This window comes from Sander lucioperca, chromosome 1, assembly GCF_008315115.2.
Source record: "Sander lucioperca isolate FBNREF2018 chromosome 1, SLUC_FBN_1.2, whole genome shotgun sequence".
Lineage (NCBI taxonomy): Eukaryota > Metazoa > Chordata > Actinopteri > Perciformes > Percidae > Sander > Sander lucioperca.
Window position 1 is genome coordinate 50892378 of NC_050173.1, and position 72089 is coordinate 50964466.

Genomic DNA, 72089 nt, shown 5'->3' on the forward strand with positions numbered 1-72089 from the left:
AGAAGACATACATCAGTCAAAATGGTTGTGTGTTTCAGATTCTGAGACATGACCTCATAAAGACTTTTTTTTTGTATTCAGCATCTCGCCACTTAAATCCACATTTCAGCACTCACTCTCAGTAAAATATGTGTCTGTGTGATTCAGCATGCGTCTACAACAATAACATGCAACATCTGGTTCTATGTGCGTTTCTCGTTCTCCCAATGTAACATTGTTTTTACAGCTGTGTAAGACATCATGCAAAAGGAGGACAGCCATACCACATATGTTTTTCAGCTTCTGTGACAGTGTTTGTTCTAATTGTCTCCATGCTTTTTCCTGCCTCATATATGTTTTATATTCTTTGCCTCCTCTCGCTATCTCCCGTCCATCTACCTCCGTCTCCGTCTGCCTCCCTCTCAGACCTTGCTGATAACCTGGCAATGGACGACTTCACCTTCCAGGAGCAGCTGCTGACCCCTGGCTTGGCCACAGCCGGGGTCGGAGGCGTCTCCTCGCCGGCGGCTCCGCTGTGGAGCGGCTACCTGGTCCAGATGCTCCCGGTGACGCTTGCTCTGCTCCTGCTTTGTCACCACTGACCAGTGCACTCACACACTCCCATCACCTTTTTCTCCCCCCCCCTAGGATTCAACACAAACTCTGTGGAACGGGACAAACTTTTTTTTTCAGTTCTGGTTCCTAATGTAAAGTTCAGTGGCGCAACAAAGTTAGCATGAACAAAAAATGCTACATTTCTCTTTTTCTGTCTCCGTTTTGTTTCATTCAAAATCACTGGATGTCCTCTACAACCGTTTTAAAGCACACCAGATAAACCCATGGCATCGTGTAAATAACAAATTTGCCCTCCGGTCCACTCCCACTATGGTTATTACAACATTTGTGCCCTCTTGCCTCACCTTCTCTCTCCTATCATACTGACTTCTGTATAATAAAGTGATGGGTGCCCTCGTCATGAAACAGCTTTGTCATTAAATTGCAAGTGAGGAGCTTCTCAGAGAACAGACACACCACAGAGCCGTATTAATTGCTCCCAGTCTGCAACAAGTTATTGCCCTACAGAGATATGTTGGAAGAAGAAGAAAACTTTTGCAACTCTCTTCCATGGGAGTGAATGATCTCCTGCCAGGACTGGCTTCAGCTCGGGAAGTGTTGTGAACTCCTTATCCCCAGAAGCTGAGGTGAAACCCTTATTTAAACATGCTCTGTTACTATTTAAATCTCCCTCTTTCTCTCTCATTGTTTATGTCCTAGTGATAGCTAAATTATTTCAGACTGATTCCCTCAACTTAAATGTTCACACTCCCACTGTCAGTGTTTGCTCTATTTTGTAACGCTGATGATTTTGTTTTTAACAATATAGCCCTATAATTAAAAAAAAAAGGTCTATCATAAGAGCCTAAATCTCCAAATCAGCCTGATAACTGTACATATGTATGTTTCTCTGTGTTGATAACATGTTTACAAAACTGTTTTATTTGAAATGTTGGCATATTTCGCACTAATATATGTTTTGTGGACTGAATTATTGGACTGTGAGGCATTGCGAACTTCTAGCTTATTCTTTAGCACTGTGGGTAAAGCGAGGAGTAATGTGAAATATAAATATGTGTTAATTACTTTTTTAATGTTGGTTTGCATGAAGCTCATGCATTCTCAAAGTCTGGCCTTTGTATTTAATTACTTGTTCTATGTTTTGTTTAAATCAGATGTCAATTTTTATTTATTTATTATTTTTTGTTTAGTTTGGTTCGTGTGGTGAAAACGGGATTCCAGCTCCCTTGTTTAGACTGGAGGAGGTGTGATGCTTGTTTGGAAAGACACTAATTAAACGCTGAAAGTGTATCTTCTGCTGCCATCCAGCTGACTTCATAGCTGTGAGACTTTACTCACACCAGAATATCCATCCATCATTAGCTATACCCGCTTATACTTGAGGGTTGTGGGGGCGGGGTCTGGAGCCAATCCCAGCCGCCATTGGGTGAGAGGTGAGGTACATCCTGAACAGACACAGCACAAAGCACAGGTGGAACAATAATGACGGCTCTGATGTATTCAGTTGTGACAGCGAGCCAGCATGCAGAGTACCAGGGCGCCTGGCGCTGGAACACCTAAACAGAATGCAGCCCTAATTAAAGGTCCAGTTTGTAACGTGTTTAGTTGTTCATTATCAAAATTTGTGTTGCCCGTTCACAAACTTGTCCTTTTTCATGAAGATTTACCACCACCATCAATTCCAAGTATTCCTATTGGTTTGAAATTTTACATTTGCATTTGCATGAACTGGGGTAGATGCTCCATATTCATGCGCCATCTTGAAATACGTTAGCCGGTAAGGGACATACAGGACATACTGCTCTACCTTTCGCGTTTTCGCTGTCACATGATAAACTCATAGGTGCTGCTAATGGTCACTTCGTCACTTCCCAGCCACGATATTTTTTTTTCTCACTATGGCCAAGCCAAGACCTGCCCTTCAATAGCTACTATTGGCCAGGCGTCCATGCTTACGCAAGGTAACGTAACCTGATTTGTACAGGTCCTATCCCCTGACCAATCGGCTATCCTAACCTTAACCACTCGAGGTGAAATGCCTAACCCCAACCAATCGAGCTGCTTCGTAGGGCGGGACTTGGCGTGGCCATAGTGGGATTCGTAATTTTGCTTCCCGGAGTTGATTGTGATATATGATCTCAATGCTAGATGGGAGAAATTCCTACACATTGGACCTTTAATGGTATTAGTTACAGCTGTGTTTGTCATGAGAAATGTCTGTCATGATCCGTCCAACAGCCAGGCCTACATCAGACCTGTGATTAGAGGTGGGTAAAAATGAATGCCCAGAAATATGTTGATTTTTTTTCAGTTGATGAGGAAAGTACAATGTATAATAAACTAAACATGTTTTATATGTTTTTTCGTTGATGTGTCTACATGTGTGTGAAATAACCTAAACTGTTCTTGTGTAAATGTATCACTCGCACAGAGAGAAGAAGCTGATTGAGAAAATGAATTTTCAGGCCCTTTTGAAAAGGAAAGATTCACATCTTACCACTGTGTAAGTCTAATTTCAAGAGCAACACATAAGTCCTATCTGGAGGAGAAGCTCTTTACACCTGACTACACACCCATCATTACAGGAGGGTGTGGTCAGGTGTGGTCTGTTGTACTTGTGACCACACCCAACTGGGATGTAGCATTGCACACTCCTGTACTACAACCGCTACATGGCAGCACAGGCAGGATTTTCAGCCTGAGCCTGAAAAACTGAGTTCCAGACACATTTTTTAGCCCGTAAGTTACATCTTCAAGTCACAACTTGGTAGCGTTCCAGGCAAAGTCACGACAAACCCTTCCAGCTAGCATTAGCTAGCGTTAGCCAGCGGCTACCTAACGTTGACGTTAGCTTGCGCTAGCTGATACTAGCGATTTCTAGTCGGCGACATATTTTGGGCTTCATTTAATAAACATAACCTGTAGTAGTACACAATTGTATGTGTATTGTTTTGATTACAACGTGCAGAATTACTTTACGTTGTCTATTTATGTCTATTTATTTTTTATTTCTCACCGTTAATCAACAGGGGTCACCATTGTTGTTTACGCGTGTTTGACGTCAAAAACTGTAACTAGGAGTACAACCATATGGTACGAGTTCACGGGTAGTAAGTTAGGGGTTTGACTGCCGTTCCAGGGCACTTTCACGGGTAGAAGGTTGTGAAAACACGGGTTACGGGTTGCCTGGAATGCAGCAAATGTACCGATGCATTCTCAGGTCCTTTCAGTTGTTTCTTTTTCTCTTGTGTAACACAGGTCAAACGGAGAGGATGGGAGGTCATGTCAACGCTTTTTCCATTGCATCATCATCTAACACATCATCAGTAAATGTCAGGTTTTGGTGTCAGTTCCTCAGATAATCAAAGACCAGAGGATTCTTCCTAGACTTTACACAGCTTTCAACAATCAGGGAGTGATCCATTGTACAAACAACAGATGCCAGTTTGTACACCAACAGCAGCCACAGTGACTGAAATGCAGCATGTTTTGGTTAGGAGGAATGACTTGTGTTTTTTTTTTTTGGAAAAACTCTATTATTAGTTTTCTTATGCTATCTGCTCTCGGCTCGCACATATAATCCACAGTTGGAGTACTTGGAAAAGGCCAAATCCTGCTCCACTTCCCTGGTTCTGTTCCACCAGTTTTTTCAGTTTCACTTGTTGCTCTTCTCTCTGGGGTTTTCTGTTCAAGTTCTATGATAACAGGACACCCCATCATTTTAACCAAGATGAAACAACAATTATTGCAACTACAGTTCCCATGAGGTATCAAAAAGTGATGGAGTCATTGCTGACAAAAGATAAAAGAAAAGTTAAAATGAGTGCTCAATTCCTACTCAAGAAGATACCCATTAAAGGCATACTATGTAACTTTTCCCTCTTCGGTCCCCCTACAGGTTGTCTCATTGGAACTACAGCTCGCATTGCTGTAGTTACATAGCATGCTTTTAAAGCCCTTGTTTGTGTATGTGTATGTGATTATAAAATATGTGATTATAAAATATTTCAAATCATTTCTGACTGTAGGCTGTTTTTGTGAACCATTCGTACAAAAAGCTACAAAAAGGAATGCACTGTAAATCATGTGTATTCCACATATGTATTACTGTAAGCCCCACATTGAATGCTGCTGTAAGCCAGTGACTGCCAGTGGTCGTAGTAATTATGACCAGAGTCATAATTCATCACAATCATATATCACAGTCATAATTCATAATTCAGATCACAGTCTTCTAACTAGGATTGGTAAAACTCCAAACCACCATTGAATCAAAATAAAATTTTCCTCTTATTTGTGAAGTAAGCATGTGACCCGTTTCAACTCCACCCCTCAAAGAATCAGAATCGAAAATTGATAGGAACCTGAAACGAAAGGAAGAATCGGAATTGGAATCAGAATTGTTAAAAGATGCCCAACCCTACTTCTAATGCAACTACAACACGACCGGTGTCACGAGCGTTACCTTACGGAGACCAGTAGCCATATCACAGTCACCTTTTTGTGGCTAAACTCAACGGTCACGTAGGCCTAAGACCACATTACCTCCCAAGGGAGTTTGGCAATGTTATTATAGTTGCTGTTTATGTCCCCCCCAGCGCCAATGCAAGTAAAGCTGCTACATGTATAGCAGAGTGCGCACATGAACAGCTGCAGCGCACACCCGGAGCACCGACTTTCTTTTTAGGTGATTTTAACCACTGTAAGGCAGAGGCTGTTTTATCAGGCTTTGAACAATACGTAAGATGCCACACTCGAAATAATAAGATCCTAGATAAATGCTATGGAAATATTAAGAATGCATATTCTGCAAAGCCAAAACCCCCTCTTTCTAACTCAGACCATAATACAATACACCTAATCCCTTCTTATAAATCTGTTTTTAAGTCAAATAAACCAGAACATAAGACTGTTAATGTGTGGACAGATGATTCCATTGAGACATTAAAGGGGTGTTTTATGTGTACAGACTGGTCTATATTTCATGCACTAGAGCTTGACGATGCTACTGAAACAATAACTGATTATATAAAATTCTGCTCTGACAATGTGGTAGATAAGAAAAATGTAATTGTTTACCCCAACAATAAGACCTACATTACAAAAGAGATTAAAAACTGCATAAATCGGAAAAAGCAAGCTTTTAAAAATAAAGATAAGGCATTATTGTCTGTTGTACAAAAAGAGCTTAAACAGCTTCTCAGAAATACAAAACAACAACATAGGCAAACCATGGAAAACAGTATACAAACATCAAATACTAAAAAACTGTGGGCCATTATGAAATCAGTTACTAACATGAACCCTCCAAAAAAAACAATTGTCGCAGTGGATGAATTACAAAGGGCAAATGAGCTGAATGACTTTTTCCTGAGGTTCGAGTCAGAAAATTTCTCCCAGGAACTGGACAGTGTGTGGGAATCTATGCCTGATAACGATTACACCCGCTGGCTGGAAGTGGATCCACCCAGCGTTCAGCGTCTTTTTAAAAATGTGTGTACCAACAAGTCAACAGGCACAGATGGCCTACCAGCTTTTCTGCTCAAAAACTGTGCAGAGGAACTAACACCAGCATGGTGTCCCATATTCCAACGGTCTCTGGACACGCACACCGTCCCAGCTCTATGGAAGAAATCCATCATAACACCAGTTCCTAAAAAGCCCTCTGCCTCAGTGAATAATGACTTTCGGCCCATAGCTTTGACTCCTATTGTAATGAAATGCCTTGAGAAATTTGTAGTGTCCCAGCTTAAGGCAGAGGTTGAGCCAGTGTTGGACACGTGGCAATTTGCCTATAAACATGAACACAGTACAGAAGATGCCATCCTCTGTATCTCGCATCTTACTTCTAAACATCTTGAGGATACAAAAGCCTATTCTAGAATATTATTTATTGATTTTAGTTCCGCATTTCATACTGTACAACCCTATCTGCTTTTAAAGAAACTGAATGATATGCATGTTAACCCTGCCCTGACCAAATGGTTTTATTCTTTTTTAACTAATAGGACACAACAGGTGAAAGTCAATGGCACGCTGTCAGAGGTCAAACATAGCAACACGGGGGTCCCACAAGGTTCTGTGGTATCACCCATACTTTTTACATTGTATACCAATGACTGTAGGAAAGTACACCCAAATAACTATATTATAAAATTTGCAGATGATACAGCAATTTTGAGCCTTCTCCAGAAAGATATAAATCCTTCTGTGTACCATGATGAGATAGACACCTTTATCAAGTGGTGTGATAATAACCATCTTATCTTAAATGTCACAAAAACACAGGAGATGATCCTGGACCCAAGGCAAGTGATTAACCATGAGCCAGTTGTCATAAAAAATCAGAAAATCATCCAGGTAACGTCCTACAAATACTTAGGTGTCCATATAGATAATCTGCTCTGCTGGAAAACACACATTGACCATCTGTGCAATAAATTGCAGCAGAGACTATACTTTTTAAGGCGACTGAGACTGTATGGAGTAAGCAGCCAGATCATGCTCATGTTCTACCAGGCGATTCTGGAGAGCATCATTAGATATGGAATTACAGCATGGTTTGGCAACTTAACAGTGCAGCTGAGAAGCAGGCTGGTCAGCACACACAAGACAGCTATGAGGATAATAGGGAGGAAAGAGTACAAGCCCATACAGAGCCTGTACGAGCAAGCTGTTAGAAAACAAGCTGAAAAAATCACTGCAGACGCTCAACACCCTCTCTTCCCTGAATATGAACTTCTGCCATCAGGGAGGAGATTCCGTGTGCCAAGATTTAAAACAAACAGACTTAAGTTATCGTTTATTCCAACTTCCATCAAGCTGCTGAACTCCAATGGTAAATCTTAGCCCAGCAGAGCGTACAGTTCACTCTTAGGACGTTGTGTCGTTCGTGCTGTCATGTGTGTCCTTCTTTTGTGTCTCTTGTGTCTCAGGATGTTATGCTGATCTCACTTTCATGTTGATTTTATTCTTTTGTATTGTATTTGTGTTTTATTCTATGTTAATTTGAAAATGTTTTTCTTTTTTTTGTTGGTTATGAAGCAACAGATTGTAGCACTATGTCCAAGACAAATTTCCCCTTGGGGACAATAAAGTGTATTCTATCTATCTATCTATCTATCAGTGACCGGTCGCTGTAATTTGTAAGATATCATACATATTGTTGGGCATAAGTTTTTGTACGATACAATACAAACCCATCCATGAGAATGTGTTGACCCCTGTGTTGCATTCAGCCTACGACTTTTTTGATACTACCACTAGGTGGCGCTGCAACAATTAGTTGAAGATAACTTGAGTAGCAGAAAAACATTCAGCAAATATTTTGATAATAATGCAAAAATGGCACACAATTATTTTTTTTCTGCCTCCCAAATATGGGAATATTAAACTGAATATCTTTGGGTTTTGGACTGACCAAAGAAGACATTTAAAGACATCACCTAGGACTTTGAGAAACTGTGATGGACATTTTTTAACTATTTTCTGATATTTTATAGACCGAATGATTAATCTAGAAAAAAACTTGAAGGGTTAATCGATAATGACAATAATCGTTAGTTGCAGCGCTACCACCAGGTGGCGCCCAAGTAAGAAATCTTCAGAATCTTACATGTAGGGGTTTTACATTAGCATGGTTCTAGACCTCTGAATCGCCACCCACATCTCGGGATTGGTTTGCCAATTCTTATAGTTGACGTTACGTTGAGAAAACAAACGACCAATCAGAATTCAAAAGGCGGGAATAAGAACATTATCTTCCTACATAGCTAGCTAGGAAAAACTGTGACAAAAAAATAGCCACAAGCGTGGATGAGACCGTACATCGGGGGCAGTGGTGGCCTAAAGGAGCTTGTGACCGGGAGGTCGTCAGTTCAATCCCCAGACCGACAGGATCAAATCTGGGTGGGGAAAAGTGAAAGAACAGCGTTTGCCCCTCCCTCATTACCACCACTGAGGTGCCCTTGAGCAAGGCACTTAACCTCCAACCGCTCCAGTGGAGCTGCTCAGTGGCCAGCAGATCAGACTGTGGTGGTACTGGGCAGCTTCCAGGTATGAATGTGGAACTGTGTGAATGTGATCAGGGCGTTCCTGCAAAAGAGAGGCTGCCTCTCAGTGAACCTCCCCTGAATAAATAAAGGTTAAATAAAAAAAAAAAACTAAAAAAAAAAACTGATGCACATATTTTTAAAAAATGTTACGTTCATAAATGATCCTAGTGAACCACTGCCACAGCTTCCATGTCGACGCAAAATTATGCTAGTGGGAAGAATATGTCACTCACTGATTGGTTGAGATTTAAATGAAGTTAAATAATTAAATTATGCAATTTAGTTTATGTCAGGCTATAGTTTAACATTAGAATATGGACAGAAAACACAAGTAATGTGTTTTCTGGATAGAGCCATCTCTGAGGAAATACATTGTTAAATAGATGCTATTGGAATAGAAACCAGTTTAAACGCTATAGCTTTGACTCAGTAATGCAACAAGTTCTCTTGGGTTGTCGAAAATCATTCTGGGAAATGTAGAAGAGCATTAACTGAAGTAACAGTGGGTAAGTTACGGTATGTTTTTAAGAAAAGTGGATGAACCAAAACCACAAAATGACAGATCACAAGATTACTTCTGAAACACCTTGGCTGTCACATATTCATTCTTTTTAAGTGCAAGGAAAAATAAGAGAGAGAAATGGATGGCTATTGCAGGGGTTATGAATAGGACACACAATGTTGCAAGTATATATATGTTACTTGATGTGCTTTTCACCCTCTGATCCACTTCAAAGCCCTTCATGAATCATATAATTTATGTTTCTCTGGAGCTTGCTGGTAGTTCTCCGAAGCCTCAAAGCAGCATGTGAATCATGTGTGTTATTCTCTGGATCAGTATTTCTAACTCCCAGCAGATGATGGAGCTCTCTGGGCATGAGCTCTGCTCTCTGCCTCTCTCTGTGGGGTTCCTCTCCATTGAGCCCTATTATAGTTTTACCCCTGGAGTCACCTTATAATCAGGTAACAGACGCTTAACCACAACTCAACAATGAAAACAAGGTTCATTAGTCCTAATTGTTTGTGTTTTGTCTCCATCTTTAAAGCCTGTCTACTTTCTTAACAAGGTCAATCACTCACAGCTCCACACATAACACGCCTGTCACTACAAACGCACTTCAAAAATCCTGTTTCTGTGTCCTGGCGCTCTGCTGTAACTTTTCACACCCACACACCCTCTGCTCCCCAGATCGAGATAAAAACGCCATTGTTATCCAGCTGTGCTTTTCTCTCCTGAAATGGATTGCAGCTTTTAAGATGGAAAAGAGAGGCTGATCATTAGGAGATGAGCAAACGCTGGCTGTAGATAGAGCAACAGCTCACCCAGGATGGGGGGGCGGGGGGGGGTTATACTCTGAATGCTAATGCGAGTCTGGAGAATGGGCAAACAGGCCTATTGAAATGCAGAGTTCACATGTTTTCTTAGGGTAATATTGGAACGGCAAGCATTATGAGAGTAAAAGGTCAATTTGATGTTAGTCAGCAGGAACAGTGAGAATAGCTGACTATCAGGAATTGTTGCATTTTCTGCCTGAGTGATTGACTCCCTATGAATATGTATTTCCGCACTATTTCATGGTCATACAAAGATGTTTGGGCTTGGGTACCTTTACGAGCCAGAGGGGTCATCAAGCGGTGCATTTGAATTAAAATAACAATATAATTCAGGTGCTTGAGTGTGTATGGGCTCCCCAGTCCAGTCCAATTTTTACCAAGCTGGATGTTGAAATTCCTCTGGCGGAGAGAAAAGCCTGAGACATGTCACGTCGTTCAAAGCTCATTCATGTCTAATTACCATGGCACTGGACCATTTTCTTACCTTTTGTTGGCCTGTTGAGAGGAGTGCCGGGCCCACGCTCTCCCATGCACACAGCTCCAGCATCCTCCTCCTGCTCCTCAGCAACCCCTGGCTTCCCCTGCAGCAGCCGCAGTCACACAGAATGAATGGAGCCGCCTGAGGAATGTGAACACAAAAGAAAGAATGTCATTTTGCTGAGTGCTACCCCCCAAACCAATGGACGCAAGCACACACACACACACACACACACACACACACGCAGGTTGTAAAAAATGTTATTATGACTTCTTTCTTAATAAAGGTATTCGCGTACAAGGTAAAACTCTTGATCTTGATGATGATAAAGAGAGAAAAACTGTAATGGTGATTTAAAAGGCTGACAGTTTACGTTTTACATTTATTGACTGATTGTCTTGTCAGTGGAAAATACACTTAAATTGATTTTTTCCCCAGTGTTACAAGAAGAAACAAGTTGCAAGGAGGGCAAAGGTCAGAGGCAGAAAACAGCATGACAGCAGATTTAACAAAGTGCTCCTGAAAATAGGACATAGAATACACTGGTCTGGTGCAAACATATGAAAGTAATATGAGTGGAGTACACAAAAGATATTCTTAGCAAGTAGAGGACGAACAGAATGACATTTTGAAAAGTAACATTTTAAAACATGCACAGGGCGCTCGGGTAGCTCATTTGGTAGAGCGGGCACCCATATATAGAGGTTTACTCCTCGACGCAGCGGGCCCAGGTTCGACTCCGACCTGCGGAACTTTGCTGCGTGTCATTCCCCCTCTTGTTCCCCTTTCATGTCTTCTGCTGTCCTGTCAAAATAAAGGCTGAAAATGCTCAAAAAATAATCTTAAAGTGCCCGTATTATGAAAAAAACACTTTTTCTGGGATTTGGGTTGTTATTTTGTGTCTCTGGTGCTTCCACACACATACAAACTTGGAAAAAACCATCCATGCTGTTTTGAGTGAGATACAGGTTTCTGAATGTATCCTGCCTTCAGTCTCCGGGTGAGCTGGTCAAAATCTGCAGGGCTTTCTACATCATCGGCCGAAACATTTGGTGTGTGCTAACCACACTAGCCAATACCACATCAGCTAGCTGTTTCTCCAACTTCGGTCAGTACAAGGCAGGATTAGCCGGGAGACTTCTTCTAAACGAGGGCACACTTCCAACTTTGTGTGAAATACCTGTAGAACAGGGACATGGAAGTAGTTCTATAGTGTTGTAGCAGTGTTTTGCCATTGAGAACGAGGTGGCTAACCGCTAGCAGCGCTAGCTTCTAGCTAATAGTCCTTACCTAGCTACTGAGCATGTGTGACTCCCAACAAAGATGGAACAGAAGTGAGATGTCTCACTCTGTAGCTAAAACAGAGAGCTCAACACACAGGGTGAAAAGAGGAGCTGCAGCAATGTGCAGTACAACAAAAATATGGTGTTTTTTTGAAAATTAAACCATGTAAACCTATTCTGGTACAACCTCAAAATACAATTATGAACCTGAAAATAAGCATAATATGGGCACTTTAAAACTCTTTACTCCATACTCTTTAAAAAAATTTAAAAAAATTAAAAATAAAAACATGCACGCAAATTATTCAACCTAAAAAGTTAACTTGTTCTGTGATGAAGGGAGGCTTTAACACAAGCAATGATGCATTCGACTGAAGTTTTGAGTGATTTTTTGGATTATTTCAAATGCACACCACTACTACAGTGAGATGTTCACATGGTTTATGTGGCAAACAAATGTATTGTCCTTTATTTCCCAGTGATCTTCCTCTTCAGTGGGATTAATAATTATATTTTTATAATTCTTATATGTTTTTATTATCTCCATCCACTTGTACAGCTCCACCATGCTTCCAGCAGACTGTTTACTTTAGTTTACAACACTGGCCGCACTATATGACAGGCAGCTGCACATTAGAGACACAACTGCCCCGTTGCTAACAGCACACAGCCTGACCTGTGTTTGTGTAAGGAACAGGCCTGTAATTTTGACTTCATGGTTACTGTAACACTAGCCAGGTTTTAATTTAAGGGGTTTAAACAAACTAAGATGTATTGGATTATAAAGGCCGAACAGAAATAACTCATTTGGAGAAAATGTGTCTTGAGTGTTTGTGCGTTCTTGTTATGTAAATCACTGTCATGCAATAAAAATTAATTTGGAGAGCAGTGTGTCAAATAAATAATATTGCACCATAATTGGTTATTTCTCATTATGGACAATTATTCAATTACAAAAAATAAGTGGTTTTCAACATGGGGGATTTGGGACCCCTAATGGTCCTTGGGGTACTTCCAAGGGGTCCACAAGAGAGAAAACCCTTTATCTTCACTAATTATTTCACTTATTTTTACTTTAGGACGGACCTTTAGTTCAAAGGATTCTTTTTATCTCGTGGGTTATCTCCCGTCAGACAGTAAACACAGATAAGGGAGCTCTCTCAACACACAGGTCAAATGGGGGTCTGCATTTGAAGAGATTTGTGATTTCGAGGACTTTTGGTTATCTCGTGTTCTTTTCCTTATGTCATGTGGACCAGTAATAAGTCTTCATGTTATGCCCATAGGCTGGCTATGCCACCGTGTAGCTCCACCCTCAGCTCCAGTCCTGATTTTTCAAGGCTGGTTTCCACTAGTCTAGACATTAGAGAGAGAGAGAGAGAGAGAGAGAGAGAGAGAGAGAGAGAGAGAGAGAGAGAGAGAGAGAGAGAGAGAGAGAGAGAGAGAGAGAGAGAGAGAGAGAGAGAGAGAGATTTTGAAGTCCCTGCTCCCTTCTCCATGCTCCACCCCTGGTGTTCCTGTTTTCCAGGTCTTTGTCCCCGGAACTTGCAATCACTCCTGGGTGTCCACTAGGGTTTTTCTGCTCGCATCTGGATCCCAGTGCGACTAGCGTACAGTCCAGTGTCCTGTCCTACAGAAACCACGGCCTCCTAAAGTTTGGAAAGAAAGCAAGAAAAAGAAAAGGAAGAAAGAAGAAAAACACCTTTCCGGCAACTTTTTTCCCACCGTCTGCTCTCCTCCCGTGGTTTACAACACTTTCGTCGAAGCTGTAAAGCAGCAGCGTGATTCTGAGATTCTTGCCTTGCATTTAAATAAATTTTTTTTTTACATGTTTTAAAACTGTCGTTTTGTCGCCTTTCCGCGTTTTTTCGATTGAGTCTGGAACTCGACATTTATCATACATACCCGTGCTTATAAGCGGACGACGTTTGAGCAATTTTTTAAGGTTATTTTCGGTGTTTTTTTTTTCTCCTCCGTCAAAGTTGTTTCAGAGGTGGCCTCAGAGCTGCTGTGAATGAAGTATCTGTTGAGCTGAAGAAATCAGCGCGTCTCCATGAGGAAACTCAGCGTGGGAGTCGCTGAAACTTTGTCCTAGCTTACACACACCTGAGCGATATATTTTGATTTTTGTGCTGATAACTTCGTAGTTTCTTGTTTTTAACTGACACAACATGAAGACGCTGTTGGTGTTGTGTGTAGTTTGCACGCTGGTTGTGTTCTCTGTGTCGATGACTGCGGAGCAAAAGTTGAAAAACTGCAACGAAGTTCGTGCTGCTTATAGCTCCAAAGGCTTCAACGTTAACGATGTTCCCAACAAAGGAGTCAACGGTAAGTGTTGTGTATTCTTCTTTTAGGCGTTTTTTTTTTTAAATTTAAAAACTTGAATACTGTATCCCAGAGCAGTGGTTCCCAAAGTGGGGACCGGGGACCCCCCATGGGTCCTAGAGAGGTCCCCTGGTGGCCCTTAGGCTAATGAGAACTTTTCTTATAAGCTAGCAGCGTTAGCATAATGTAAAGGTCAATGGAATTAATTCACAGGTTTTTGCTTTACCATTGTTAGCTTCTTGAATACAGGGGAGAAAGCCAGCTATTCCAAGTCATTCATTACTCACCTAAACCGGTTTTCCAGATGGTTGACCTGAAGACCAAATCTTATAAAATGTAATAAAGTTTAGAAATCACTGACATGAAAAAGAGATAAATAGAAGGCCCTACAACAAACTGTTAAACTGTCACTTTTGTACATGGATGTTTTGGGCTTCTGTCAAATGGAAATGGGGCTTTTTTCATCTGTTAAAAGTTACAGTACATTGTTAAGTTGGGGAGTACCAGTGAAACATTTGGGGAAGAATTCTTCAGGCTGTGAAGCACTTCACTGCTCCAGTGTGTAAATATAGTACTCATTTAGGAAATACTTGTAGGTAATTCATAACAATAAAGACGTATAATCAACACACAGACTGTGCTCCCCATTGAAAGAAGCCAGGCCTGTGTTTATTTCCAGGCTTCCTTAGTAGAGACTCCTATGGTTGTGAAGCGCAGACAGCCTACAGTGATTAAGTAAACATTCCTGTGCATTGTGAACAAGGCTTATGGATTTTTTTCCCCCCTCTCTTGGTGATTTTGTGGTTTTAACATTTTCTGTTTAGGCACATGTTGTACTTCTACAACTGCCTCTAGTCTAATTTGATGACAAAATGTTATGCGCCAATGAAGGCTGCCTGGTAATTAATAAATAGAAACAGCTATGTTAATGGACAGACAGAGGTGAGAAGGCAAATCAATTTAGCTAATCATAAGTTAAACCCAAGTGATGGAAACTTACGTAGGGGGGCTTTTACAGTGAAGGCTTGAGGGGAAGGGGGTTGGGGTTTGAAATTCCACTGCGCCCTGCATACTTTAAATCCCACCCTTCTCTCATTTCCCTTTCATTTATATGGTGGTTAAAATGAATATGCGCACATACATTCAAACCCCTTAATTCAGTCCTGTTTGGTTGCCAGTTTTGCAGTGGCTTCAGCGTGACGTTCTTGTTTAAAATGATAGAAGTAGGTTATTCAGGCATGGCTGCTGTCATGTTGGTGTCTTGTTGAAGTCTTTTCCTAATGCATATATTACCTCAATGGACTTAATAATTAGCTTCTCTCTTTTTCTCTATGGACTTTCTCACCTTAAACATACCCGCTGTTTAATTTTGGCAATGCGTTCACAGCATTATTTCATCTGACAAGGGTGACCAATTTGTATGTGTCCTTTTATTGTTCCTATGTCCTTTATAAGTTTACTTTGCATAGTAAGAGGATGTTGTCTTTTTCTCTCATTAGAATTTGAGTTGGACATAACTGTCAAAGGGGCAGAGAACTTTTTTTTTCCTCTCCTGCGTTTCACACAAGTCTATAGGTCTTTTTGTTTTCTGCCTGTATGTCTTTGTTATGCTAAATGTCATAGAGAGTACCTCAACATGTCTGCATTGGTCCGACTTAATTGTCTTGCATCTCTGGGTTTTGAAAGAAGCATCTGAATGAAGGCCGTTTTTATTGTGCAGGTTTGTGTGCTATACACACGTGCCTTTTCCTTACAATAGATTCCTGGTGTATGTCTGGGCCTTAGGCAGGGCCAACCTCAATGAGCAGCTCTTTGTCACTAAAAGAGACTGAGATAATTGATCTCTAGAAAGCAACAAGGTCTTCTGTCATTAAAGAGAGTTGGGGGGGGGTCTCCAGAAAGCAAAAAAGCAGATCCAGAAGCCCTGCACTCTTCAAATGTTTCATGTTGCTGAGGCGAAATGGCTCCAGATGTGCAGTCTGATTGAACTTCAGTCATGTTTGTCAGAGCATCACTTCTACACTTTGTAATGGGTCGAACTCCAAACATGAATTCTCTCTTAATCATAACACAGTCTGTGTTTAAATTGAGCTGGATGTGAGGTTGCAGAAGGGTTAGGCCATTAATAAATAAATATATATATATATATATATATATATATATATATATATATATATATATATATATATATATATATATATATATATATATATATATAAACCATTTTAGTTTCAACAGTTGATAATTAAAGACGCAGTTCATTGGAAGAAGTTGTTTCACTTCTAACATCTGCAGAAGTTGAAATAGTCAATATATAATGCAAAAGTTGCAGGAAAATCATTTGTTCCACATAAGACTAGTGGTTGTGATCAGAACAGACTTATGTTGCAGACAAGACATACTTAGAAAATGATACAGTATCTTTGCCAGTTGTCACAGAAGAAGTTTTTTGACATGTTTACCTCCTTTCATACATGCGTCATAAATCAGATTGGTGGAATCTGAATGTTATTGGAGACACCGAATTCAAAACTTGGCTTTTATAACCACAGACATCTTGTGTTATTGTTGGCAGCATGGATATAAGAATGTTTGTTACCATTCAAATTACCAACGGGCTTAGCTGAAGCCAGACTTGAGATTCAATAAAGATGTTTTAATGCAGTAAAACTAAAATGGAAACCCTAATTGCTTTGGCATAGACAGAATGAAGTGATACAGAGGAACAGCAGGCTCAGTCGGGAAATTCCTTGTTGATCCCATGGTATCAATCTTTTACCACTCACGTGGAAGCAGTTCAAGACCTCACATCCAAGTTTCTTGTCTGCCGGATGACGATTTGTTTAGGGCCTGTGGTTGAATACCTCACTTAAATGGGAAATGGATGAAGCTCGCAGCACTAATGATGACAGATGAATAATGTCAGTAATCATACAGGATGTAAATGGTGGTTTTGCTGTCTGAACCTATCTGCTAATAGTGGGTAGTGTTTAACAGTTATATTTGATACTGTGATAACTGTTAAGAGCTATCTGATGTGATGCTTTTGCACAGTTGCAACATGCACCAGCTTCTCAGGCTCCCCCTGAAAGCAGAGCAGTTAACGCTGCCCTGATTGGTATCTGCCATGTCAAAGGCTACTACTCATTGCAGGGCTGGACACTGCTTCCTCTTTTTTTTTTTTTTTTTTTTTTTGCAGCTCTTCAAGCTAAATCTGTTTTGGTTTACTCTGGCAGTCAGGCTTGATGTCATGCTGCAGGTATGGAACAATGGCAGAGATCAAAGAGAAGAGGGTCGTTTTCCCTCCCTTCAGCACAAGGAACGTCCCCTGCTCACAATCAGTTCAGCGCATTATGACTGAAACTCAACGCGCGCATGACCTCAGTGCGTTGGCCTCCCGGTAAGCTCGAGACATTCTGCAGCCTCGTATTGTGAGGGCTCCTTCCCCCTTAAGGCAGTTACACACCAACCAGACGGCCGACCGTCGGCAGGAGGACTGATCAGTCTCCCCGAGTTGGTCAAAAAAGTGCCTCGGAACACACCAAAGCGACGAGACGTAATACGTCTCCATAACAGCAGGCGGCGCTAATCTGTATTGTCGCCCGAAAAATGAAAACCGGCAGCTGATTGGACAAACGCGCCACGTGGGTCTGGTTTCTCCAGAAATTCAAAGCTAGACTGTCATGGCGGCTCGTTCAGAATACGATCTCATATTGTACTAAAATATTTCACTGAAACGTGTTTCTGAAAACATTTTTTTTGCTGAATCTGTCTTCATTTCAGATCATCAAAGGTCAGTTTAAAATACTTTCGTCATATTTTGAGAGGCTTAGTCACGCTCATCCCGCTTGCCATTTCCGGGTGAGTCCCGACTGCCCTGTCTCCGACTGAACATGTCAGGTCGGCCAAAATGAAGGCCGACGGCTCCTCCAATGGACGACGGCACGGAACACACCGAACAGACTCGAGTCACTGACCTCGCCAGACTGTCCGACGGCCAATAATCGGCTTGGTGTGTAGCTGCTTTTAGGCTGCGCAGGGTTTGCAGCGGGGGGGGGGGATTCTGCGGCCTGCAGCGATAAGTTGGTACAGAGTCAACTTTTGGAAAAACGCAACACCACGTCATGCTGCGGTGGCCAGTCATGTAACCCGCGATCAGACTTGTCTCGTACAGTAAACGGGAAACTTCGCAGCCTCTATCGCTGCCACAAGAGAATTTTAAAACACAAGCCCTAAATTGCCCAGGAGTTTGTGTAACACCGTTGATCATTCTCGTTCGTTCATCTCTTTTCTTTTTCCGTGAAATGAAGCTGCCTTCAAGTGCGGTCGGAAACGACAAGATCTATAAGCGATCTAACAGTGAAATATAAAGTCCACTTGTGCTACATTGGGGAGTTCAAGTACACAACAGGATGTCAGACAAATGGGCCGTTTCAGTGACACTCCCACTGCCGCACCACCCTGCGGCAAATCGCCGGGTTGCTTTTTTTTTTTTTGTCTGAACGCAGACTTAGCCGTTGGCTGCGTGCCCTGCATCATTACGGTTTGGGAAATAACAGGTTGTGTTATTGCAATGACATTCAGCAGATAAGATAAGAGCAGGGAACTGGGGCACACACAGTCTGCAGGAGCTTTTATAGCTCAAAGGCCAATATTTGAGGGGCTCTGTTCTGTTCAGCGGTGGCCTGGTATTTTAACACCTGTAATAATTAACTAATAAACGACCCGCCGCTCAAGGTCAACCCCATAAAACTCAAACAGCCCTCTTTGTTTTATGTGAAACACTTTGCAAGTCTTATCATTAAGAATCACTTCAGTGCTGCACTTTGTGATGTTTAATTTCCAGTAATTTAAAGAATTGGCTTTAGAAAATTACAGAATAACTGTCTCTGCACTAGTTATGTTGTCAAATGGGAAATTCTCATAAAAAGACCCAGGGCTGCTTACAGAAACCCAAACACGCAGCTCCCCACATAGTGTAGCCACATGAAGTCGAGATGTTGAGCTCCATCTTTGTAATCAGGTTATATGAAGCAAGAGAGAATCTTTCTTGAAGGCATATTATGTATAGCAAAAGGCCAAAGAAATATAAGATGGTGTTGATTGTGTAAAGTTACTCAGGAAGTTCACAAACCGTTTTTAATGTTTTTGATATTTTATTTTTTTGAAAAAAAAAGGTAGCATATTTTGTCTGTTAACTGGGGGATGAAATTCAAAAGAACTGTGTATCTATTTGACTGTCAAGCTAGATATAGCGGACCAACTTTGACTTTGGTTGCCGCTACCAGTGAGAAAACAGCTGGACGAGCCGGACATAGCCAGAAGAGGCACATGCAAGCAGGGGAGGAAAAGAGTGATGGAGGGAAAACTCCTCCTCTGGGTTTAGTTCCCCGAACTCTGTAACACAACATTAAAAACACACCATGATCTCTCACCAGGAAAAGTAAGGCATGGAGATGTGTCCGCAGTTAGATATAGCTTACGAACTGAATCCAATGCTGAAGTTAGCCCAGCTGTTTATGGTGATGTGTACCTGTGCTTTGCCTCGGCAAGTGTCTTTACTCCACCTATAGGTGAGGTTACAACCAATGGTAAATTCTCGCATGCAAGCCTGACTCATGATTGTAATACGGAATTACTCTACATGCAGCAAAACTACATTTAAGATTAGATCATAACTTTGTGTACATGAAAAATAATGTAAAACCATTACAGAAGTAGCAAATGAATCGGTCTTTAATCAGTGGTACATACTGAGTAACCTCGAAATCTGTATTTTTAAGAAAATGTACACAACCATTTACTTTAAAAATAAATGCACACGGGTCTGTTTAACACAGTATATAAGGTTTGAACCAAAGTTCCCCACAGTTAGGGTTGGATTCCTGAAACCTACGCTTCCTACGCAACGGGTAGGAATCGGACCGGATTAGAACGCAAATTTCGGTTCCTCATTTCGGTTCCACTTAATGTGTCGAGGGAAATATTTTCCCTCTGTCGCTCAGCAACGGACGTAAACATATCACACTCTGGAGTCTACCGTTAGCTAGCTACCGTAAATGTAGGCTACTTTTAAAGTGCCACATGTTCCATCTGGGCTCACCAAAACGGACGTAAAAGCATAATACGGCTACCACATCTATAAAAGAGCCTTTCTTTAATGTCGTTTTTCAAGAATCGGAATCGTTTTAAAAGTACCGGTTCGGCATCGTAAATATATCCAAACGATACCCAACCCCACCCACAGTACATTTTAAGCATGAGTGGCCACAGTTAAACTTGACTATATCATATGGTGGATCTGTGTGGGTCCTTGTCTGATGAAAACTGTGAGAAATCCTGATCTGGCTTTGTGGTTTTCCATACTTTGGTGGTGAAACTCCTTGTTAACACGTCTTGTTTGTAAAAATAAGCAAAATTGAAAACGGTCATAAGAATTGCTATATGGTTGCTTTGAGTCTAATTTTAAAGTTCTTCTTAGCACAACATGATTTTGTCCCAAGAGGAATACGTTGCACAAACATTATCAATGATTGATTTGAGGAGAAAGTTAAGAAAGTGTGTGTGGTTTGAGATTAAAGGGCAACTATTATATAGCATTTTCAGGATACTTGCAATACTTGCATTTTGTGTTTGTACTAGAACATGTTTACACACTTTAATGTTGAAAAAAAAAAATTTTATTTTTCTTATACTGCCCATGGCTGCTGCACCTGTATTCACCCTCCGTATGTGATGCTCTGTAGGAGCGCCCGTCTCTTATAGCCCCCCTTCTGGAAAAGCCCAGTCTGCTCTGATTGGCCAGACTGTTTCCTGGAATCTGCGCTCCTCTGCCGCCTCGTTCACAACAGTTGGAAATCTGAACGTTTTTAGCTCACGGGGATTTCTCTAAAATTAAGTTTGCCTCATTATTGGCTACGTTTAACAGGAAAATCTGACATGACATCGTAGATATGACAGGAAATACAGAAAAGCATAATATGTCCACTTTAAATAAACATCTCTCATCAAAGCCAAAGCACACACAGTAATCGCTGATAACATTCCTGAGTGATGGGATTGACTTTTGCAGCTTCTTGATGTGAAACATTTTAGCCGTTCAAGTGCTTCCTCTCACTTTCCTTTTTATGTGTTAAAATTAAAGTTTTCTGTGTTTTGACATGCCAATATTATTAGTAGGATTTAAACACAATCATCTCAGCTTGCATCAGGTTTACATGATGATGTAAGGGCAGGACTATTGTTTTTTTATTTTTATTTTAAGGGCAGTGCATATGCATTATGATGTTAAATTCAAGGTTTCCAAATCTGGCAAGTTCTAGTGTTTCAGGAAACTTGATCACTAGATACATTGGGAGCATTTGGTCGTCGTTTCTCCACTCTGGTGGTATCCTTGGAGATCAGTGAAAAGCAGTGATAATGTGATGGTTCCTGTTGCTCTCTGCCCTGTATATGTGACATCTCCTCTTTAACTGTTTGGCGAGCCTTCAGGATAATTGAGTTTAGGTATCATGAGGTTGAGGTCTTGTGAACCCAGGAGGGAGCCGGGCTGTGACTTTCAGCGTCCAGATGGGGCCAGAGGCGCGAGGGAGGGAGGACCGCTCCACGTGCCTGCCAGCTCTGCGGTATCTCGCCGCTCTTATCAACTTCCTGCAATCGCAGCATAGCAGCTCTGAGATCAGGGCTCTTGTGGTGTCCCGTTCTGCTCTGCCAGCAACAGCTGCCTTATCAACGCTCCAAAACAAATCAGCTTATCACAGCATACAAAAAAAAATGTAGGCGGTTCAAGGAAGTAGTTCAAGAATGGTACTAAAACTACCTGGTTTTGTTGTTGCACGGATCAAATCTAGTGGATGAAATTATTTTGTCATTCTAGACCTGGTTTGGTGCTTGTGTAGTCTTCTGTTTTGACATGTAGGTCTGTGGAATCTTAAGTTTCCATAATACACTCATTTAGTATGCTTCAAGTGTAGCGTCAATTCAATAGCAGTGTGTCGACTGTGTGTCCGTAATTCCATCTCTCTGTATCCTTTGCCCCCCCCCCCCCAATGGCCAAGTGAGCGACAGATCAGTGGGGGGTGGATGCTGTGTGTGGGAACAATTGAGCACCCCCTTTTAGGCCGACCTGCCTCCCCCTCCTCACCACATTCCACACCGGACCACCAAGACATAGGGACATAGGGAGCCCGGAGCTGGGAACACACGGCAACAAAGAGAGCGCTGGAGGGACTGACTGAGGCACGCAAAGAAAGAGAGGGGGGATTTGACTGACAGGAAAGAGTTTTGTACCAAGGCAAGTTTAACTGACTATCCAGGAGAAATGGTGGGCCAGGCAGGTGTGTGTGTGTGTGTGTCTGTGTGTGTGAGAGACACAGGCTTAGGGAATCTGGGGAGGTAACTGGAAGCATGCATGCACTGTGACTCATCGTCGCCCAGTCATACAGGCATGTACATACAGCCTGCTCCTTTTAGTAACCCCTGTGAGCACACGGGTCTGTTTAACACAGTATATAAGGTTTGAACCAAAGTTCCCCACAGTTAGGGTTGGATACCGAAACCTACGCTTCCTACGCAACAGGTAGGAATCGGACCGGATTAGAACGCAAATTTCGGTTCCTCATTTCGGTTCCACTTAATGTGTCGAGGGAAATATTTTCCCTCTGTCGCTCAGCAACGGACGTAAACATATCACACTCTGGAGTCTACCGTTAGCTAGCTACCGTAAATGTAGGCTACTTTTAAAGTGCCACATGTTCCATCTGGGCTCACCAAAACGGACGTAAAAGCATAATACGGCTACCACATCTATAAAAGAGCCTTTCTTTAATGTCGTTTTTCAGTTTTTCAAGAATCGGTTTAGGAATCGGAATCGTTTTAAAAGTACCGGTTCGGCATCGTAAATATATCCAAACGATACCCAACCCCACCCACAGTACATTTTAAGCATGAGTGGCCACAGTTTAACTTGACTATATCATATGGTGGATCTGTGTGGGTCCTTGTCTGATGAAAACTGTGAGAAATCCTGATCTGGCTTTGTGGTTTTCCATACTTCTGTGGTGAAACTCCTTGTTAACACGTCTTGTTTGCACACTGTTGAAGCCGGCCGTCTTCCCCCCCCCCCCCGTCCCGACTGACATATCAGTTCATTTTCTTCTCCCCCTGCTCGCTCTTTGCAGCTCCTCTGGGAGGTTTTGTTTCATTCCTAATCTTTCCTTTCTTCGTCATCCCTGGGTGATTTCCTCTCTTTTTCACCATCAATGATGGTTTACTGGTATTTTGCTGCCCTGCTCCATTCAGCCCATCTACCTCTCTTGTCTAGTTTCTTTAACCTTTGTCGTTTTCTCTGTGCAAAAAGGATTTTAGATGGCACATGCCAAAACTAGACCACTTCTCTTATTAACACACAGCTTTGTTATAAGTTTCTAAATGTTAAGGAGGCACCTATAACACGTTTTCACTAGGGCTGCACGATATGAGATATCTATAACGTTGTTGAATATCGCAATAACGATATTACTTGTACTCAGTTCTGCATTTCTGCTGCTTTCAACATTCTGCTAAAATACAACAAATTGCTTGTTGAATAAAAAGAGAAAATTGAATTGATTTATAAAAGGCACCACTAAAAATAATGAGTTACATTTTAAAGTGCATTTTTCTACTGATGATTTCTTTCAACTAACAAAAAATGTGTCTTTCGCGATATGTCACAGCCTTTCAAGATGTGTACATTGCGCCAGTTGATATTGCGACGACGAAAAAAACGATATATTGTGCAGCCCTAGTTTTCACCTCAAATACCAAGTACAGAATATATATATATATATATATATATATATATATATATATAAATATATAAATGAAATCATGCATACAACATGAATATTTTCAAATCTGGCTCACATACAGAGTGTTTGATGAGGTGACATAGCTTATTAAAACAGTTAACACACTAGTAGTAATAATCACATAGCTGTTGTCTCAGTATGTCAGTATAGGCCCAAAATCAGATCAGGGCGCCCCTGTTCAGTTTAACAGTGAGTTTTATTACAGATGGGCTACTCGTACACTACCAATGCCTCTAGGTTCCCCATCTCCCACCTTGCTCTGTCTCCGTCGCTCAGCTCTTTTGGCTGCTGAAGTCCTTTTGTGCAGTTTGATGCTTGATGGTGTCATTTTTTGGTTTGTCTGATATTCGAGCCGCCGCGCGTATCCTTTGTGTTGATCACCTCGGTGCTGGTGACACTCAGCCAGCTGTGAGGAGTGTGGCGAGAGGGCCGCAGGCTCTGATCCCTGCAGGGGTGGAGTGTGAACCCCCTAGCCTGACACAACGAGGCTCCACTCACTCACTGAAGGCATCTCGCCTCGTAGCTGCCATTGGGGGAGTGCGGTTATGATGTAGGTGTAACTCAACCAAGGTTAATTGATTTCCTACGAAGCCACAGTGGGATGAATGTCCGTGTTGATAGTCGTGATCGTTATTAGGATTTGTGCGACTCACCAGAGGCCTGTGTGGTTAGGGAGAGCGGTGAGGGAGCAAAGCCAGGGACTTGCCTGGGTGTTTGGGCTGAAACCCCAGTGCTGGGTGCAGGCCAGGCGAGCTGTAATCCCTGCTAATTACTCCCAAGGCCTACATCAAGACTCCCTCTGACGAGACAGTCACTCGCACTTAGCTCACTTTTCCCAACTGCAGTCAGCTTAATAGGTTTCCTAATATTTACCTAATACCCCTGTGTGTTGCTCGCTCTTGCATTTATTTTAATATAAATTATAACGTTTGAGATAGTTTTTTCTTTTTCTTCCTTGCTCTACAGAATTCCTTTCTTCTGTCAAACAAAAAGCCCTGGGCAGGTCTTTGGCTGCTTCACATAGCTCTGTGAATTTGACTGACGACTTGGTGCCATGTGTTAAAAGCAGGTCATCAAAACTCAAATTTAAAACACCAAGAAAACAATGGCAGACACGCTGCTGGCTAAGAGCCGATAACCGAGGGAGGAAAAAACCCATAGATGAAAGGATCAAATACTTTGTTAAATGATGGCTCCAAAGCTGCAAATCATTTGGTCAGCGTGGTTTTAGCTGGCAGAAAAATTTGCCATTATGTGGGAGAGCGAGTCAGCTCACCAGTGTTGTACATCATCGGAATGGCAAGTAGCTTTGATTTATCGACACATTCAGTACATCATCAGGAACGGACTGAGCCATCCATGACCGAGGCCCATTAGATGACCGAGGCCCATTAGACCATTGTTTTTTTTTAAGGTTTAGACTTTCTAGTCCCTTTGACAGTCGGCGATGACTGGTTCTCTTCCCACCGCCTCTGCTGGTGTCCAGTTACGTAAGGCCCAACAGGTATATCAGAATCTTTGTTTCCCTTTTGTAGCGTTGAGCTTCCAGAAACCCGATCTTGTACCTGACCTCATTCTGCCTGGGGGGGCTTTGCCGGGCCCCGTCCTGCCTCAACATCTGGTGGACTTCAGCTGCTTTTGGATGTCTGTTATAAACATTGTCCTTAGGAGAGGTTCGCTGGCTGTTACTGGCAACGATGAAATGTATTGTTTGTGTGTTAAGGCTTTTAAAAGCTCTCATATGTTGCAACAAAGTTAGGGATTTTTTGAATTCTTTTTATGTGGAGTTGGAGGAAGGGGTGACGTGATTTGCTATGTGAAACTTGCAAATGCATATGACGCAAAGTTTTTCCACGAAGTGTAAAGCCTCATCAGATAGTCTAGTGCATGCAGCGGCCTGGAGCAGTGGATGAAGCACATCTTAAAGAGGACCTGTTTGTAAGCTCAACAGTAGTCCATTTCTCTGACAGCACAACAGTGTTTGCGCAGGGTCCCATGGTAAAGCACTTGGCCTTAAGTAAAGAGTGTTTTTCATCTTCTCCTTTTAAAGTATGTTTTCATTTGTGTGCCATGAGTCAGTGGAAAGACGGAGGGCTGGTGTAGAGGGACAAGCCAGGAAGGTCTTTTGTGTCTTTTCCCCCCCTCCTCTTCTCTTCCCTTGTGATAATCACGCTCTGCTGTAACTTGTCCTCTCCATTTGTCTGCAAAACCTCTGCCTGTCTCTGCAAATCTTAAACATAACACAGTTGCTCTTCACATTTCCTCAGCGCGCGCACACACACACACACACACACACACACACACACGCACAAGGACCGGGCTAAAGTGTCAAGGTGGAATCTGTAGTAAAAGCACTAGATCAAACACTGCAACTCTGCGACTCATCAAAAGGCACATAACGTGAAAGAAAGACGTGGAAAGGGGTAAGACCAGCTGTTCACATGAATCGCCTCCAACTCCCTCTGATAGATGTTGAGAAAAGATTCCCAGCAGAGCGATGGTAGGAACTGGAAAGTGTATTGTGGTGTTTTTCCTTTACGTATGAATCTGTAGTCCATACAATATTTCACATAGGCACTTATGTTAAAACCACCTGGCGGTGAGTTGAGGCTTGTGCAGGTCTTAATATCTGAATGGCAGTCCAGCCAATCACCAGTGGTTGCTGTATTTACCAGAAGGAAGTCAAACAAGTTGCAGAAAGTTTGTGTGGAGCATGCTATGAAAGTGGCCCAAATTCAGTCCCTTCCCAAACAACAAACCACTGCTGTTTGAAGTATAAATTCCTCATAACGATGTTAACATGAATCACGGCCTCCAGCTTTACTCACAGAGACAGAACTTGCACAAGTGTCGGGCTGTTTGACATTTTCATTTTTTATGGTCCCGTTTTTTCGCTGCTATGTCGGTGTATTCCTTGACCTCTTGCAGACCTCAATGCTCGTTTTAGGCCAAATGTTTGTCAAGTAAGAATACCATGTTGTGCTGTGCCCCATGCCCACTTTAGTTTATGGCATTTATGACTGAATTAACACAGAAAGCAGAATAACTTCCACTTTGGTCTCTCTCACCTAATTTCCCTTTTCTCACCTTAACTCTCGCTCTTGAACTTTGATGTTTTCACAAAATATTCTCTACAGAATAGTGTTAAGCCTTCATTTCCTAGGTGGTGAGCTGTAGTTCTTTTCATTTTTTTTTTTTTTACCTAACACTAACCTAGCCCAGCACAGTTGAATCCACAGCCTCAGACTTCCTCCCAACTTTCCACCCCTGTTATTAAAATAATTTCATGCCACATACACAACAAGAGGTCAGGGAGCCACACGCAGTGTTTTGACTACGAGAGGCTCCATATATATTTTTGTGCAGCAGGTGGACTTTTAAGAACTGGCCCAGGGGTTGGAATTTGGTTTCTGACTTGTTGAATATACTCGGGGAAGTTCAGGAGCGAGTTGAAACCCTGACAAAGCAGTGACCTGGGAAGTGGTGTAGGCAGGGAGCTTTTGTGTGGGGAGACAAAGCCGGAGATGCAGGGCCAGGACGGGAGAGGGAAACAGACAGAGCGAGAGGCCAGGGCAATGTTGTGGAATCTCCCCAGGGGCTTCTGGGTAAATATTCATGGATGACAGCGTTTTGGAATGTTCACAAATGGAGAGTTTTAATTGGCCAGAGGCCCAGACTGGTTTAGTAATCAGAAATGGACTTATGGTGGCAGAGGGCTCAGATTTACAGATCCCAGTGTGTGCTTTGTTTGTGAGATTGTGCGCCTGCCTTTTTAGAAAATAATTAACATGTTGGACAAAATGTGGAGGATTTAGCACGGATAAACATTTTAATGTGACAATTTCTCCCTCTGAATGACAAATAGTCTGCATTTAGAGATTGTCTGTGGCAGCGAAGTACGCCTGCAAAGCAGTTAATGAGACATGGAGATTGTAACGAGTTCTGCTTTGCCTCGTGCCGTGCAGCAGCAAACACGCCATTCTATCTCATCGCAGTCATGCCATGTGACAAGTACGTTTTGGCAGATTGGTGTTTTGACAGCTGTTTTGTGGAAGAGATTTTAATTCCTGATTTATTTAAGGAAACCTCATTTTACACAGACATTATCCAAAGCCCCGTGGCTGGCTGGGAGCTGGAAATAGTCGCCAGGGGAGAGTACTCCCCTAAACCAAAACTTCCTGCCTCATAAAAGGATGGCGAGCATTGTTCTAAGTGGAGTAAATCTCTTGTGTCACTAGTGGTGCTAACATTTCCCGAGCTCACCGCTACTGAGAGGCTTCCTCCCAGAAGTAGATCCTATTATTTTTGGATGTTACTGAGTGTCTAAGCAAATGTTCTTTTGCTTTAGTTGTTCCCTTTGGGGAAATGTTTTTTTTTTTTGTCATTTTGTTATATTCTTGATTTACACACACATGCAAGTGCATCGATGTGAAGAGATGGCAGAACCCAATGCAGTTGGGGGGTTGGTGCCTTGCTCAGGGCACATCGGCGGTGCCCAGGAGGTGAACTGGCACCTCTCCAGCTACTAGTCAACACTCGGTACTTGGCCCGTTCTGGGACTTGAACCGGCTGCCCTCCACTTCCCAAGTCCCCACAGCCGGAGCTGTGGGGACACTTCTGGTTGACGCTGAATCAATGGGTCCAATCAACGTTAAGTATCGTGACTTATTATCATGTGAGAGATAGTTGCTTTCTGGTCAGCTGAGTGCATGCCGAGTGACACGCTGTATCAAAGCTGCGTGATCAAATCCTACATGCAATAGTTTGAAGCAAAGATGGCTGTATTTGAGTGTCACGTCTTGGGACACAGAAGGTACCAGTACAACAAATTTAGTCAGAATGTAAAGTACAGTAGGGCAAAGATATATACAAAGATGAATTGAATGTACAAAATGAACAATAATCCGATGTGGTAGGGATAGTGAGAGGGAACGTATCTGAAGAGTACAACAATCTCTACAATCAATACATTTCTGATACAGTGTACTGTATATGCAATACGCCCATTTTACTAATTTTAGTGTGTCTTTATTTTATGGGAAACAGTTCACCAGACTTTACACTACATATTTCATGTGATTTGTTGAACGACAATGTTTTTGTTTTATATGCAGGTCTGCATTAGGTGAACATGGTGATCCTCATGAGGAAACCTATGTACAGCAAAGAAAAGAATATGGGCACCAAAACCCAACCAACAAATTCATAACTACAAAATATAGAAATACAGCATATATGAAGGATGAATCCAAATGGCAGCACTAGTACGAACTGAGGGAGACAGTGATTTTTTATTATTATTGTATTATTGGCGAACATGCAGATATTCTGGTTTCAATTTCAAACAATTCCTGTAAAATATTTTACTACAAATGTTTAAAGCCGTTGCCCGCTTTAGTAACAAACTTTACAGGCATTAGGCTAGTTATGAGAGTAGTGTAATGTGTGAGTCATGGGTCAGCTGGAGCTTCATGCTAAAAACTGTGGCCGCAGATCTACAGTATGTGTGGAATATACTGCAGACGTCGTCCAGGTCAATGTAATACCTGGCATCTCTGAAGGAGAGAGAGCTTAGCCAACATTAATACCTCAGAGATAATGAAAAGTAACTTAACATTACCCTGTCAATAAACCCCTTTTAAACATTGATGACAACAACTTCCACTACAGTGTCAGTTCTTTAGCTTTTCACTTGAGCTTTGCTCGGAGACACTGAACAGCAGTCAAGGGAAACGCATTAGAGCTAAGAAATGGACAGGGTTTGGCATTGCTACTCACCATTTCGTTAAAATTCTTCAGTCAGATTCAGAAGTCCCCTGCAAGCACATTTCAGGCTCTTTTGGACTTCCCTAATGAACTGAGAGCTGAAAAGCATGATTGGTTTGGCCAAAACTGCTATAAACTTGTCATTACTCTATTTTTGTAAGAGGCTGAAGTGTAGAAACAGAGTAGGTGGAAGTGTGGCCCTGCCCTGATTACCTCCATATGAACAGCCGAGTCTCTAATAATGGTTTCCGCTTACAGCATACTGTTGTTGAACATTTTCCCCCTTTTTGCGGTGGTTCTGCCATAGCTCAGAGTACACCCATGTACGCAGGATACTAGTGCGTAAGATACATTTAATATGTAGTACGACATGTGTTACATTTATCTTGGCTTTTATGTTACTGTGGTTTTGCTCTTAACATGGTTTGGAAATCTGCGAGAATCTTTAGCTCCCTTTTCATTGTGAAATTGCACACAGTGCAGTATCACTTTCAAACATCTTTTTTTGACTCAGCGGAACATTGTTTTATGTTGTTTCATTTCTACTTGAGAAATCTGAAAAGTCGACCCTTAGTATCACTATTTCTATGCACTGATGGCAGTAAAGTAATGGTGAAGTTGTCTAGGATGTCACTTTGACTTACAGAAAACAAGAGGCAGGAAAATCTGAATGGGGAATGTGAACAAGACACACTCCTCCCCCCCCCCCCCTCTCCTTTAACTACCGCTGGCATGATGCCCTTGAGCAAGAGTCTGTGGTTGTACAGAGCAGCAGCCTGATGTGAATGTGTGCATGTTTGTAGCCTTCCCTCCCCCTGCAGCTACTCCTTCAGGTTGTAAATAAGACTGAGCACTTAGTCAGCGCGCCTAGTTAAAGGATTTCTTGTAATATGGGGGAAATATCATATTGTACCCAAGCACTTTTCCTAACTGTACTGTGAAAACTTTGCGGGGTAAAATAGGACACTGGTTTTGCACTACAGCACTAGACTGATAGGATTCTCCTGCTGAACCCTGAACAATTATGGAGCCTTGAAAACATTTATTCCATCGTGTTGAATAGATGTGTGGGTGTAATTTGAAAATGACACATCCATCCTCTTAAACAAAATGGTGCCTTTTCCCAAGTTATTACTGAAAGCTGATAAAAGCAAAGCATTTTGAGACTTTCGCTGCCAAATGACTGATTTCTTTCTTTATTTCTTGAGGACCAAGTTATCAGAATTGTTTGAAACATTGAATTGCTCACTGAGAAACTAATTGGAAAAGTTTTTTTTTTTTCTTCTTTCCGAAATGGATAAATTCCATTTTTGAATGAGTAGTGTGTAAAGGAATTATTTTTTTAAAAAGCAGATAGAGGCCACAACTGCAGAGTCCTAACAGATGAAAGAGAGAGGGACAAAAAGAAAAGTGGTGATTTGACAACATGCTGTAACAGGAAAGAATTTAAGAAGGGAATGACTTAGAAAGCAATTGCTATGATTTTGGAAATGAGATATGCAGCTATTTTGCAGCCTTTTAATCACTCCTTTCAACTGGGGCTTCACATCATGCCCCTTTACTTTGCCTGTTTGAAACAGTTGACAAATTATTAACGCCTCCAATGTTACTCATAAGATGTCATGCTTAGAAGTAAAACTTCACACCTTTAAAAAGCAACATCAAAAGACCATAGGTTCAGCTCATGTGATTGTTCATGACAGCATGTGGCACAAAACTGAAAGTTATCTAACAAATGGCACCAATCCCTGAACCACCCCCCCAGGATAATTACACCCTAGACAGAGGTGAGAAGCAAGAGGAGAATGTTATGGCTGCAGGGCGTGCACATTTACAACAGTCTGTGTGAGTAATGCTCAGTAGACTGGCAGCACTCTCCTTTACATGTTACAGCAGGGAGCATAATATGCCAATTAATAGTCAACCTTTGTGTTTCTAAGTGTGTTGTTTGGCAAACTTCACACCACTGAGTATGTTGAATTGAATTTTATATGCTGGACATCAGTCGGACCCACTTGGAAAATGTTCACATGATTTTCAATGAAATTGCCGCAGTGTTCACCCTCTCAAATTACCCACATTCCACTGGGATTGAATTAGTATGTACATAGACTATGAGCAGCGTACAGTTTATCATTTAATTATTTACAAATGTTGATGTCTGTGCGAAAGCTGGGAGGTTTGGTTCAGTCGCAGACCACCAGGCTCCAATTGGTGACAGACGTCGCCGAATGCTTCGTGACATGCGTAACCCCATGGCCTCCTTCTCGGCTCCCTTAGCAGTTTTAGTGATGTCCTGAGTTCACAAGGGTACAGGAATAATCCTTGAGGGACTTTTATGACTTCAGATTGGAGTATAAGTTAAGGTTTTCTATTTATATGTTTTGCATGCGTTTGCGACTTTTACGGCTCTTAATTGCTTGTATTTATGGGTTTTTGTTGTGTGTGTTGGTGTTACTGTGTGTGGCGGTGAATGTGCTGGCTGGCGGACGGACGGTGGGGGGGTCAGAGGACAGGACCTCTCTCAGAGGAGTGGCTGTTAACCCCTGACCTCGCTGGTTAAGCCTGCAGGGTGGTGGCAGTCGAGGCGGAGGTGGGGGGGCACCCTGAGGTCCGTCTGGTTCAGGGGCACATGATGGCAGGCAGAGGGGGCGGTGAGGTGTCTAATCTGGTTTTTGTCTGTGAGGCGTTTTCACCTCCCCCACCATCCTTCCTCTGAGAACAGAGTTTGAGAGGCAGGACAATGTCAAAGGGAAGTGACTTATTTTATGAGCCATTTAAAGGGGATGGTGGTCTCCCCACAAAGGGAAGGCAGGAAAGCAGTGGAGAGCTGATGAATACCATGACACACAGTCACATGTTTGTTTACAAGATGCTGCTCTCTTGTTTTGACCACCATAAATGGCAGTTTTCCTCTTCTGAGCGACATTTGAACAATGTTCTGTCTCTGCCTCTTATTACAAGTACTTGGGAAGCTGGAGGGGTGAGAGGCCCCTTAAAGGAACTCCACCGTAAGGCAACTGAGAGCCAGTTCACCCATCACACAAAGACTATTCATGCCACGATGGTAGAGAAATGACTGATGCATCCACTGACCAAGCTCATTGTGAAATAGTGAGGCAGAAACATGTCACGCAAAGTCCGGCATGATGTTGATTTTTATAGGATCTAACTGTTCTTGTTAACGGTTCGCTCTCTTGTGTTCCAGGCAGGGCCATTTTTCTCCCAGTGGTTTGAGAAATTGGCTGCCAAAATGTTTTCACAAAGTATGCATTAGCTAAGAATCTTCAGTTTTCAGAGACTTAATCCTTTGAGCTAACAATGTGACATTTGTACAGACATTCCTGTGAAATATTGACCATCTCACTTTTATTTGTGTACTTTGGTAACTAGGGCTATTTTCCATGTGGATATAGCCCTTTTGATTGTACGCCTGTGCTGTGGGCAAGCAGGGGGCCCTGCTGGAGGAGAGACTGGATGGCTGTTTCACCTAAAAGTTTGTGTGTGTATGTGTGTGTGTGTGTGTGTGTGTGTGTGTGTGTGTGTGTGTGGCTCCCTGTACCTCCAATCGTGCTGTTACAAAGAGCCATGTGTTGAGCAGTGATGTGATGTGTGAATGTGTTTAGGTAGGGGCTGCCAACTGTGCCTGGGTATGTGTGTGTATGTGCATGTGCATATAGGAGGGGGGTCGGATGGACTGGGTGAGGGTTGGAGGGGGAGAGAGATGAGTTTGGGGAGAGGACTGTGAGAGAAGGAGTGACTTGAGGCTTATTTGGACTTGATCCCAGACGGAGGGGTCCAGTTTATGGCGCCAGGGCGCATCCCTCCCTCTGGTGCCCTGTTTAGATGATTGTATTGCTATCAGTCACTTCTGACCCTGCCGTTTAATTTTTCAACATTTTAGCTACTATTTCAGACGAGCAGGGAACTTTTCCAAACGTGGTGTGTTATTCAGTTTGATGTTCAGCGTACTGAGGCAAAACTGAGATGGGCTGTGTTGTTTGAAGCCAATCACACATCACACTCTTAAAGCTGTAGGAAACTTGATCTAGACTTATCTATGCAAAAGTATGTATATCAAAAAACACAAGTCACCAAAGTAAGTCCTGTTTTTCTATTACATGCACCAAAAGAATGAAAACAACCTCAAGATGTCACAGAAAGAACAATCCACATGGCTCAGGTTGTTACGGCGACATATTAAACATGGCAACCAGCCGTGAAAGGTAACAGAAAAATCCCGCAGTCGTATACTGATGATCAAACCAGAGGAGCTCATAACTACCTGAACCAAAAAAATAGTAATGGAAAAGGTTAGTTCATGCTGTAATACACGTGAGAAAAGGAAGTAAGCTTAACCTAATCCATTCACCAGTAAAGAGCATGAGCAGGCTTATAGCGTGGATGAGACATATTTCATCATTTATGTCGTCTTTTGATCACTTGGAGGAAGTTGCTTGGATTTTTTTTTATTTTTTTTTATGGTGAAATAATTTACATCTTAACAAAACAAATTCACGGCCGCTCAGAAGAAGATGTGAAAATTAACGAAACGGCAGGAAAGAAAGTCACTGTTATTGATAATGATCATAGGCCCAGCTAACGCCTGTTTAGTTTCCTGTAGCTTTAGAATCAAATGCTGATGCATTTCAAGGTTTCCTATAAAGGAAACATAACACATTTCAATGCACATAGCATGTGGAAAGTCTGCATTGTTTCTTTACACTAAATTAGTCTAAGATTAATCAATGCTGGAAAACATTACAGGTATTATTAAAGCTCCAGTCCATGTATGACATGGAAGCCCCGCCAGTCGCAGTAACCTGTGCATGCACACAGGCCTCGAGTCAGTAAGCACGAGCTGTTGGGGAAAACCAAACAGGTCGTGGGTGCCTCGATGCAGTGAAAGGATCCCTGTGTTCTCCTAAATTCCAACAGCCACATTTAAAACAAAACATTATTGCAGCTGTGACTTTGCATTCGTCCTCCCCTGACCCTCCTTTTTAATTGGATGTTAAACTCACTTCTCACAAAGTTGGCAGTTGCTCTTTTATCAAAGGCACTATTTAGGTTTTGTATAATGGTTGTGAGTAGAAAACAGAGTAAAAGCTCAGAGGATTTGGTTGGGTTGAGGTTTTTGGCTCGGTACAAGACCGCGTCCGCATTAATGTAGATCTGTTTGAAACTTTTTAAACGGTTCAACGTTGTCTGTCTACACAAGCATTTTCAGAACATTTGTCCAACTACAATGAACTTCCAAAACCGAAAGACCCTTCACATGTCTCCTGTTCGGCATGTTAAGGCCAATTAAGCCAGCAGCCTTACACTGTTTCCATCAGGTGGCTGTTTGTTTACAGAGCAAGCGTTTAAAACGACTGTCAGATGTCTGAGGTCACACGGACATCATATTTAAAAAAGGTGCTTCAAGATACAACAGACAGAACTGTAAATTTCTTGCATTTTTAAAAATGTGGATTCAAAGCTATAAAAAGAGGAAAAAAGCATTTTTACATTTATCTGCATCAATGTTCACATGGCTGGAGTCAGTCTTCTCACCAGCAAAGTGGGTAAAGAGCTAATCCTCTCCTCTTAAAAGTCTGTGTTTTCGAAGGACACAGCACTCAGAGAAAGCTACAGCACTGAACTATCAATCAGGACAGGGAAGTGTCAGGATAAGAGCAAGGCTCTGTAAAGTGGCCGGCTAAAGACTGCTCTGAGCTGCAATTAATCCACTTAAGTACAGTTCAGGTGGTTTTCACAGCCAAGGTGCATTTGATTTGGTGAGGAGTGCAGTTGTTACTCAGTAGAAAGGTTTCCTCCAAGACAAAAGCAAGAAATTGTTAATGGTCGATAAGTGTGTTTCAGACAAGTAAAGTATCCACTAAAGTCAGCCAATTTGCAGAGCCCCTCTGCCCCTTCTGTTATAATTCTGAACTTATATTATTTAAAGTGCTCATATTATGCTCATTTTCAGGTTATATCAGAATAGGTTTACATGGTTTAATTTTCAAAACATATTTTTGTTGTACTGCACATTGTTGCAGCTCCTCTTTTCACCCTGTGTGTTGAGCTCTCTGTTTTAGCTACAGAGTGAGACATCTCACTGCTGTTCAATCTTTGTTGGGAGTCGCACATGCTCAGTAGCTAGGTAAGGACTACTAGCCAGTCAGAAGCAGAGTATGAGGGCGTGCCATGCTAGCAGCTAGGCGAGCATTATAACGTGTGTTCCAAAGTGACCACGTTTGTCTCTGAAGTAAAGGCTGGACTACAATAGAGCTGTTTGGAGCAGTTTGTGAACAGTGTTTTCTGTTGGAGATGGTAAGTCCCTTTGGGGTGGACTTTGGGCTTTTTACCTTTGTAAACCTATAACGTGCACAAAAAAGATATATAACACAATTAAGGAAAGGGAAAAAGCCAAAAAGCAGAATATGAGAACTGTAAATTGAATTACCAACGGGTTTTATTCTAACATAAATGATTGGAGGTATTTTGTGCTGATGCGACTTGTGATGACAGTTTCCTGAATCCCGTGGTGTTTAACTGTGTATTGTCCTCGTCTCTTCCAGGAGCCTCCCTGAAAGTGTGTCCGCAGGGTTTCTCCTGCTGCACGGTAGAGATGGAGGAGAAGCTGAGCCAGCAGAGCCACACGGAGATCAAAGCTCCCGTCTCCAGGCTTAGCACCAACTTACAATCCACCTTCAGACAGAGGCACGACCACTTTGACAGTAAGCAAACACACTTACACAAACAAACACACACATGCAACCCACCACTTTTCAGACTATATTATGCTGCTTGCCAGTGTTCCCCATAGCAGCACTTGTGTTGCATGATTTTTGACGGACGCTCCCACCTGCCAGTGCACTGCCCTGAGCGGAGACAGTCAGTCTGTGTCCGTTGGCCCGTCCACCTGTCTCTCAGCGTCTCAGCTCCCTGCCTCATCGTTCCCTTCTCTCCAGAGAGACGTGCGCGCTTCCAGACGGACCACACACATCTTCAAATTAGGCTTCTCTGTACTTCCTGTTTCTCTGTGTGTGTGCACATGTGTGTATGCCTGTAAATATTGGGATCAGGTTTCCCCTTTCTGAGGGTAGGAGCGCATGGGAACATACGACAGTGCTGAGTCACTGAGGTAGCGTGGGCAGCTTTGACTACCCTCAGCCACCCGACCGTGCCACCACTGCAGCTCTGCTGGAAAAGATGCTTGATAATATAGCGGGGAGAGGATTGACTGAAAAACACATTGACTGTAAAAGATCAAAAGCGTTGGATTTTAAAGTTTCTGAATACATTGGAATTTTGCTTGTTAGGGGCAGTTATGTCCGTGCTTTGATGCGTTTGCGGTTACACATGCGTGCCTGTGCATATGCGGGTCAGAGACCTTCAGATCTTATGTGTCCGTGAAAGGGAGTGAGGGATAGTCAGTAACGAGGAGAGTGTGTATTGCAGCCAGATGTGAACAGGAATGTGACGTGTCGGAATGCAGCGGCTGCTCAAGCCGTCCGGCCCCTCTTTTTCTCCTCTCTTACTGCCCTTTGTCCCCATCTCATGCCCCACTCTCTCAAAAAACCCTCTCTGCCCCTCGAACCTTTCTCTTTCCATCACGCACAACGCCCTTCTTCTAACAAAGCCTGAACAACTGTAGGGTCATCTTATTTGACCAAGAGGGGGCAGTCCTCGAGCTGACAGTGAAACGCTTCCCTGCGCTTCATTTACCTTCCTCCCCTTTTGTGCCCCCTGCCCCTCCTCATCACTGTAGGCAGGTTGCTGCTGTCTCTGAACTGTTAGATGTGGGATCTCTTTACAAAGGCCTGCTGTGCTCTCTTCCACCTGGGCCATTAGACTAGTCTCTCTCTCTGGATACGGTGACAGGCTCAGGTTGCCATCCTATTATTTCCTGTTGTCACATCCAGACACCCTAAAGGAGACACTTCCTGTCAGTAAAATAACACCGGAAGTACTTATTGTATTTGCTGTTACCAAAGTGGACTTTCGCGTGATGATGACGTCAGCTAATTGCTCACGAGAAGTGGCATGCATGTGTGCGTAAACACAGCTGCGACTGTACATGAAGACAGACACAACAACATGCACTCACACACTAACAAACTCAGGAAGTAGCGTATGTGATTAGGCTCTCATCATCATGCGCCTGGAGCTGGGAGTCATGGCCAATTAAGACCAGGGCCAGAAATAGTTCTTACCTCTCTGTGTCTCCTCACTTAGTGCATTTGTCCTGGCCTCAGCCTGTCTGTCCTGCTGCACTGACCCCATCCAGCAGAGCAAGCCTATGTCTGGGATTTAAGCACATGGATTAAGGCCCCTTGTCTCCACACACACACACACACACACACATAAGAGACATCCATCTGAAGCACTGAAGTCCAACAGCAGGAGGGACAGAATCCCATCCCATAAGAAAACGGAGAAGCGCAGGGACTAATTGGCACAAATAGGATGCAATTACTGCCTGGGCTGGGATTGGGAGGAGCAGAGTTTATAGGGACACGGGTGGGGGTGCGGGGGAGAGGAGGGAAGTTCCTTGGAGGAGGAAGTAGGAGGGAGGAGTGGGAGGAGATCGGTAAGCTCCTCTGTTCCTATGATGGATTGGGCCTAAGATCATCGCTCATAATTTAGGGCCTTCTCTGCAACATGTGGAAATGATGACAGGGTGAGGAGGGGAGCAAGGAAGGGAAAGACGAATACTCACAGAGGCAGGAGTCGTCCTTCTTCCTTACATTTTGCTACAGCGTACACTCTCTTGTGTAACCTTTCACCCAGATTCTGTCAGACCATTGGCTGAGCGACAGGCGCATTTTTTAATGGAAAAATCCTGAGGGAATATTCAGCTCCTATGTCTGGCAGGCGGCTGCATGTCATAAACAGTTTTTAATGACAATGCAAGATGCCTGTGTAATGCTGCTCATACTTCAGGCCAAACACCCCCCCCCCCACACACACACACACACACACACTGCTCACACACATCCTGCACAGGCCGCTCTCTTTTTAACCAGTGGGTTTGTCCAAACTCATTACAGGGCTTATCTGTTTAGCATATAGGCATTACCGCTCTAATAAACTGTAGAATGGAAATAGAGAAGTTTAGGGTTGTTCTCCTGCTTCATGCCTCTTCCTCCTCCTCATCACCTCCTCCTCCTTTCACTGACTTTAAACTTGTGGCTACTATGACATTCCAGGGGTGGGGGTGGACCTTTTGTTTTAATCTCTGTCAATGGAGCGTGGAACTTGGTGCCCTCTCTCCTGGCTTTGTGTGTGTATGCGTGTGTGTTGGAGGGGGGGGGGGGCAATGATGGCGGGGAGGTAAATGGAGGGACTGCAGTGTTTCCGGTATCCTTGGCGACACAGTGGGGATTTGGAGTTAAAAAAGCCCTCAATTTAACCCGCCCCAAGCCACCCGCACCCCTCCCCAACCTCATTTTTTCTTTTTAGTGTGTCAGTCTGAAGTGGAAGTGACAGTGCTACTTGGTGTGTGTGTGACAGTGCTGTGTGTGTGTGTGTGTGTGTGTCGGTGTGTGTCGGTGTGTGTCGGTGTGTGTCGGTGTGTGTGCGCGCTGGTGGCAGGGAGCATTTAGTGACTCCCTCTGTGAGAGCATGGGAACTTTACATTTCAAAGCCAAGCAGAGGGAACCCAGAGAAACTGCAGCGGGACAGAAGTATTGGGGAGACGGAGAGCGAACAAAACAAAGAAAAAAGAGCGAGAGATGAGTGAAAGGGGGTGAGTGTATGCTTGCATGCAAGCGAGACTGAAGGTGAAGCATTTTTCAGAGACTCTGAGGAATTCTCATTTTGTTCAGATTAAGAAAGTTGGGGGGGGGGGGGTGTCCGTGGGAGAGGGGGCCTGGATTATTGGGGGGGGGGGGGGGGGGGGGGGGGGTGATGGACATTCCTCAGGATGAAGTAGGTCATTGTTCCCTGTCTCTAGTGAAGAGAGCTCGCTGAAGGAACTGATGAAGTGAAAGCAGCGGAGGGAGGGAGATGCAGGGCTGGTCCATATACGGGGGGGGGGGGGGGGGGGGGGGGTCGCATTATTCAGTAATCCTATTGAAAATGCCTCTGAAGGACAGTGCAAGACAAGCCGGGAGAAAGGAAAGCGAATGGAATGTGACAACAGAAAAATGCCATTGATGGTGGTCAGTTTGAAGCGGCTTGATGTGGAGAGACATCTCTGCTGAATGGCGTGGCCGCTCGTTCAGCCTGACAGAGATGCTCCGGCTCCACCTTTCACCCCTCCTGCTTCGCTCCTCTGTGCTTCACTCCTCTCATCTCCTCATTTCCAACCGTCTCCCTCCCATCCCAACACATTCCTTTGCCTTTCATCCAAGATTTTATGCTTAAACTGTTTCTGTTGAGATACTCAAAATGTCAGGACATGGGCACAGGTGAAGCGGACTAACCGTCTATCTGATTTCAAATGGTGGCAGCAGGACAGCCATAGAGTCAGAAAGCAAAGGTGTGGGTGGAGGGCTCTGCATATCAAGGTCCTTTAGATGTACCAGAATACAGCTTTGTGGCAGCAATATTGTACTTTTGAAATGTTCATTTTTATAGACGACAGCAATAATTTTGTTATTTACATGCACTGTGGTCATGCTGGAATCTGTATATTTTGACATCTTGATGAAAACCTCACAATGTGCTTGTGTGTTGCCTTATGTTTTGTAATGAGATACCCACAAAGTGTGAATTTACTGTGCCCAAACAAGTGAAATCATATGGAGAAGTTATTGAGTTAAAGATTGATAATATCAGCTCTTGGTCTCTGTAGATGTCCCAAGCAATATGGTATCCATCATACAAACTCAATTTCCTTTGTAACATCTTTACAATAAATCTCTCCCTGAAGACAGACATGAAATGTTAACAATGTAAAATTGTTTGTTCTGGCTCTTTGGCAGCCTCAAGATTGAGTCATCGCACTAATCCATCTCTTTCTCTTCTCCACAGAGTTTTTCCGTGAGCTTTTGAAAAATGCTGAGGTCTCGCTGCACAGCATGTTCGTGCGTACATACGGGATGATGTATGTGCAGAATGCAGAACTGTTCAAGAAGTTCTTCGAAGCCCTGACTCGGTACTACGTGTCCGGCGGCGCTGCCGTCAACCTGGACTCCATGCTGTCGGACTTCTGGGCCGACCTCCTGGAGAGGATGTTCCGGTTGGTCAACGTGCAGTACGAGTTCACCGACGCCTACATGGAGTGTGTCAGCCGGCACACGGAGCAGCTGCAGCCCTTCGGCGATGTGCCTCGCAAGCTCCGCATCCAGCTGACACGGGCCTTTGTCGCTGCACGCACCTTTGTGCGCGGCCTGACCCTCATGCCAGAGGTGGTCAATAAAGTTTCTATGGTAAGTTAGAGGTACTTATAAAACGTTCATCTTTGCTACAAAAAAAGCTACTGGACACTTTAAGGTTTTTCCAGAAAGCTGTGTCCACCCCTCCCTTCTGTGTTTCTGACTTCATATCTTTCTTGGACAATTATACTGTTCCATTACAGTCTCTGATAACATAAACCACATAGACTGTTCTGGTACAGCATGTTTTTCCACTGCAGTGAGTGATTCATTGGTGATTAGATTATACTGCTTTGTGGAGTTGGCTTATAAAATTAATGGTCATGCTTTTTCATAGTCTAAATATGTGTCTGTGGTGATGTTGGAGGAGTGTTTTTGCTCTGGTGAAATGATAGCAGTCTGCTAACTGCCCCCCTGCCTCCTCCAGGTCAGTGCGTCTCCCAGCTGTGTGCGAGCGTCCATGAAGATGTTGTACTGTCCCTACTGCTCGGGCCAGGTGGCCCTGAAACCCTGCCAGAATTACTGTCTGAATGTGTTGCGTGGCTGTTTGGCCAACCAGGCCGACTTGGACACTGAATGGAACAACTTCCTCGGTAAGTGGTCACCGCACGATCAAGGACACCTTCTGCAGCCGTTATTAAACTAACCTGACCGAGAGTGCACCCCGCTACAACCAAAATGCCGTAAAGTGTTTGAATTGGCAGCAGAGTATATTTATACAACTCCCTGCTCGTGTTCTTTTACAAGTTGCCACTGCAGTGCTCATATTTCACCAAAGAATAATAATAATTTATGTTCAAACTAATCTAACTTAATCTACTTCAGCCTTATCTAAACATGTATCTCTCTTTACCTCTGTGGGCTTGAAACCAGTGTGACATGATAGAATTGGGGTAATTAGATGATGAGATATATATTCTTTGTAGCGTATTGTGGGTTATTGCAGTTTAGCGAGAACACGTTTAACAAACCCCCACAGTGTTTACTGTAAAAAAAACATGTATAAACATGTCCCTCATTCTTTAGCATCATGTATAAAGGCAAGAGAGAGAGGGGTAGTGCAAGTTGTACATGTTGTGACGAATGCAGCTCCTGTGTTGTGTAAACACAGACCCAGATCAGTTTCATTATGTTCAGGGTGGTGCACATATCCACTGTTGTCCTCTGTATGTGTTATACTCTTTCCACACTATGTTTCCTGGTTTCTTTACCACACTTACATGCGCCCGTCCCTGGCTGCTGACACTGCTACTCTCTTGTGGAGGCATCTGGTTTGTGCTGCCTCTTTGCTGTGCAGCAGCTTCCCTCTGCCGTAACCGGAGGTCTCAGTTTTCCCTGGTTAACGATCACCTGCTCTTGGGCACGTGCTTCCCTCTAGTGGCAGCTTTTTGCAACATCAAGCTTGAAAATCACATCCTGCAGTGGATCCATTTCTAGTGCTCTTTTTTATTTTTTTTTATTTTGATGTTATGTTCTGGTTTTCAGATGCCATGCTTAGTCTAGCAGAGAGGCTTGAAGGTCCCTTTAATTTTGAGTCCGTCATGGATCCCATCGACGTGAAGATTTCCGAGGCCATCATGAACATGCAGGAGAACAGCATGCAAGTGTCACAGAAAGTCAGTATCATTTCACAGTATTTAAAAAAAAAAAAAAAAAAAAAAAGAATGACAAGGAATGAAGAGATCCACTAAGTTCACTTTATACTTGTTCATTTCTGACAGGTTTTCCAAGGATGTGGGCAGCCTAAACCAAGCAAGGCCTTCCGTTCCAAACGCTCTATCAAAGATACAGGCTTTAACGGCCGCTTCCGCCCTTACAGTCCTGATGCTAGGCCCACTACCGCTGCCGGTACAAGTTTAGATCGATTGGTAAGGACTGAGGAAAAACCCGGAGCACAACCAGACCACTGCTGCTTTGCTTTAAGTAGTTGTGCCTGACTGACTTTCTTCTATTTTTCTTTATTTTAATTTTTTTGTGTGTGCGTGTTTTCTATGCAGACCACTGACGTGAAGAAGAAGCTGAAACATGCCAAGAAGTTCTGGTCCACATTGCCAGAGACCGTGTGTGCAGGTGAGAGGATTGCACCTGGGGATGAGTGCTGGAATGGAACCGCAAAAAGCAGGTAAGATAAACACACACACACACACACACACACACACACACATATCACACACACCATACATCAAGCATTGTAAAATAATCCATCATCTTGACTAATATTGATTCTCGCTCTACATAGGTACGAGTCAGTTGTCATTGGCAATGGACTGGCCAATCAGGTATCAAACCCTGATGTGGACGTGGACATAACAAAGCCAGACATTGTTATTCGCAGTCAGATTGCCGTTTTGAAGGAAATGACAAGCTGGCTCAAAGCTGCACACAGTGGCAATGACATCTCTTTTGAGACCGGTGAGGATGGTTAACGTTCTTCCTGATGTTTTCTTGATGACATCACGTCCTAGCTGTACACGTCTGACCCTTAGTGTGTGTTTTTTTGTCTAGACGAGGATGGCAGTGGAGGAGAGGAGAGCGGCAGCGGTTGCGACTCTCCATCCTGCGACACAGACATGTACTTCTCCACTACACGGAGCCCTGTCAAACCCCGGATTGATTCAGTGGGTTCGCCCTCAGCTGGGGGGGTCGCCTCACAAGGAAGCGTGGCGCTGGCGCTCTGCGGGCTGGCCCTGGCCCTGCTCGCTCCCCACTTGAGATAAAAGTGGCTGGGCAGGAAGAGGAAGAAAACGACCAGAATTGGTGGAGCGAAGGAGAAAACTGTCAGAGAGACTTTAAAAAGACTGCCTTCAGGACCTTGGACTATCCGCCATAGGGGGGAAAAACTCTTCTTAATATTACAATAACTTCACTTTTAATTATTTGTTTGTATGTTTTGAGGACATCAGTGTACAGGAATATGATTTTTCTTCCCAAGAAATCCACCTTGTTTCCCCCAGATAAACCTTTACTCCTTTATGGCTCTTTGGGAGCTACACTATGGCTCTGCTTGCACCATTACAAACATCATATAATTGTCTTATTTTGGCAATTTAATCTCATAATACATTGTTGTGCCTTTTCAATGATTGCTATCTGATGTCTGAATAGTATGCCAGATGTTTGGTTGAACATTTAGTGCCTGTGGTGGGACATATCTTCATATTTCTGAGGATGTTCTTTCTTTCCATTATTCAGAGGTCTACAAATCATGTGTTTTATGTTATGAACATTAACAATTCATAGCAATCATTTGAATGTGCATACTGTGAATGTTTGTGTCCGCGTACTTATACATTGACATACATCAGCCAGTCAGAAATTATGAAGATAGCTCTCAACTAAGGAACATTTGGAGCGTTTGTGCGCTTTGCTTCAGAGAAATGTTAAAAACACTCTTCTCATTTCTCAGAAATACAGTGAGAGAAGTTACAGCACAGGTATTTATGTTTGACCTGGAGATGGAATCATTCTTTAGAAGAGCTTTTGGGGCGCCCTGCGAGCCCAAACGTGCATCATTGTATGTCTTCTGTGAGCATTATCACAACCTAACTTTTAATTTACCTTTTGTTATTTTTTTTAATTTTTTTTTTAATTTAATTTCCTCAGCTTAAACAGTTCAAAAGTAAGGTCATACCTCATGCATGCTCTCATTGTCAATGCAATCTAGTGATGTTGAGTTGAAAGTGTCGGCTAGAGTTGAGATATGTTGGCTGGCACCCTGGTGAAAGGTAACTGGCGTGGAAGGAGAAGGACTCCCCTGGCATTAACCCTGAAGAAGGCAAAGCTGACACGTCCTGAAAGCCCTTATTGGTACTGGTAGCTCAGTTCAGCACAGAGGGTGGGACTACACAGTCTTACTTGTTTGAAAAAAAAAAAAAAAAAAAAAAAAAAAAGGAAGTGACAACATGTATGTTCAGAGCGTTTCACATCAAACTAGAGAAGAGGAACAAAAGACAAAGTGCTTTGATCAAATTGAAATCAAGAAAAGATTATTTTAATACAGGGTTTTATGTTGAAGAGGTGTTGTAATTTTTAGCTATTTTTGGTATGAAGATATATATTAGGTACTACAGTGGATTTTACTGCTAGTTTTAAGTGGTGGAAGAGGACAACGTGCACAGATATTGGGGGCACTTTTGGTCAGTGTGCGCAGTTTTTTTTTTTTTTGGTGCTCGTTTTGTTCAACCACGTCCCCCATCCCACGATACACTTGTGCCTCTTAAGCGGCCTGTGTCGGTATGAATGGACCCGGAACCATTTGATCTACCTATTCTCACGTTCTCATCATTTCAACTTGAGGTGGAATGTTGTATTGTCACAAGTGCTACCAAAATGAATGCAATGTATGGTGCCTTTTATTTTTTTATTTTTTTTTAACCTTGGTACATTATTAACAACTTCTTGAGGTAAAAGAAAGAATGTAGATTTTGATGATTTGTATCTCTGATCTGCTCAGATTCCCTGTAGGGTGTTTTGAGTATATTGTTACCAGCTGACAAGCACAACATTAGATTTTCTTTATCTTCTAATTTGATAATCGGGTCTGTTAGTTGCATTACCTAGCCATTTTCATCTCTAAAATGAATGCTGCCTCATGTAGCTTATGTACAGTAACTTATGCATGTATTTTAATGTCATTGCAAACATGCTTTTAGAACGGACATAGACAATCCGAAATACAGTATTCAGAATCCAGTATTGGATATGCAAAAACGCAGGTGAACATAATTCATTTCTCAAGGTAATTGATTTTAATTGATCAGATTCGGGGGCTTTGAATACGCATTTTGTAAAAAAAAAAAAAAAAAACAGAAAAATGGATTGGCATGTTTTCACATTTGTCTGCAGGTCTGAAACAATTGGCTGCAGTTAAGACAGATGCTAAATTCTGGACATGGCCTTTGTGCCTCTCGTCTGGCTTTGAAACTGACAGGTTGATTGTAAGTTGACATGAAATGTTCTTCAAAAAAAAGCAAGACTACGACCAAATCAAACAGGACATCGATATTAGGAATCTGACTTTGAAGGGTTTGATTGAAAAAAAGCTAAGCAACCCACATAAAATACTGAAGCCTTAATTTAAAAATGGCGATGCTGGTTTGGCATTACCTCTGCATGTGACCGGTTTAGTTCAGTTCTCCTGATTTTTCTACCAGGGCTTGTGCATGTGTTCGTGTCATGTGAAAGAGTTGAGTCGAGCGTGAAGAAACCCAAACTCTCAGAGGAAACGTTTTGGGTGATGATGGTAAAATGTCTGTGCTTGCGGGCCAGGGCAGCACCATTTTCCGGCTGGCAGGAGGCGGTCCAGCGGCTGTTGGACAGGTGCTGAAAACCTACCATCAGCCTTTGGCCCACAAGAACAGAAAGGACTCTTCAGAAAGGAATCTTTCTGAGGAGAGACTGAGAAGAAGAAAAAAAAACCATGTAAATAAAGCGCAGCCGGTTTAGATGTCTCTAAAAGAGGCCGTAACAGTACACCAGATTTATACTTGTCAGAGTATCTCCTAAATGTTATGGAAAAACAAGATGAGATAGATGTTAAATTGTAAGAGAAAATGTATATTAAACAACATTTCTTAGTCTTGTTGAAATAAAGACTGCCAATATTTAAATGGTTGTGAATGGTCTCATTTCATCTACACTCTTGATTGACTGGTGTCCAAAAGTCTACAGTTTCAGGTAAGAGTCCCGATAGTGTGAGAAGTAGTCAACCGATGACACTGGATCTAAATAAAGCTGATGAAAAAATGGTTGTGTTTTTGCTTTTGGGAAACACTAAGCCTCTAAAAACCAAAGACGTAGTGTATTTGAGTTCACACTAGGGCTGCACTATATAAGGGAAAATATCTTGTTGCGATTATTTTGACTAATATTGCAATTGCGATATGATTCACGATATTGGAGGGAATAATTATTTTTGCATTATTATTCTCATTTACATTGAAATATATTCAAATTAAAAGAAATTCAAATGATTATAGTGTGATTTTTTTTTTATTTGCTAGGATCAGACCAAACAGATTTTTTTCTTCAGTCTGTAGGATAGGATTTCGAGGCCGGGAGGTCTGTGTAGCACCACAATACTTCATTCAGAATGGATTGATACATATTTTTCCTCTAACAAATAGTGCGCCCACCCCCACCCCCGCGATTTGGATAATGCACTAGTCCATATTGCGATTTCGATAAGATTGCGATTAATTGTGCAGCCCTGGTTCACACATTATACAAACTTATTTACCTGTAGAGTTTTTTTATCAGAACTGGCATGCTGTGGCTAACATTAAAGGTGCTGTAGATAGGATTGTGAAGATCCAGGACTTAGCCAAAGAATTTGAATATCGACAACTTCTCAGTCCCTCCCCCCTTTCTGCTAAAGCACAAAACGGTCTCCTAAGCCCCTCCGCCCACAAGGGAGAATGAATGTGTGTGCCTGAGCAGTGATTGACACGCAGTTAGACATCCCTGATTGGTGCATCTGAACAGCTGTGGATTTTTGCAAATCTCACTACAGGCTGTAGGTGGAGCCAGAGGAGCTGGATTTATTTTTAAATGACCTGCTTCATGTAGTTCTACTGGAACATAGGGTCAGTTTCAGCAAATATGACAGAAAGTTAGTTTTATACGTTTTACCTACTGCATCTTTAAGATTGGTTTTAGGAGGCTTTGACTGTAACTCCAGTTTGAGCTGCTCAGTTCTTTTGCTCTATATCCCTTTTCTTTTAGTCAACAGAATATGTCCAGTGTGTTTTCCAGGCACTCTGTCTCTCTACCGTACAGTACTTCATACTACATGTTACTACTGCTACTCATAAAACATGCACAATGTGTTTGTGATCATCCTGCACATTCACATGAGACATTGACACATGAGGTCCTTTGTCCCCAGGGCCATCCAGCTCTTCAATACCACACAAAGGGGGAGGGGAGAAATGGACTTTTCAGCATGAGCCTGTCTCTCTCAGCCCCTACCATTATATCACTCTGTCTGCTGTACAACTGTCTTATAGGCTATATCAGCCCTCCTACACAATCTGGACTGTGGTCATAACATCTACATCTTATAACTTATTCCCTGTTATTGTTCTTAAAGTATGTTATTTCTTTTCTTGTTTGTCAAGCAATTCTATTATGTTTACATTCTTGTCTTTTCATGGTCATAGTTAATATTTAATAATAAGCTATTGCACTGTTCCCTGCACTGTTCACTTTTGCACTACCACCATTGCACACACTTATCATAGTCACTGCATCACATGGTCAGTCCATACCAGACCACTGTGTATATATATTTATACTTATATTGTTTTGTTTTGTTTAACCTCTTATTTTAGAGAATGTGTGACATGCACCTACAACACCAAAACTAATTCCTTGTATGTGTAAAAAAAACGTACTTGGCAATAAAGATTTTCTGATTCTGATTCTTTGTAATCACTTCACAAATTGTTGACTCTTTAAATGTATGTGAGTGATTGTTATGTATGTGAGATATATGTATGTATATGTGTTTGTTGTGTTATGGTTGTCTAAGCTACTGGATGCCTAAAATTTCCCTCGGGATGAATAAAGTATCTATCTATCTATCTATCTATCTATCTATATATATATATATATATATATCCATCCATCCATCTATTTTTATGCACGTGGTAATGGAATTGGGTCAATGCCCACCCCCACCACAGCCTGTTCAACCTGCTGCCGTCAGAAGTATCCATTACCGTACAGTAGCAGCAGACTACAGTGCAGCTTCTTTCCTCAGACTGGGAGACTACTCATCTCCACCTCATCCTCCATCTCTACCTCATCCTCCACCTCATCCTCTACCTCATCCTCCACCTCATCCTCCGCCTCATCCTCTACCTCATCCTCCAACTCATCCTCTACCTCATACTCCGCCTCATCCTACGCCTCATCCTCCACCTCATCGTCCACCTCATCCTCTACCTCATCCTCCGCCTCATCCTCTACCTCATCCTCCACCTCATCCTCCACCTCATCCTCTACCTCATCCTCCACCTCATCCTCCACCTCATCCTCTACCTCATCCTCTACCTCATCCTCTACCTCATCCTCCACCTCATCCTCTACCTCATCCTCTACCTCATCCTCTACCTCATCCTCCACCTCATCATCTACCTCATCCTCTACCTCAACTCGTCTTCCTCTCACTCTTTTTCTTACTTTCTTTGTGTTCATCTTTATTGTTCCTTTTCCATACAAAATCAGCCCAAATAGGTCCTCTTTTACTGTATATATGTATACAAATTATTGTGGTTGCTATTGGCCTGATAATACACAATATTAATATTGGTTAAGTTGTACAATGTAGAAGCTGTGAATGTAATATTATATCTAGAGGTTGACACATACATTAGATAATGTTCCATCTGTACAGTTTCTTCTTGCTTTGCACTACTTCAAGATGGCAGATAACGGACGTATTTTTTGTATATTTTAGCGCTGTAAATGTCAACAATATTTAGATTTAATGCATATTGTTACTTTAACTAACACACCAGGCCCTTGACAAATACTTTGCTTAGTGATCCTTATGGTTTGATGTGATGTGCATGTGTCCTGGTGGCTGGCTAAATTCAACATGAAGCCATATCTTACTTTACACATGTAGTCAACGTGGAGGTAGGGATCTAGAAAGGGTGATCAATAATATTCCAGAAATAAGTGTTCCAGTAGTGTTCAGGAAAGCTAGAAAAATGTTTCTAGAGTGGAGGCTTTATTACAATTATTTATTATTGAGCTAATTTCAAACACTTTTTTTTAATCAACCAATAAGGTACTTCAAGCTTTACAATAAGAAGTCAAGGAAGTGAAGGACTACAGCCACATCCCAGCCCTTCAGAGAACTGTCCTGCAGAAAAGGCTGTCGTCCAGACTGGAGAGGTGGGCCATCAGTGAGCTCAGGAGAACAGATGATCCCAGGCGTCTAGGAGTTGTGTGTGATATTCCTGCACCACCCTCAGAAGTGTTGTTGCAGACACAATTCAGCAGAGAGCAACTGAATATGTATACATAACCCAATTACTCAGTATGTTTGTGTATTGTTGGTGATGAAAAACTGATCCTGACCTGTGATGTACTGCAAATAATGAGTTCCAGCTTCTTCTACCACCGGGGCCCCAGCAAAATACGTTCAAATATCCATTATGTATGTGAAGTTTTATATTGGACTAAAAATAAAGCATTATAATAGTCTCAAGCTTATTTCCTGTATTATATACTGAAACAAACAGACAAGGGTAAATGTAAAAAAGTGTTTTAATATATTATGTGCATTTTAAAATATAATTACAGTAAGACTATGTAAACACATTAAATTACAGGACAGTGTACTGTAGTAGGATATATTGACATACAATGGATTTAGAAACTACAAGTACACCAATGAAAACTTAAGAAAAAGCTTATTGTAAGTGTTCATTGAATATCTGAGCAAAATATGATCAATACATACTCGATTGGTCTATACCCTGGCTGTTTGAAGCCTTAGCACACATAGTGTTTCCTCCACAGAGAGACTGAAGGCTCCTCTCCCTCTGCTGCTACCACATCCTCCTGGTTGGACTGCCTGCTGCCTGATGTCAGCTGTGATAGAAAATTATAACAAAGTTCCTTACACAAATCAAATGGTAACAAAGTTCTTACTGATAACTGAGGCTTCCAAGGTTGGGTGATTTACAATTAAAATATCTTGCTTTTAAGTAGCCATTAGCAAATGTGTAGGCTTTAAAAACACTATGAACATTTTCCTTATACTGACCTGCTTGCAAATGCAACAGAAGACATGTAATTAGAGTTAGGATAGCCAGTCTTTGTCATAACTAGGAAAGTACAGATGAGCACAAAACTATAAAGATAAACCAGTTAAGCAGTGCTAACACTGCATATGTACTGTATGTGTCGACCTCTAGATATAATACATTATATTCACAGCTTCTACATTGTACAACTTAACCAATATTAGTATTCTGTGTATTATCAGGCCAATAGCAACCACAATAATTTGTAGTTAGCTGGATAATAATTTTTCCTAATAGACCATAATATAACTACGTTACTAACCTAACGTTACCTGGGAGAGCATCGTAGCTCTGCTCGGGTCCTGCAGGTCTCTACAGAGAGAAGACAATAATTAATACAGCTCCATTGAGTAAGGCCTCACGAAGAATAGCTACATGATTCCCATGGCAAATTAGCTCAGTAACGTAGCCGCTGGCTACAAGTTTTAGATAACTTTAGCAGTTAGCTAACGTTAAATGCTAACTTAAACAGCTTTACTAGCTAGCTAGTAACTTAACACAACGAAACAACAAACGTCCAGTAACCATGCTTGCAACGTAGATCACAGACAATATATATATATATATATGATCAATACTTACACTTAATTAATCTTGCAGTAATCCGCTGTGGAGCGGCTTGTGTGTCCTCAAGACCAGACTCAGAGTCTCTAACGTTAGTTTACCTGAGGCTGAGCTGTCACTCAAACTCGTTAGCCAATGGGGACGCACCCCTGTAAGACCCGCCCACGCGAGAGCTTTGTGTCAGAATCGCAAACAAAGACTCTGGAAGGTCCGTGTACTTCGTGGCCAACGGATTTTCGTTTTGAAAGGAAAAAAACAAAAACGAAAAACGGCCTGTTTCCCAATTACCATTAGTAAATAGGAAAACAAAAAACGGAAAACAACCCATTATTCGTTTTTTGTTTTGATATTAAAAAACGGAAAACGAAAAACAATCTCGTTATCCGATTTTCTTTGATGTATTTGTAGATGGAACTCGGAAATTAAAATACGTGTGTATAAGTCGTATTTGTCGGTACACGATCCGTTCTGCCTGCACGATCCGTTCTGCACATGCGCAAGATAATACTGTTTTACGTATCCATACGACCTGCACGATCTGTTCCACGCTAGCCTATGGCTAGCCTCCACCGGGAAGCTAACGTTAGTTTAGCTAACAGCTAATTCGGCTAACCGCTAGCTGACAGCTAGATTCAGTCTAAAATAACGTTAACTCAAACGTAATGGGAAAAGCAGGCTACAGCTAAATTAAGACTTCACAGTAATAACAATAAAGACAAGTATTGAGTGATTGTATTTTAAATGAGCACAAGTAAAGTAGAACTGGCGTAACAGCTGTTATATATGTTAGGTGTTTGTTATATATGTCAACGTTTATTTTCAAGTTTTATTTTGAGGGTCTTTTAAAGTTATTACATGCTGTCTCAGCTAGCAGTTAGCCAAATTAGCTGTTAGCTAAACTAACGTTAGCTTGCCTGTGGAGGCTAACGGCAGTTGAGTTGACGTTATTTTAGACTGAATCTAGCTGTCAGCTAGCGGTTAGCCGAATTAGCTGTTAGCTAAACTAACGTTAGCTTGGCTGTTGACTGGAAGCGTGGAACAGATCGTGCAGTGTCGTAAATCCTCGTACAACCGCGCATGCGCGAACATTTTGCGCATGTGCAGAACGGATCGTGCAGGCAGAACGGATTGTGTACCGACAACATTCCTTAATTTTGCATTGGTATTTTTTTCGTGACCCGGAAGTTACTTCCACCACGCCAAGATCCGCCCTTCAATAGCATTTATTGGCCAGTACCACCTGTAAGATCCATTCTGTGCATGCGGATGATTACGTAGTCCCTGTGCGATTTGTAAAAATAGACTGTATATAAGTAACATGTGTCAACACTTTACGACCAAACATTACAACTTTTTTATTAAATCTTTTTTTATTAAATCTTTATTATACAATAGTCATAGCTACAAACATTCGAAACTTGTCACTGATCCAAAACAGTGTAGCGACATCGTTGTTGTGTTGTTTACGTTAATGTTTTTACCTAATACTTCGTCTTGACTAATAACCATAGACTGTCTATTATTAATGCGATGAAGTGTAAACGTACATAAGTGTCCTTTTGAAGATGGGATGACAGCTCTCCCAGCCACCACTGCTGTATACCACTATAGTAGCTACATGCTAACGGCAGTAAACACTATAGTAGCTACATGCTAACGGTCATCTTAGCTGGCAATGTTGTTAAATCCTCCCCAATTCCGGGTCACATTCCTGCTGAAACATGTCCGATTGTGTAGTGTTTGGTTCAGAAGCCTTTATCTGTGATTTTTGACGTTAGAAAGTGCTGCTTCGTTCCACTACAATCTAACGTTAGCATACTCATAGCTAACTATTGTAGCTGCATGCTAACGCGACATAGCGGAGCATATAGCTAGCTATTTACGTATGTAGCAGGACTTTGTACCGTAAAAATCACCAATAAAGGCTTCTAAACCAAATACTAAACAAATACAAATACAGTAAAGTGACCGGAATTAGGGGTGAAATGTCCAGCATTGAGCTACATAATAGTTTGCTAGGAGTTAGCTGGTCTCTCACAGAGGTCTCATTTGTAGCCCTGTTTTTACCTGATACTTTCATAAAAGTACAAACACATGAAGTGAGAGGTATAAACATGCTTAAACTTTATTTAAAACATGGTTAACCTGAAGCAGGACGGAGTCATGACTTATAACACCAAAGCAAGGCTTCTAGCTCAGGCTAGCTAGCGTTAGCAAATTACCTTCAAAGTTGCAAAGAAATGACGAAACGTAAAATTTGAAGTCTTTATTTAATTTGCTACATGGTGTTGTACTGGATGGCCAGACGACGCTCCGTATATCATTAACATATACTTTAGGCAACTCCAGCAAACACCTTGTAAACTTCATCTCTGCCATCATAACGGTCTACTGTGACTGTAACTGTCTAATGTTTTCTTCCGGTAACCAGGAATGTCCAAACATCCTTACGCCAATGCGTGCATAGAGCTGTGAAGTTTGCCGGTGTTCGCGGAAGCGTAGAACTGATCAGGCAGTGCACAGAACGGATTTTACAGGCGGTACGGAAAAAGGAATACGATTTATACACACATTTTAATTTCCGAGTTCCATCTACAAATACATCAAAGACAATCGGATAACGAGATTGTTTTTCGTTTTCCGATTTTTAATATCAAAACAAAAAACGAATAATGGGTTGTTTTCCGTTTTTTGTTTTCCTATTTACTAATGGTAATTGGGAAACTGGCCGTTTTTCGTTTTTGTTTTTTTCCTTTCAAAACGAAAATCCGTTGGCCACGAAGTACACGGACCCTGGAAGCGCAAATGAGAAAGCTGGGAGCAGAACTGCAAACGTGATGGAGAGAGCAAAAGACTGATCATTGAGAAAGAAGCAGAGGGAACTGTAAACAAAAGGACACAATATCAAACAAATAAAAGACCAATAGTTTACAACTACACAAATGTTTCGTTTGCAAGTTTTAAGTTTTACCTTTGAGGTGACACTTTTTTTGCTTGAGTTAGTGTTTTTTGTTTGATACTTGAGAAGTTTTGCTTTGAATTAAAGACACAAAAATAATCCCATACAGGACCCTCTAAATTTGAGTTTTAAACAAACAAGAAATAAAAAAAAAATCCCATTAAATAAAAAAATGTTTATGTCTCTACCAGAATTATATTCCTGACGGTGTAGAGAGGGCTTTGAAACAATTTTAAGACCATCGCTTAGGCAGATAACATTTTTAGAAAATATAATTTGTCTAGTTATATGCAAAAATATGACAAAATTCAGAAAATTAGACAAACAGTCAGTGCTTCCATATCGACTACAGGGTATGTGTTGTCACAGTGTCCAGGCAAAACAGATTCCAATATGACCCAATTTCATATGATTAACCGTAAAAACCTGGAGGACATTATACAACATCTGAAAACCTCCTCCTGCTGCCTTGATATTCTACCAACGGGCCTTTTCAAAAATGTTGCAAATTGTTTGGCTACAGATCTACAGATTGTAAACATGTCTCTTCTCTCAGGTATCTTCCCACAGGCCCTGAAAACTGCAGTCATTAAGCCACTCTTAAAAAAGAACAATCTAGACACGTCACTAATGAGCAACTATAGGCCGATATCAAACCTTCCATTTTTAAGTAAAATCATTGAAAAAACGGTTTCTCAACAACTCAACCTTTTCTTGTCACTAAACAACAGTTGTGATGCCTTCCAGTCGGGTTTTCGACCACACCACAGCACTGAGACAGCTCTTGTTAAAGTCTTTAATGACATCCACTTAAACACAGATAGTGGCAAAATTTCAGTCTTAGTATTACTTGATCTCAGTGCTGCATTTAATACGGTCGACCACGACATATTACTAGACCGATTGGAAAACTGGGTTGGCATTTCTGGCTCAGTACTAAAGTGGTTTGAGTCTTATTTAAAGAATAGGGACTACTTTGTGTCTATAGGGAATTATACATCTGAGCATACAAATATGACGTGCGGAGTTCCCCAAGGCTCCGTTCTGGGGCCTCTCCTGTTTAACATCTACATGCTTCCACTGGCTCAAATTATGGAAAATAATAAAATAAGTTACCATAGTTATGCGGATGACACACAAATTTATATAACGTTATCGCCAGGGGACTATAGTCCAATACAACAACTGACTAAGTGCATTGAACAAATTAATGACTGGATGTGCCAGAACTTTCTTAAATTAAATGAAGAAAAAACTGAGGTGGTTGTTTTTGGAGCAAAAGAGGAACGATTAAAAGTCAGCACTCAGCTTCAAACGATAATGTTAAAAACAACAGACAAAGCCAGAAATCTTGGTGTAGTCATGGACTCAGACCTGCATTTTAACAGCCACATTAAGACAATTACAAAGTCAGCCTATTACCACCTTAAAAATATATCAAGGGTTAAAGGACTTATGTCTCAGCAGGACTTGGAAAAACTTGTCCATGCTTTTATCTTCAGTAGACTTGACTACTGTAACAGTGTCTTTACAGGTCTCCCTAAAAAATCAATCAGACAGCTGCAGCTGATTCAGAACACTGCTGCTCGAGTCCTCACTAAGACCAAGAAAGTGGATCACATCACTCCAGTACTGAAGTCTCTACACTGGCTTCCAGTGCCTCAAAGAATTGATTTCAAAATACTTTTGCTGGTTTATAAATCACTAAACGGTTTAGGGCCAAAATACATTTCTGATCTGCTACTACAGTATGAACCACCCAGACCTCTCAGGTCGTCTGGGACAGGTCTGCTTGTTGTCCCCAGAGTCAGAACTAAACATGGGGAAGCAGCGTTCAGTTTTTATGCTCCACATATCTGGAACAAACTCCCAGAAAACTGCAGGTCCGCAGCAACTCTCAGTTCTTTTAAATCAAGGCTGAAGACCTATCTTTTTGATGTTGCCTTTCTTTAAATAACTGTTCATTTCTTATACTGAAGTTGCATTGTTGACACTATATGACAATCTATATAAGCATATAAAGAGAAATTCCTATTTTATCTGCTTTATATATTTAACTGTTTTAATTGCTCTTCAATGTTTCATTTCTTATACTGCACTGTAACTTTTATTCTCGTATTTTATCTGTTTTACATTTTTTAATCTGTTTTCATGTAAAGCACTTTGAATTGCCCTGTTGCTGAAATGTGCTATACAAATAAAGCTGCCTTGCCTTGCCTAAAGAAAATGTGGAAAATAATTCAATAAATCAAAACTTCCACTCACGACCTCTGTATTTCTACAATCCTGACAGCAGACCAACTCACAATTGGTTTTCTTGCAAGACACAACAAGCCTCTGCTGTCTGCTTTGACATTTCTGGTTTACATGTCGTCCCTTTTGACGCCGTCCCTTTTGACGCAGTTATGTTAACCAGTGGCGATTTTAGACCCTTTTTAGGGGAGCTCAAGCCCCCTTAAATTTCATCTCAGCACCTCTAAAAATTATAATACTTAAAAAAAATCTTATTTAATCAATTTTAGTGCTTCAAGTTAGAGTGTGTGAACTTGTCTGTCAGTGACAGAGGACAAACAACTACAGGTTGAAAGAAACAGGTTTAATATCCTGTGTCGCGGTCGTCAATGCTATGCACCTGTAACCCAGTCAAGGAAAGTTTTATTTTCTATTTATTTATTGTTTACACCTCATTATCATTTCATTTGATTCTGGTAGTTCATAAAGGGACTTTCGTAGTTTTTTCATATGTTTAATATTTTGCATTTATGTTATACTGTTGCAATAATAAATACATTCGTTGTTATTCCAACACATTCTCACACTCATCTCGTAAAATATGGACGCTTGGTCAGGTGTCTTTGTCGTTCTTATTGACCCTAAAAGTCTCCTTTAGCGCTTTAAGTAAACGCGCTTGGTCGAGACAATTGCCGTCCCTTTTGACGCAGTTATGTTTAGGAAAGGGTCGTGGGTGGGCGTACGGTTCTGTGACACGCAGGAGGAAAGAAAAAGACAACTATAGCAAGCGTGACAAGCGGGACGTGAACCCCGCTCTCCTGAGTGAAAGTCCTGTGTTTGACCCATCCACCCCCCCAACCAACATCCTTATGCAGAAATTAGCCCTTACATACTACTCGCTAAATCCTATCTAACTGCTGCTCTCCCCGGTGCGTTACACAAACACGCTGAAAGACGCCTTTTTCGTTGCATCAGACGCTGACAGCCACTGTCCAAACGTCCTTATTTTACGAGTTCGGAGTGAGAACGGGTTGGTTATTCAGTGAAATTAGTGATTTAGCAGGGGGAGTTAACACTTTTGCAATGCACTGTATCTGTGTCACATTCTCATTAGGGGCTGAGCCCCCCTAAAGGTCTGATCTTAGGATGGCCCCTGGTGTTAACACAGAGGGAAGACACAGCAGCTATAACAATCACAACATAAATACAGAAGGACCTCCTATTAACCTTTTACAAGTATTAAAATATAGCTTTAATGCCTGACTGGAATTGAAAATGGAAAAATGTCTGCTTTTTCGAAACTAAATTCGGGACCAAACAGAACCCTTATATATTTAGTTTAACGCTCTACTGACTGCAGCTGTAGTTTGTCAAACGTAGCCTAAACATTTTTTCCTTTTTCACCGTAACATCTGTGTGTACCACTAAACCCTGTCCGGCGGAAGTTGTGTACGCGGCCTTATCACAAAAGAAATGGCGAGCGGTATCGGCAGTGAGTAATATTTCCAAACTCTTTCTCGATTTTGTTCGTGATTTATAGCAAAACTAACAGTAACGTAAACAAACTCCAAACATTGCGGTTAATTTACTTTGGTTGTACCCATGGATGTATTACATTAACGGTTGCACTCTAGCCGTCTAGCGTCGTTGCTTGATAAAATGTACACCGTGTAGCTGTGTGTGTCTCGTGAATGTGTCCCCCTAATCAACATTGCTAAGCTAACGCTACTGTTTAAATATTACCAAACGCTTAGCTAGTGTATGTTATTGTCTGCAGGACCATGGCTTATAACTATTTTTTATACTATATTAATATGCAACATATTAGTTTAAGCCCCAGCACTTGAAAGAAACATGCGAAGTGCTACAATAAGTCTGAGAAGCATCATCTAAAAAAACGACACAAGCTAACGTTAGTAAACAATCTAGCTAGCTAGGTAACAGTAGCTAGCTAACTCTGATGATAATAACAATAAAACCATAAGGTGCGCGGCTGCGGGTGGACGTCATATTCATTACGTTTACATCATTAATACATCTCAGTTCGTATGGTTTATTTGAGTTTTATAGGGACAGGACCGTGAGTGACAAATTAACGTTACTCTGCCTGACAAAAAACCAAACAGACTCATCCTGATGACCGTTAGCTAGCTAGTTAACGTAGAATTTGACATAAAAGACCGATTTATTTATCTGCTCTGACAGAAGACACTGTAACTCAGTACGATGTCTGTCTAGCAAAAACCTCTGTTTTTTTGCAAAATGGGCCAAATGTATTATTCTAGGATTAAGGTTTGCGGTTATCATGTGTGGACTTTAATTGTTCATTGTTTGTGCCCTGAAATAAGGCATTTAATTAGCTAGTTACAAGCCAGAGGCTGCCAAGGGGTCAGCCCTATGTTCCCACATTTCTAAGATTTTTCTTAAAATTAAGCCCTATGTTCCGACAACCCTATGTTCCCACATTTCTAGGACATTTTCAAAATGTCTTGTGTTCCTACATTTCCCTTCAATTTAAGCCCTATCCTCCCACAAATTTTTTTTAGGGTTAAAACACAACGCCCGGGATGAATGTTGGGTAACAGATAAAATCTGATACAAATTTATGAAAAAGTAAGTGTGGGAACATAGGGCCTAATTTTGGAAAATAATCTTAGAAATGTGGGAACATAGGGCCTAATTTTGGAAAATAATCTTAGAAATGTGGGAACTGTGGGACCATAGGGCCTAATTTTCAGTGGAAAACAATTCTTAGAAATGTCCCGCTGCCAAGAATACCTGGACATGTTATGATTTCACTGTATTTTGTACTTTATTCACAGAACACAAGATACTGAATGTAGGGCCAACAGAGCCCTGGTCAGTCAGGGAGAAACTGTGCCTGGCCTCCTCTGTTATGAGGAGTGGCGACCAAAACTGGTAAGAAGAAAACCTACTCTACGCTTTACTCAACTGTTTTTGTTATTTATAAAAGGGGGCCGACACAGTTTATCAGATTTCTGCATTCATACATTTCACACATAGAAAGTCACCCAAGAGTATACTATCTCCATATTTAAAAAAAAAAGTATCTAAATATAAAATCAAAGTATATTAAAAAAAATATGCTTTTTACTGCAAACAAATCAAATCAGTCCAGTCAAGTATCTTTGACCTCTCAACCAACCCTTCAACAACTGTGATCTTCATTAAAGGAGCGCTATGCAGTTTTGGCCATTTCTTCGCTGTTTTCTCGCTTTTTGCTGGCAGGTTTCTCCCCCTACAGCTTTAGAATAGATAAAACTGCTGACTCCTCGCTTGGTCAGTCTGCCGTTTCCTCTTTCTCTGTTCCTCCGACAGTGCTTTCCTAGCTTTCTGCTTCTTTTTTGCCGGCTCAGCCATGACGATAGTGTGAGAAACTCCATCGCTACCTTGTTCTTATAGCTAGCTGGGTTCCTGTATCTGTGCAGTGCCGTGAAGCAGTTCGTTACATGGTGAGACCTGATATCACGCCATACTTCATGACGCTGAGGCCGGCGACTCGCTGGTCGAAAGTTGCAAGGGTGGTTTTTTTCCGCTCACAGGTGCTAGGGGGGAGCGAGACGACCACCATTCAACCCAAAAAAAAATTCATATAACCATTCCAATGACTCCGAAGCTGTTTAGTTAAGGTAAATTAAGCTATAAAAAACTGCATAGTTGCCCTTTAACAAGAAAAGAGCATCAACCTATCGATTCACACTTGATTTATTTCATGTAATTGGCAAACTGAACGTTTTTCTCTTTAAAATTTAACATATTAGCTCACATACATTATCTTTATTTAGTTATGTATCCAATTTTTAGGGCATGGTGCAAAAATACTACAGTAGTATGTCCTGTTAAATCTGTCTTAATTCTCACCACTAGAGGTCAGACTTGGGCAATGTATGGTGTCTGAATGGTGACCGATAGGATCTTATTCAGTGGTGGTACATGCCCTTGACAATCAATAAGCAGTTTGTATGAGAAGACCAGTATCAACCTGTTTTTTTTTTTTTTTTTTTTTTATTGTACCAGCTGTTCCCTTTCAAAAAATAATTGAAATAAGATTTATTTTGACAGCTGTTGAGGCATAATACTACAAAGCAGTTTATATTTTTAATGAACCGTTCCAATGCTTTTTCACAATACCCTGGACTTCACTTTTACGCATCTGAATTTATTCCTAACTTGAATGCGTTTCTTCTGTTACCAAATGCATTTCTCTCTGAATTTCTCTCTGTTTTCCAGGGTGTCTGTAAGTAGAGCCATCAAGCCTTTCTCAGAGCCGGGCCGTCCACCTGACTGGTTCTCACAGAAGGTGAGAAAGCTACAAACCTCCATAACATTTTCTCCAGTTGTCTTTTGAGCAGATAACTCCGCTGAGCTCTGCAAAATGGGCCTCAGGATAACAAATATTCTCTCCGTTTCTCAGCACTGTGCCTCACAATACTCTGAGCTGCTGGAGGCCACGGAAGCACCAAAGTCAGTATTATACAGACGTAGACACGCGCCTGTGTGCAGAATAATAATAATAATAATGTGTCGTCACTTTGTTTGACGCGGGTAACATACTTGTGAGTTGACTTAAAGTGTTTGTGCCCTCCTATGCGGCAGGCGTAAGCGCGGTGAGAAGGGCGAGGTGGTCGAAACCATCGAAGATGTCATCGTTCGTAGGCTAACCACTGAGAGGATAGAGGAACTGAAAAAACTGCTGCGAGACACACAGGAGCAGTACAGGTACATAGACCCTTAAAAAGAAGATCACTTAAAAGACGTTTGACCGCGAGGCATGACCGGTAATCCCCCTGTGCTTTCTGTCCTGACAGGAAGTTGAAGAAGGAGGTGGATCTGATCCAGACGGGTCACATGGACTCCCAGCTGAAGGAGCTGTGGGCAGAGATCACACTGTAGGAGTCCTATCAGTTCTTGTGTTTGATACTAACGCATCATTTACTGAGCAGATATGTACTGTATGCTGTAGCAAAAAATAATAACACAAAGTGCAATTTAATTCCAGTTGGATTTTAACAACTTTGGTGATCCTGATCTCCTGAATTTTGATTGAACACCACCATCTTGTCAAAATGTAAACGTGTACAACATTTAGTTCATGACAAGATTTCCGCAATGAAAATGATCCTAACTTCCCATCATCCTTAGCTGTAGGTGGGCTTAATGCTGCTATAGTATGTGAATATGCTACACGTGGTACATTTTAGTCGTTGTCTAGTAAATCCTCAGGCCAAAGTCTGAAATCACTTCTTATTTAATAGTATAGCGCACTATATTTACCCTGTGCCGTTTTTATTTGGTGTCTGAATTCTGAGCGCGTACATGTGTATAAACAGTACCAGTCCAAAGTTTGGACACGCTTTCTTATTAACTTGAATGGAAAAGCGTGTCCAAACTTTTGACTGGTACTGTATATCATAGTTACCTCCAAAACTCCACAATGGAACCAAAAAGTAGTGTCCATTGTATAGAAGCCGTTTACTAACAACAGCGTTGCATTTTATGGATGCAAAAATCACTGTGTGTGACTCATCACCTGTCAGTGATGACACACAAAGACGATGAATCGATGACAGAAATCTTCATTTACTGCTCACTATAGAGTAAACTACTGAGTGTCTAAGGCCGGTGACAGACAGACTGGCTGCGTGGCGTGAGTGTGTCAGCTGCGTGGCGTGTCCGTTTTTATTTCGGCTCCCATGGTAACAAGTTAGAGCTTGCACACTGCCTGCGAGACACGCACGTCTCACGCCGTGCCGAAAACGCGTGCATGCTAGAAATAGGACCGACGCCTATTTTTCACGCGACACACAAGCGTGTTGGAAGCGTTTCCAGGCAAAATAGAATAGGAAAATATGTTTATATGTCATTTTGACACAAATACATATTAATAAATGACATGTTGATGTTTGAAAGTATCTAGGTTTTGACATAAATGCAGATATAAATGTAATTAAAAAAAATATATATATTTTCTAATATTGCACCTGTCAATACAGAACCAAATATTCTGTAGCCTATTTTGCCGTCAATACTGCCGACGTTGTCTTCGCTGTAATCAAATCAGTATATATTTATGTTTAACATGATATTTAATTTTATCAATGGTAAACATACATGTGTGTACAGACATAGAAAACGCCACGCAGCGTTTTTTTTGGACACAGCCTTAAGGCTGATTTATGCTTCTGTGTTGAATCGACGGCGTACCCCCGCAGACCTCTCTGCATCGCCGCGAGCCCTCCGCCGTAGCTCAACGTGCACCTCCAAAAATGTGTAACTTCGCGTCAAGGCGACGCAGACTGCAAGGACTGTGATTGGTCAACTGGTCCTGTGTGTTGATAGTCGGTGTTTCGAGCAGCCATTTCGAGACATCAGCTCTGCAAATAAACTCAGACATATTTTGGTTCCAGCGACGGGGTTATCCGTTTGTAAAGTGTCTATATGTCAGTAACGTTTTGAAATTAGCACTTCGCCAGCAAGCACTACTTTGTGGGCAGTTGTGCTAAAGTTAGCTTGCTAACATAACATAAACTGGCTGGCAGACACCTCGCAAATGACCTCAGACTTATCACCCCCTAGCGTTATGGCGGTGAAATGCACCGCGATGCGAAGCAACCCCGACGCAGAACTCCGAAAGGGTCACGACGCCGTAGGAGCGACGGCGTGGAGTTGACGCAGAAGCATAAAACAGCCTTTTAGTCTCTGTCGGCCAGTGAGCAACCACCCTGGAGCAGCTGATTGCTCAGTAACGCCCAGCAGTTATCATTACAACGTATGGGAGAGGGTTCACCCAGCTGCTTCTGCAATTCAAACCTTTCAGCCACAATCCATCCCCTTTCCTTTTTGCCCTTATACCACCACCCTATATACCATCTTCTCAGGTTGTTAAACTGTGTGCTTTTTCCAACCTCAGAAAGAAGAAGCAGGCTGAGGAGGAAGCGGAACAGAAGAGGAGAGCCACAGAAACAGCGTACCAAGGTAGGCTCCGTGTGCACACTGGGAAGGCCCCCTGGTGAGCGCTGTCATTTCTCTGCAAAAAATCTAAATATCTTGGATCGTGTGGGTGTTTAATGTGAAATTCCTACTTCTCTCTTTGATAGGTGTTTCCATTTGTCATACCCCCACACAAGCTGGCATGCTGTGATAGAGATTTTGAAATTGCATCATAAATAACATAATACATTTCACTAGGTTTCTGTCAATCTGCCGCTTTTCAAGGTGCGAGAGCTTTACAAAGAGAATGTCTGCTATTTTGCCAAGATAAACATTTCATAAACATCATAGTAATTTGCAGTGTTGTACAGGTTTATGACATTGTTAAGAACAAAGAAAACACTAATGTACACATTGCTCATAGTCTTAATGAATAACAACATCCTATATGTAACATTTGTGAAATTGTACTTTACATTTATGTTCCAGTGAGGGCTTTTATGCAACAAATCTGCCCTCTTCTTGGAATATTTTTTGTATTACGTGTTACTTGTAAGGGACTTATTAAGACACTTCTTTCTCTTATGTGCTTGGGTTGACTTGTGCACTTTCACTAGATGTCTTTCTCCTAAATTCTGTGCTGTTTTTTTTCTGATTCCATGAACAAAAACAGATTGATTGATTAAGTCTCTCTCTTATTCGCCCCCTCTCATCTTCACCGTCCATCACAGCTCGTCAGGCGATGAAAAACACACCCAAGCGTCTGCCCAGTGTAACTGTACGCTCTCCCATGGGTGCCAGCCCCCCCACCATGGACTCTCAGGCTGACTCTTCGGTCTCCACACAGTCCATGGATACAGGAGGCGTTGCCTCCGATGACACCACCACCCACTCAGTTGTAAGAACATGCTTGTGTAGAACAGCGTTTGGTCTGTATACTCATTTAGCAGTGATGAGATACCACAAGAATAAAAATGTGTTTAGTAAGGGTTTTAAGGGGTTTACCTTTTGTTTATCTTGAAATCATTTCACAGAACATATTAGTACTCACTGTTGCTGTACAGGTACCGCACAGAAGTATAATTCAGGCTTCACTGTAGTAGATTTGGTGGCTGTCACATAAACTGTAATTCAACACCAACATCTCTGGTCAAATGAAAGTCTTGGTAGTGTCTGTTTACAATATCTTGAGATTGAAATCAGCACTCTAGACTCCACAAAAGTGCTTTATATGTATCTCCGACTAGTTTATTTTGTCTCATTATGAGACAACGGAAAAAGATCACCTCACGTGATGGTGTTTTTGGCAGTCTCAGCTCCTGGAAGGAACTAGGTGAGATGTTGCAGCTCAACTGTGCCAACCACTCTCACTGACTGTTTGCTGCCTCTGCCAGGCCCAGGGGGTCGGAGTGTTTCTACCAGCGACGGATGCTCCAGGCCCAGGGCCCAAAGATGGGGGCCTGGCCGCTCTAGTAGATGATTCGCCACAGAAGAGGATCCTCACCCAGAAGGCCACGCCGCCGCCCTCACCCCTCCTGTCAGAACTGCTGAAGAAAGGCAACCTCATCTCGGCCAGCCCCCGCCTGGTGAGAGCCAACTCGGGGAGACTGATCAGTCCGACTGTCAGTCTCTTTTCTGCCGACGGTCGGTCGTCTGGTTGGTGTGTCAGAGCCTTAAAGCAGCAATGATTCACAGACAGCAGATCTTACTGCAACATTCTAATATTCTCTATTCTAATGTTAATGAATATTATTTTGAACTGTATAAGTTTATCAAAATCATAGCAGTACTAGATTAAAACCTCACTTTTGTGTTATTCTTGTATTGATTGATGTCAGGTTGGGGAGGGAGACTCTACTGGAAGCCTCACCAATGGAGTACAGACAGCCACCGCAGCCACTGCCTTACCACCTGGTCATGAGGTCATCGCAGGTAAAATCACTTTGCATAACTGTTGTTGCATGCACACAAATACACACACTTGTTGTTTCCTACAACGAGTACCTTACCCGACTCACAGGAAGGAGCCGGCCTTTTGTAGCTCAGTGCACAAGTGTGTTTCCTTGCCACATGCATTCATTTTGTGTGTGCGTACGTGTGTGTGTGTGTGTGCAGAGGGTGAAGCTGCAGTGAAGGTAGAGCTCGGCGAGGAGACGGGGTTGGTGGAGGACCTTGTTTACATGGGAAACGAATTGGACCTGGAGACAGTAGGAGACATCATCGCCATCATAGAGGAGAAGGTACATACTGTGCTTATTTATCAAAGGCGCCACGTCAGTTTGTATCATTCACCATTAAAGAGGCAAACATGACCAGGATCAGAGTTGGTTGGCTTTTTTATTTATGTTAATTGGGGAATATGTTAGACAGAAAACATATTACTGCAGCAGTTTGTGGAAGAGTAAGGCCTCCTGCACACTGGCTGTGTGGCGTGAGCGTGTCAGCTGCGTGGCGTGTCCGTTTTTATTTTGGCTCCCATGTTAACAGGTTAGAGCTTGCACACTGCCTACTAGACACGCACATCTCAGGCGCGACTCGAACCGCGCCGAAAACGCGTGCATGCTAGAAATAGGACCGACGCCTATTTTTCACGTGACACGCAAGCGTGTTGGAAGCGTTTCCAGGCAAAATAGAATAGGAAAAGATGTTTATATGTCATTTTGACACGAATACATTTAATAAATGACATTTTGATGTTTGAAAGTCTCTGATAAATGCAGATATAAATGTAATTTAAAAATAAATAAATAAATAATAATAATTATCGATTTTCAAATATTGCAAATGTCAATACAGAATGAAATATTCTGTAGCCTATGTTGCCGTCAATACTGTGTTGTCTTTGCTGTAATCAAATCAGTATATGTTTATGTTTATGGGAAACATCCATGTGTACAGACAAGGCTATCAGCAGCAGCGCCGCGTCAGACACGTTTCTGGTGTGAAAAGACGTAGAAAACGCCACGCAGCCGCCACGCAACTGACACGCAACAGAAACACCCCGCTCTCGCCACGCAGCCAGTGTGCAGGAGGCCTAATGGATTCATGACAACATTGCAAGAGTGAAACACATTTAAGCACCAGACTTTGTAATTTTAGACTGGATACCAAAGAGAGAAATTTGCTGTTTTTTTAATACTTACTTGCAGTAGTGGAAGAAGTATTCAGATCCTTTTACTTAAGTAAAAGTACTAATACCACACTGTAAAAATACTCTGTTACAAGTAAAAGTCCTGCACTGAAAATGTTACTTAAGTAAAAGTATGTAAGTATCATCAGGAAAATGTAGTTAAAGTATTAAAAGTAAAATACTCAATGCAGAAAAATCCTCACATTTTAGAAACTGGAATCAGTCCTGTGTTCAATCGGCTAATCTTTCAGCTGGACTTGTAGGCCTTTTATATTGTTGGGTAGTTTAATTTATAATAAAATATCTTATTTGTGTTTTGTGTGCAAAAGTCCTAATTTGTAAAGTAACTAGTAACTAAAGCTGTCAGATGAATGTAGTGGAGTTAAAAGTACAATATTTCTCTCTGAAATGTAGCGAAGTAGAAAGTGGCATGAAAAGAAAAGACTCAAGTAAAGTACAAGTACCTCAAATTTGTACTTAAGTACAGTACTTGAGTAAATGTACTTAGTTTCATTCCACCACTGCTCATTTGTTTAATGATTACTCCCTTTTTGGAGGCTTGGGGTGTTTTTTTCCTTTTGTTCATGATGTAGAGAGGTATGCAATTTACTGGATCAATATTTCTTATCTTATATGTCTTATCATGTACTTTTTTTGTTTTGTGCATCACAAAAAATCAAATGTTTGACCTGTTGTGGCCAATTCCCAGTGCATCATTATGTAACATAGACAACATTTCCTGAATCAATAAGATCATCAACTTCACCAACTTTTCTGTCTTCTTGTCTCTGTCCTTCCCTCCTCCTTCCCAGGTCGATGACTCAGTGGAGGCCTTAGATGCAGCAGCGGTGGAAGCAGCTCTCTCTCTGTGTGAAGAGGCAGTGTCAGAAGGACACACCCTCCCCGGCCCCTGGGAGACCCAGGAGCTGAAGGTTTCAGACCCAGCACCCACGCTCCAAGACTCGGATCCCACACAGGAGCCTCGGGATGTGGCCGCGATGTCAGCCTTGATTCCTCCCAGCATGGAGACCCAGAATCAACCGGAAATTAAAAGAGAACAACGGCTCAAGGGAAACTGTGAGGGACCCGAGGCGACCGGAAGTGATGTCACCTCCGACGACGGTGCACCAGGAAGTGAGGTCACGGAGGAGGGGCCGGCGGGGAAGGAGGCCACAGATGCGACGGTCAAGAGTGAAGGAGAGGAATGGAGCCAGCCGGAGCCCAACCCGCCCTGCCTAGGTGGGTGGTGTATGTACACACACACACACACAAATCATGCTTATATATTTATAATCCCCTTCTCATTTCTGTCCCACAGACTCTGAGGACAGCTCTGTTTCCGGGAAAGAGTCCAAGGTAACAGATTTATGCACACGTACACACATGCATAGCCTCTGTAGAAACAGTCATTTCACTTAATGTGTGTGTTCTTGAATCCAGGAGGTGAAGGAGGAGGAGGCGGGGAGTGAGGGCGACCCAGAAGAAGGGATGGAGCTGAAAGAGGAGTGTGGGGAGGGGGAGGGTCCCTATCTGTCGGAGGTGGAGCGGGCAGCCAGCGAGAGCGAGGACGGTTACGGTCCGCCCTCCCAGCGCTACACAGCCGATTCACTGGCCAGCAGCCCGGCCTCCTCTTCCCAGCTGTAGGTGTCCACATGTGTTCATGGTTGCAGAAAGCACTGTGACGATTGTGTCATAACCATTTTTATCTACTGGGTGATATGTAGTGGTAAAGTGGCTTGTGTGAATCCAGGGCCATGTCCTAAGCTAACCCCTGTCCTTACCAGGGCTGTAAATCACACCTTTTATCACCACACAATATTATATTGATTCTTTGGACAACGATACAATATAATACTGATATCACAAAGTCTTCCACGATACGATTTTGATTGAATTCAATTCAGAGGCCTGTGACTGATACGAGGCGATACATAAGCCTTTTTAACACAATCAATTACATTTATATATATTTACGAAAAGCAACTAAAATATGATTTCACAACTAAGCTCTTCCAGACATTTGAATTAAAAACAAACTACTGTTATTTTTTTGGGCATTTTAGGCCTTTATTTTGACAGGACAGCTGAAGACATGAAAGGGGAGAGAGGGGGGGGAATGACATGCAGCAAACAGCCGCAGGTCGGAGTCGAACCCCCGGCCGCTGCGTCGAGGAGTAAACCTCTATATGTGCGCCCGCAAACTACTCTTTTTAATAAAATCAATAAATATAAAGTGGGAATTTCAAAATAAAGGCGCATCTTAAAGATGATTAATTTCTTTAAGATGGATGGTTCGTGGATGATTGAATAATGCCAGCGTCTTCCTGCACCCCTAGTCCTTACCACAACAAAACATTTTAGGAGAAATGCTGCTTTAAAACTAGATAAAGCTTCGCTGGCATGTGTCATGAGTATTCATGTCATGGCCTCTGAATCAGATTAGGGCTCCATTTCTCTGAGCTAAGCACTTTTTGGCTGCTGACATACAAATTCTAACAGTGTGTTAGTTATCTCTACTTGCCTCTCTGCAACTTGTGATTTCTCTTCTGCTTCTTGTTTTCCATTCACTGTGCACGTCACAATCCTCTTTTTCATTCCCGCTCTGTCTTCACTTCCTCTCTGTGTGCATCAGATCTACGTGTGGGGAGGACCAGGAGGCAGTGCAGGCCCAGAAGATCTGGAAGAAAGCCATCATGCTGGTGTGGAGAGCCGCAGCCAATCACAGGTGGAGCTTCTTGGAGTGCCTCAACCTCAACAACGAATCAAAGTCTTTGTTGGCCAAAATGCTTTAGCAATATCTCGCAGTCAAAGTTTTTTAGAGCCTCTGTTTTTAAGGTTGTCACACAATTGTCCTGATTGTAATGAGCTGTTGCATGGTATCGACTAGCAGAGAGACTTTTTCTATAAATGTTACATTCCAACATGATAGTATTTAATCAATCTGTTTTATTTTAGTGATGTTTCATGAATTCATGTTGAAATGATTCAGGTATGCCAGTGTCTTCCTGCAGCCAGTGTCAGATGACATCGCGCCTGGTTACCACAGCATCGTACACAGGTAAGAACACACACACTCACTTGCTTTTTTGCACAATAAGTAAGAAAAAACAATTAGCACTTTCATCCACTTATGCTGCTATGCACCTGCACTTTACATAATGTGCAATGCTAATAAATTATTTTACCAAATTATTTCACTATTTTACTACTTACTCTAGTTTTAATCTTTTCACCATCGTCACATTCTCTGATCTGATGTTCTTAGTTGAATGTGTGTTTGTTTTTATGTTTGCACCATAGAGTAGCACTTTTAATTTCGTTGTATATACTTACAATGACAAAGTCAATTCTGAATTTTTTTAGTCGAATTACATCGTACGTGCACATCTGAAGTGCATTTAGTGCATTCATGCCGCACCAAAATTCTCCTTTGCAGCCAATAGGAATGAATCTTTGTTAACCAGTGTAATAGTGTGTAAATAACAGTAATAGTAAATAACGGTGAAACAGTTAAATAAACACATCTCTCCCTCTCCCTTGTTGCTCCCATCATCCTTCCTGCTCCAGACCCATGGACCTGTCGGCCATTAAGAAGAACATTGAGTCCGGCGTGATCCGTACAACGGCCGAGTTCCAGCGCGACATCATGCTGATGTTCCAGAACGCCGTCATGTACAACTCGTCGGACCACGACGTGTACCACATGGCGCTGGAGATGCAGCGCGATGTCCTGGAGCACGTCCAGCAGTTCCTGGCCACCCAGCTCATCATGCAGACCTCGGAGAGCGCCATCTCGGCCAAGAGCCTCCGCGGCAGGGAGGGAAACCGTAAGCCAGGAGAGCCGGCTGAGAAGGTGGGTCGGGGCGACTTGTTGGGGGTCAAATTAGAATCCCCTTTTAAAGGTGTGAAACAAAGCACTGTATAAACCTCCCAGTCCAAAGATGTCACTGTTAATGTTCAAAAATATCAACAGTGAGCCAGGAAGAAATGTTGGGATGTGGAGGAGCTACTTTATCAAAATCATAGACTCAATCTTTGGAGCCCTTACGCAACCACGGTCCACTCACTCAGGTGTTTTCACCGACTTTGAGGAAATAAACCGCTTTTCTGGAGTGTTTATTAAACACGTTGTATAGTATATGGAGCGATCTCAGAAAGCAGTAGCTCCACCCTTCAAACTTTAACCAGAGAAGAGGTCTAATCAGAATAACTGAAAACACCTGTGTGCAAGGCTTTAAAGGTGCTGTATGAGTTCCTGCATGGTTTCAGGGCGATTTCATTTTTGTTTCAGATTGTAGGCATCTGTCCTTGATCCGCTAGCTGCCTGCCCCCTGAACACACCGTGAAAAAGCCCGGTCTCGGGAGACAACACAGGGGTCGTAAACGTCAAACAAACACTAGGGGCACAGGATAGGCACCAAAATACAACAAATGCAACCCCCCCTCCCCCAACCATCTTGTCAGTGATTGGCTGGAACGTGGTTTGTTGTATTTTGGTGCCCAGCCTGTGCCCCTAGCTTTTGTTTGATGTTTACGACCCCTGTGTTGTCTCCCGAGACCGGGCTTTTTCTCTTTTTTTTTTTTTTTCCACATCTGTTGTCCTACTACTGCAGGCTGACGTCATGTAATATATGTATGTATGAAGATTCATAAATATACAGTATGTAAAGGAAAACATCATCCAGTAACAACATTCCTGTTACTTAGTAGAATGTGGCTGTCTCTTGAACAGGTCAGTGATGGTTTGTGGAAAGAAATGAATGAATGGATATGTCACACAGTCTGTCAGTAGAGAACCGTGTTGCCATAGTTGTGGACTCAAGTCCCAGATTTGTTGACTTGACCGTACGGTCAGAGGGGTTCTCATATTCTTACCAAAACATGTCTCAGCAGATACCTGACTAATGTTCTACATGTCATGATGACCAAAATGTATGTCCTTTTGAACTATTTCTAATAGATTAAAAGGACCATCATAAATGCAGGGCCTTTGGATTGACTTGGCGTTTGGGTTTCTTTCTGTATCACTATTTATAACAGATTGTATACTTGATCCTAAGACAGTTTTGATCACCACTGATGAAGAATGTGTGTTATTTCCTCCCATTAATATGAGACAATTTTGCTAATGTGAATAAATCTAACTTGACCATTTTCCCTCTGTTCTGCAAAGAAGCTGACATTTTACTCGACATTACATTAAACAGTATACCTTTTGTACATCACGTCTGTTGAATCCATGCTACTTTCATATATACATTTAAAAGAACCTCTATGCAACCTTTTTGGAACTAAGTCTGTTTATTACTATAACAGAATTGTGCTTCACCAATTAGTTATTGTGTAGCCTATCGTCACTCAGCGTAATGTAAGTGTGACTTTGCAGAGCCAGGGATGCAAGCTGACACTTGGCCCTGATTACATGTAATATATTTGCATTCACATCAGCATCATACAAACTACACGGCACACT

At 42.1% G+C, this 72089-nt stretch overlaps 3 protein-coding genes and 1 long non-coding RNA gene across 7 annotated transcripts in view; 3 read left to right on the forward strand and 1 right to left on the reverse strand.

Moving 5' to 3' along the window:
* The window catches only part of gpc3 (glypican 3), a 134553-nt gene extending 132705 nt beyond the window's left edge, over window positions 1-1848 (forward strand). Inside the window, exon 8 of the mRNA XM_031280151.2 lies at window positions 406-1848. Coding sequence (XP_031136011.2) covers window positions 406-581 — 176 coding nt within the window. The 3' untranslated portion in view covers window positions 582-1848. The remainder of the gene's footprint in view (window positions 1-405) is intronic.
* Window positions 1849-13239: 11391 nt separating this feature from the next.
* gpc4 (glypican 4) lies at window positions 13240-46478 on the forward strand. Of its 2 annotated transcripts, none has more exons than XM_036005526.1 (9): window positions 13240-14033; window positions 36214-36372; window positions 40616-41013; window positions 41387-41552; window positions 42445-42575; window positions 42681-42827; window positions 42957-43081; window positions 43199-43380; window positions 43465-46478. In XM_036005526.1, the coding sequence occupies exons 1-9, from the start codon at window positions 13877-13879 to the stop codon at window positions 43674-43676; spliced, it is 1677 nt and encodes a 558-aa protein (XP_035861419.1). In that variant the 5' UTR covers window positions 13240-13876; the 3' UTR covers window positions 43677-46478. The 2 variants fall into 2 exon arrangements, with proteins under 2 accessions (XP_035861419.1, XP_031135948.2); XM_031280088.2 differs by having other exon boundaries at window positions 13241-14033; window positions 43199-43371.
* A 3744-nt stretch (window positions 46479-50222) lies between these two features.
* Window positions 50223-51147, reverse strand: LOC118494703. Its single transcript, XR_004896853.1, has 2 exons — window positions 51043-51147; window positions 50223-50565 (listed from the first exon to the last, which is right to left on the reverse strand). It is a non-coding gene; the product is annotated as an uncharacterized LOC118494703 (long non-coding RNA).
* Window positions 51148-57929: 6782 nt separating this feature from the next.
* brd8 (bromodomain containing 8) overlaps window positions 57930-72089 on the forward strand; it is a 17888-nt gene continuing 3728 nt past the window's right edge. For all 3 annotated transcript variants that reach the window (XM_031280149.2, XM_031280150.2, XM_036005543.1), the window contains exons 1-17: window positions 57930-58027; window positions 59358-59454; window positions 60787-60856; window positions 60971-61020; window positions 61153-61275; window positions 61365-61445; window positions 63467-63531; window positions 64218-64384; window positions 64881-65072; window positions 65325-65418; window positions 65602-65726; window positions 67429-67855; window positions 67935-67972; window positions 68057-68256; window positions 69249-69341; window positions 69606-69674; window positions 70184-70469. In XM_031280149.2, the coding sequence (XP_031136009.1) occupies window positions 58009-58027; window positions 59358-59454; window positions 60787-60856; window positions 60971-61020; window positions 61153-61275; window positions 61365-61445; window positions 63467-63531; window positions 64218-64384; window positions 64881-65072; window positions 65325-65418; window positions 65602-65726; window positions 67429-67855; window positions 67935-67972; window positions 68057-68256; window positions 69249-69341; window positions 69606-69674; window positions 70184-70469 (2196 nt within the window). In that variant the 5' untranslated portion in view covers window positions 57930-58008. The remainder of the gene's footprint in view (window positions 58028-59357; window positions 59455-60786; window positions 60857-60970; window positions 61021-61152; window positions 61276-61364; window positions 61446-63466; window positions 63532-64217; window positions 64385-64880; window positions 65073-65324; window positions 65419-65601; window positions 65727-67428; window positions 67856-67934; window positions 67973-68056; window positions 68257-69248; window positions 69342-69605; window positions 69675-70183; window positions 70470-72089) is intronic.

Bases quoted from the DNA above. Each gene is read 5' to 3' on its own strand.
- gpc4 (XM_036005526.1), top strand. From the start codon at position 13,877: ATGAAGACGCTGTTGGTGTTGTGTGTAGTTTGCACGCTGGTTGTGTTC. The intron at 14,034-36,213 runs GTAAGTGTTGTG...CGTCTCTTCCAG, and splicing joins TCCCAACAAAGGAGTCAACG to GAGCCTCCCTGAAAGTGTGT. The intron at 43,381-43,464 runs GTTAACGTTCTT...TTTTTTGTCTAG, and splicing joins TTTTGAGACCGGTGAGGATG to ACGAGGATGGCAGTGGAGGA.